This window comes from Gavia stellata, chromosome 28, assembly GCF_030936135.1.
Source record: "Gavia stellata isolate bGavSte3 chromosome 28, bGavSte3.hap2, whole genome shotgun sequence".
NCBI classification, from domain to species: Eukaryota; Metazoa; Chordata; class Aves; order Gaviiformes; family Gaviidae; genus Gavia; species Gavia stellata.
The window spans coordinates 6,740,323-6,811,610 of record NC_082621.1 but is presented as its reverse complement, the minus strand read 5'-3'; the positions used below and the strand labels follow the sequence as shown (position 1 = coordinate 6,811,610).

Sequence of the window (71,288 nt, the reverse complement as noted above, 5' to 3'; positions counted from 1 at the left end):
GTGGACCCATATGAACCTCAGGAAGTCCAACAAGACCAAGTGCAAGCTCCTGCACCTGGGTTGGGGCAATCTCCAGTATCAATACAGCTTGGGGGATGAATTGATTGAGAACAGCCCTGCAGAGAAGGACTTGGGGATACTGGTGGTTGAAAAATGGGACATGAGCCAGAAATGCGTGCTTGCAGCCCAGAAAGCCAACTGAGCCCTGAGCAGCATCAAAAGAAGTATAGCCAGTGGGTCTACTCTGCTCTGGGGACACCTCACCTGGAGTACTGCATCCAGCTCAGGGGTCCCCAGTAAAGAAAGAGATGGACCTCTCAGAGCAGAACCTCCAGGGGAGGGCCATGAAAATGATCCGAGGCCTGGAACACCTGTCTTATGAAGAAAGGCTGAGAGAGTTGGGGATGTTCAGCCAGAGAGGCTGAAGAGAAGGCTCCAGGGAGACCTCATTGTGGTCTTTCAATATATTAAAGGGGCTTATGACAAAGATGGAGAAAGACATTTTACCGGGGCCTGTAGTGACAGGACAAGGAGTAATGGGCCATCAGAGCAGCAACTGCCAAGCTCACCAGCCAATGATGGAAAATCCTGGCACAAGCACGCTTTTTAAATGCATGGAACACATGTATTATGGCTGCCCTGTGAATAACAATGGCAGCAGCTGGTTTAGCCTAAGCAGTGCTGCAGCTGCTTTCTGAGAAGATTTCTAACAAACCCATCTGGCTGGCACCTTGCTTCCTGATGCTGCACTTGCAGAGCACAGCTAGGAGCTGGACTCTTTCCAAGGGAGGCAGGTCACAGTTGGGGGGACCTGAATAGCAGCCTGCCAGGCCAGGTGAGGACTCTTGGAATATGCCAATTCTGCGGGGATGCTCTGAGGACAGAAGGTCTGTCCTCCTGGTGCCTGTGCAGTGCTGGGCACTCCCTCCTGCCAAAACTCTTGTAGTTCTGGATACAGCTCGAGTGGGAAAAGCAGATGAGGAGATGTTAGAGCTTGGCTCAGGAAGTTTGACATCTCCTCCCAATGCCACCTGCTAATTAACATTAGTTTGCCTTTTGAAGAGAGGGTATTCATCTGAAGGCAACTTCATCAGGCCACCTTCATGACCAGCATCAGCATGTGCAGCTGCAGGCAATCTGGCTCACCCCAGACACACAGCCCTTTGCTGTTATGTGAGCATGTCAGGGCAGAACTTCTCCCTGCATTGAAGCTGGAACTGGTCTCAGACCTCCACAAACACCCTATGGCGATCACCAGGGATGGGCTTGATCTTATCAGGCTTTGGGATTATTTTGACTTCTAAAGTGGGGAACCCCTGGAGCTGCAGCAATAGGGATTGTCTCTAGCTTTGACTTTGTCTCTCATATGCACCCTTTGCACGAGAACAGGCTGAATGTGCAAACAAGACCCTGTGGCTTGGACCCCAATACACTTTCTGCCTTTCCTGTAATGAGAACAGAGTTGATTGAACTACTTCTGTCCAACCCACAAAAGCCCAAAAGCCCTCTGCTGTCATTCAGTCCAACAGGAATGGCTAGTGCCTGATTGACCTTCTTAGCAGTGGGCTTTCAAGGACTTGCCTCAAGTTGTCAGGGGCACAGAGGCAGAGAGCTGGCTGGTGGAGTCCTGGTTCTCAGAGTGTGTGGAGAGAGGCTGTGTTTCCTCATGTGCATATGCATCTGTCTGTGCCTGTGGGTGTATTTGTTGCTGTGTGTTTGCATTTGTATGTTCATTTGCAAATGCACATGTGAGGGTGAGTGTCTGCCAGAGTATGTGTGTGAACAAGTGCATTTCTGTGTGTGTCTGTGCATGTGTTTGTGTACACACACGTTTTTTGCAGCTGAGCAAGTAAGTGTGTGTGGTGTCAGTGTGCATGTGTGTGTATGTGTGTGAGCATATGTGTGTGCAGATGTGCATGTATATGTCTGTGTGCGTGTACATGACCATGCATATATATATATACACACACATCTACACGCAGGTGTGAGTGTGCCAGTGCATATGAGTACATATGTGAACATTTATGTGATGACATGTCCTGGGTGGTTCATGTGTGTGCATCCATAGGGCTTCCTGTGTAATTGGGTGTGCATGCATGTGTGTTTTCATTTGTGCTCACATGTGAGGAAACGTTTGTGTTTGTGCAGGCACACGTGTGTGTTTCCGCTGCTATATGTGCACGAGGGCTCATGTGCATTTGTGCACATGCATGCTTGTGACTGCATGCACCTGTGCGTCCTCAGGCGTGGACATGTGTGTGCACCCTGTGTGTGGATGTGAGCACTTTTTCATGTGCATCTGTGTGTATGTGGCTGTGCAATTCCTTCCATTCACTTGTGATGTCAAAGGGAGAGATCAAAATGAGGAGTCTAACTGAAACTTGCAGTGAAAGTCTGGGCTGGCTCAGCCGTCCCACAGGGACAAGTTGCGGTGAATGTCCATGTTTGCCCGGGACTGCTGCACCATCCCTACTGGAAGTTATCTGGGAGGCAGCCCCTGTGCCTGCAGCCGTGTTTGCTAAGAAGTAGGAGTGCTGACACTTGGGCATTGGACCCTGCCCTTCCTCCAGCCCAGCCCAGGAGAGAGAAGCAAAAGAAGGAGAGGTGGGAAAAGGCTACAACCCCTCTGTCAGCATAAGAGGAGAGAGTGGAAGCCCACCTGGAGAATTCCCGACAAGTATAAGTCTGCACAGCCACATCCCTAGCCTGGGACAGCTGAGCAGCCATGGCATTTGGAGGTGGCAGGCATCTCAGTCACAGAGCTCAGGGGCTGGGCAGAGCATCCCCTGACTTCCTGGGGATGGGAAAGAACAGGATGAGAGCCTCCCTCCTGGTGCCTCTCTGCAGCCCAAAGCCAGTGCCTGAGACCTTTGCAGAGGTAAATGGCGTGTGGGGACAAATGGACTCGTGGGTGTGTGGGGCCCAGGAACGGAAGAGGTAAAAGAGGGGGCTCAGGGCTCACCTGCAGACAGGGAAGGAAATTCTCTCTGCTGTTGCAGCCCCATTTCCCACCAGCAGGCCCCAATGAGCAGTGACCATGGACACGGAAAGCCTGGCTGGAATAAGAGGAAGAAGGTCATAGACAGGAAGAAGCCAAAAGTCACCTAGAGGTGCAATTCCTCAGGGAAACAGCTCCCAAGACAGACAGTGTTTCCACCTCTCGCGCAGTGCTCTTCCTTCCACCACCAGCAGCCCCTGGGGGAAAGAGGGTCTTTCCCTCACCCACTCAGCGAAGAGCAGCAGGCATTGGGGTGTCTGACCTCGAATGCCTTCCCCCCAGGGCCAGTTGCTGGTCACTCAGACTCAGATTTCAGTGTGGGACATGAAGGTCCTTGGGGCTGGAGACCAAAAGACTCATCAGCTCTTTGGCTTTCCTGGGCCCAGCACAGTGACCTCAAGACCCTGGTCCCTTCAGTTCAATACCTGCCCAGTCCAAGGTCTCAGTCCTTGCCCAGTTTGGCACCACCTCAATAAGGTGTTGGCTGGGCACAACTTTGTGCACACACATGCATTCGCAGAGCTCCACATGCACAAATGTCAACAAAGGCAAGCACACGTGCATCCACACAAGCAACCATGGGCTCACGAGAGGCAACACTGGGGGACACCCCAGCAGGAAAGGGCTGGAGCACCTTGGGTTAGAATAGGCCCCAAACACATCCATAGTGTACGCTGAGGACCCCCACAGACTTTGCAGACAGGGCAGGAGGCCTAACAGAGCAGCAACTTTCTCCTGAGGGCAGCATTAGGAGGAAGAGAGCCAAATCCCAGAAGCACAACCCACCGACCTGAAGAAGTGATGACCACATACAGCTGGAGTGAGCTGGGAAGGGAGGAGGCAGAGAAGGAGGGAGGGAGAAAGAAGGGTGTGACATGTCCTCATGGACAAGAGCCTGGGGGTGTGGGGCTGAGGACTGCAGGACTGGAAGCAGCCGAGCCCCCCCCGCAAATGGGGACACAAACCACCCTACTAGCGTGCCACAGCCTTACGTTAACTGCTTGCATGGGACCCCTCTGGCTCTTGGGCTGCATCTGCTGCTGGCACTGATGTGTTTCAGCTCTGGAAATCCTTGGGCTCATCATCCCGGCACTCCATGAATGAATGGGCATGGTAGAAATGAGAAAATGAAAAGGTAGCGCTGCAGGAAATCAAAACACAACCTATGTCATTAGCTGGGACATTTTGATGAAGGGATGAGCGTGTCAGAAGATTATTACCTCCACAAAGGGTGCCTGTGAACCTCGGCAAGGTCAGAACCCTTATGAAAGCAAGTACAACTCCTCGCTCCCTCATCCACTTCTCTTGCCTCCTTCTGCATTGAGAACCAAGTGAGGGAAGCTCTTTCTCCTCCTCCTGATCCAGGATGAGGTCTGACCTCAATGGCAAATCTCAACTGATACCCACTCTCCCCTGTGAGGTCCTTCTTGTGGGACATTGAAAAGGGAAGAGTGTTCGGCTTGGAGAGACATGAGGGACTGGCTGAGGTGGCTCCGGTGCAACAGGCCTGGCAGAACCCTCTCTAGGCATGGCTGCTCTTTTAAGAGTGCTTGAGTCCAAGCAGAAAAAGCCCTGGTGTCTCCCTGCACGGCCTCTACCTGGCCACGCTACAGGTAGCTTCTCTTCTTCGTGGTGGAGAGCAGGACCTTGGCCTGCAGATCCGTGGGTGTACAGAGAATGCAATGATGCAAGGGAAGAGCTGAGGGCCCCTTCCCCAAGAACAGCCTTGCAAGACAAATGCCCTCCCTACCCTGGGTTGTTGCACAGTCAAAGAAGATCTCTGCACCAAGGTGTTTTGCACAGCACAGAGGTACAAGGCACTGTCAGAGACCTCAACTTCCTCCAGCTGCAGGAGGCTGTGATTCCCTGTGGTGTTCAGCAATGTGGTGAGACAGCCACTGCGCTTGGAGCCAGAGGCTGTGTGATATGAAACCAGCTGTGGGGCTTCTCTTTTCCTCTGCTAATACCACAAGAAGGCATCAAACCTGGAGCTCTGGTATGTGCAGGTTGTTTGGAAGGTGTCTCTCTGCCTTACCGTGACTTGCTGGTTGATGGTGGTCTGCCCCAATGTGCCTGGAAGAAAGGAAGAGACAGCAACTGTGCAGGGAATGACTCCGGGAAGCAAACGAGGAGTGCATGCAAAACCTTCCTGGAGAAGGCTCCTTCACCATTGTGTGCAGGAAAATCCTGAGGCCTGGGGACAGCCAGGTGTAGAGCAAAAGCTCGGAACTCTCAGCCCAGTGTGGACCCTGAGGAGAGCTGTGCTGTGCCCCTGCTCCTGCAAACCCACTGCTGGACCATTTGGGAGGTCAGGGGTTTCTTCCCCACTTAGGTTTCACATCTCCCCCTGGGGTCCTCAGCTCTGTTGCTATTTCTTCTGGCAACAGAAGTCTCTTCTGTTTCCCTCACGTCTCCCCTTTCTTTCCTCAGCTGCCTGGGAACAACATCTCTCCCTCAAATCCCCCAAAACAGGAGATGAACCCTGCTGTGCAGCAGCCCAGGTTCTCTGGCTTTGTCCTCTTCTGGTGGGATAACCCAGAGTATGAGAGAGAAACCTGTCTCCAGTGGGGCTGCTGGATGCCACAAACTCAGAGGTGGCAAGGACAACTTATTGCGTAAGGGAAAGGGGTAAGTGGTCAGCAGGGAACAGGATGAGGGATCAGTGGGTCACCCCCTACTCCCAGGGAGCACATAGGGCACCCATGGGAGTGATGCACTGCGAGGGGTGTGGATAGGGCAACCCTGCACCCCAGACATGAAAAGGCATGGGAAGTGGTTAGGTGTGGGCAAGTGGGGACCCCAACTGCCACGCCCTTTCCACTTTAACTGCAGAGTGATCCCACGCACCACTCAAGGCAGAGATAACAAACTGTTCGTTATCATTAAGTTAACCTGACCTTGGTACGTACAGACCTCTGCTGTGCTGACCTGTATCTATCACTTGGCAAACTAGGCAATGAGCGTGTCCTTGTCTTGATCAAGGGTGAAGCACCGTGCTTTCCTATAAATGTCCTTTTGCTCAACAGTAGAAATGAGGAGTGGTTTATTTCCCAGACTATGCCGTGAAAACTTAGAAGACGACAATGCCAGACAATCTCAGCATGGGCAGGATTTGCACTATGTCTTAAACCCCAACTCAAGCTCCACCTCAGGCTCCATAACTCAGGGTTCCCAGCATCTGAAAGGGCATAACATCACCCGTGCTATCCCCGTTTATCTTTTTATCTCCAACCAATGGTATTTTACTCAACACCCTGTGGAGCCAGAGTCTATCTACACCCATGCTTCACCCTCATCGTTAAAAAACGACAATTCCAAATTTCTAACAGGAATTTCCCCTGTTCGAGAACATGTCCATTGACTTTCGCTGTATCACTGCGCTCAAGAAGAGTTTGGCTACACCTGGCCCTTCATCCTCCAGTCAAGTGCTAGAAGCATCAAAAAGCTCTCTCTTAAGCTTCTCTTTTGCAGGTTGAAGAAGGCCAGTTCTCTCAGCCTCTCCTCATGTCTCGTCTTACAGAAACACAAAATTGGTAAATTTGGAAGGGACCTCTGGAGGTCATTGGGTCCAAATGCAGCCTCAGGAAGGGTGACCTAGAGCTGGTTACAAAGCACCATGTGCAGAAGGATTTTGAGCACCTCCCAGGATGGAGACTCCACAACCTCTCTGGGCATCCTGTGCCAGTGCTCCCTCACCCTCACAGTGAACAAGGGTTTCCTGGTGTTCAGAGAGAGCCTCCTTTGTTCCAGTTTGTGCCAAATGCCTCTTGTCACAAGCACACTGCTTATACACCAGTCCCTCCAGCTGCTGGCACAAGAGAGAAAGGCTTTGTAACTACCAGCCCCTTCTCCAGTTGCTGGCACCAAGCCCTAAAATCCCTCTGGGCATTGGTTGTTTGCCCAGTTACTGGCACCCAGGTCTCTCTTTCACACCAGTCTCTCCAGTTATTGGCACTCAGACCTTGCAGCACTCACACATGGGAAAGGGAGTGAAGATACACAGAAGGATGGTTAAGAAAGGATTTAATAAGAAGGCACAGGGAGCTGTAGTGATCAGGCGCAGGGCTCATACCAACAAGTGCACTGACCAGCCCCTGCTTACATGCAGCTGGCTCCTGTTTTCCTTCCTCTACTCTGTTGCCTCCCCTTGCTCCTCCCCAGTCCCCTCTTGCCCTCACCTTTGAGCCTTCCCTTAAGCATGCCTTAATAAGTGCTGCCTAGTCCCACAGCACCCCCCTCAAACATCCCAAATCCTCATGTTCCTCTTGTCACTTCTTGTCACTTACAAAGCTCAGCCTCACCCACTGCCAAGCTACACCTGCAGTTTCCTAATGGCCCATCAATTAGAGGCTGCAGAGCTCTGGGCTCCCTCCTTGTCTCCCTTATCACTTCCTTAGAGATTGGTGGCATTGTGTGCTTTGGTTATCACTTTCCCTTTTACTTGTTCTTCCCTTGGAAAGGCAAAGGGACTTGATCTGACAGCCTTAGTGGACCAGCTGCTCTCACCTTCCACATTCCTTTACAGTGGCTTCTGCTGAACTTGCTCATGTGTGCGAGTCCCTCAAGACACTGCAAGGCTCCTGTCCCCAGAGAAAGCTGGGTCTTTTTAGTCTAGGCCCTGGGGGGAATCCCCGAGGTGCTCTCAGTCATTGAAGTGTCTCCCTGCAACACCTGCAGCAACACTAAACCATGGTATTCAATTTCCAGGGCGTCCAAGATGTTACCAATGTGAAGGAAAAGGGAAAGATTGGCCAAAAGCCTAACAAGTTTCAGATGGGTATAAAGCAGGTGTGAAAAAGCACTCAGGTCATGTGAAATGCCCCCTTGTTCCAACATATTTCCTGTTTGCCCTCCCAGATGTTCTGCATTTCCTGCAAGATGCTGAAGCCTCTCTCACAGGTGTTTGTGTACAGCTGAGGATGAGGACAGACCTGAATTCCACCTCCAGGTGGGATCCAAACCATAGCTTTCTTAGCCATCCAGGTGGGAATGGGCCTTCTCAGCCACCTTCCGGTACCTCACAGAGACATTTTTCTCCAGGGGCAGACACTCAGCTTACTTTGTCACCACAGAATGCCTCAATGCAAACACCTGATGCCATGGCCTACTGAGGTGACATCATGCCATTCATTAGACCATGTTGGCCTGCCACCATGGCTGCTTTTGCCAGCTTCCCCCGCAGGTGCTTTCCAGGGCCAGCTCTTTGATTTTCCAAACAGACTTAGTAGAACAAGAGATGGGGACACAGAGGGTTAAATTAGATCCCAGAAACACACAACCCAGCAATGCAGCCACCAGCAGATTTCTGCTGGGCAGAGACCCCACAGCACCTCAGGGACATGGGGACTCCTCCCAGCCCAGCACTGCTGTGTCCCCAGAGCTGGAGGAAAGACATGAAATGCAGGAGGACAGCTCAAGCGCTTGAACAGAGAATCTTGTCCAGTGCCTGGCTGATGGGTCTTGCTCACATCTTGAGGCTTTTGCTGATCCCCAGATGCAGGGCTAGGAGGACATTTTCCTTCCTTGGTCTTCTTTGGCTAGGAGGTTAAACCACAGGAAGGAGGGCCCTGGGAAAGGCCCCCAGGCACCCTTAAGATGGTACCAGACTGGGGATGGAGCACCAGCTTCTTCCTTCCAGAGGGGCTGAGCAACCCCAGCATCCCTTGCAAAATGATGGGGCCAGCCTGGGCTCTCCAAAAGCACGGCCCGTGCCTGCCTTTCCCCTCTCCCGCTCTTTCCTTTCCCTCGTGCATCCTTGATGTCTTGTGCTCCTTTGGGCTGTGAGCCCCACAAAGCCAGCCAAGAGAGGACGTGCTAGCCCTGCTCCCTCTGTGGGTCAGGCAGATGGACACCTGACAGGATCTCTGCCTCATCTGTGGGGCATGGACTCCTGTCTGCCCCTGGTGCTCCCTGCTCTGGGGCCTCCACTCGGATCAACTTCATTTCCCTCTTTTGACCCATTAGAGTTCTGCTGCATCCCAGCCTGCTCTTCTGTCTCATCCTTTCCCCTGCAGACCCTCTCCCAAGATGCCCAGGGAGAAAGATGTTGCTCAGGGGTGGTTCTGGGAGGGGGTTGTTGGGGATGGCTGTGCAGTGACCATTAACGCAGGCTTGCTTTGAGTCCATTAGTCATGCATTGGGTGGGTGATCCTTTGCTTTCTGAATTTCTCTGCCCATCTGGTGCTGGATAGTATGACCCAACGCAGTTTAGTGACCATAGCTACTCCATAGATGATTTTGGGTCTCCCACCAAAGCATTCTCTTCTCCGCACTCAGCAAGCCCTGTGCCCTCAGCCTTCCCCCCGCAGGGAAGTGCTCCAGCCTCCTCAACATCCTGGCCACCCTCTGCTGAACGCACACCACTTGGTCCAGGCATGTCTTGCAGTACAGACCAAAACTGCACACAACATTCTAGATGCAGTCAGGTGAATTCTGAGCAGAGTGGGATCATCTCTCCAGCTGATGTTCTGGCTACCCTCCTGCTCTGATAGCCCAGGTTCTTGATGACAGTCCTTGGTGTCCGGGAACAGTCCTGGGAGTCACACCTCTTTTGATGGGGTTACTGCAAAAGCACCTATCCCTGGCTCTGCTTTTGGGCTGTGGCTTGCCAGGGGTGGAAGCAAGTGTGGAGAGGCAGGGCTGGTTGCTACCAAGACAGCTGCTGACCAGGGGTCTGGGTGGACATGTGTCATGTTGCCCAGCTGTGTCCTGCAGCAGTTCAGCAGCTCCTCTTCCTCAGCTGCAAGCTTCTCTGCAGCCTTTGCTGCTGGTCACCACACCGCTTTGGAAGGATCATGGACAGCCCTTTGGGACATTCAGCCTGCACCTGCTGCCCCTCTTCCTGCCCTGAGTCTCTCCCTGCCTCCCTCTCTTCAGAAATATTCCCAGGAAGCCCTGGGCACAGACAGGGAAGGAACAAGATGAGGAGAACATGCAATGCCTGTGGGTCTGTGTGGTGCGTTGACCCCGACCAGCACTAAGCACCCACCAGCTGTTTTCTCGATCCGCTGTCCGAGTGGGATGGGGCACAAATTGGAAGAGAAAGAGTCCAAAAAATCCTGTGGGTCAAGATCAGGACAGTTGTATTGGGTCTGGCTGAGATGGACTTAATTTTCCCCATAGCAGCTCTCATAGTGCTGTGCTTTGTGTTTGTGGTTGGGAATGTGTTACTAACACACCAGTGTTTTGGCTGTTGCTGAGCAGTGCTCCACAACACCAAGGTTGTCTCTCCCACTTTCCCCCCTGACCTGGGGCTGTCCACCACCTAGGGGGTGGACAAGAGCTTGGGAGGGGACATAGGCAGGACAGCTGACCCCAACTGACCAAAGGCATATTCCATACCATATGACATCTGCTCAGCAATAAAAGCTAAGAGAAAGGAGGAGGAGAGGGGCCATTTGCTACTTACGACGTTTGACTTCCAGAGCAACTGCTACACCTACTGAAGCCCTGCTTCCCAGGAAGTGGCTGAACATTGCTTGCTCATGTGAAGTAGGGAATATATCTTTTCTTTTCCTTTGTTTCCACGTGTGGCTTTTGCTTCTGCTTTAATAAATTGCCTTTATGTTGACCCACGAGTTTTTCCCATCTTATTTTCTCCCCTCCCTGTGCGGCTGAGGAGGGGAGTGATAGAGCGGCTTGGTGGGCACCTGGTGTCCAGCCAAGGTCAACCCACCACATGAGCCCAGGCATGGACTCCAAGGGGGACCTGGTAGTGGTGATGCCAGTCTTGATGCCGAAGCTGGTGCCAGTGCTCGGCAGGCTGGGGAACCAGCCCGGGGCCAGGCGGGGCCAGGCGGTCTCGGCGGGCGGAGCGGCAGCGCCCCCTAGCGGGCCCGGCCGGGGCTGTCCCCCTGCCCCTGACACACACGCCCGGCCCCGCCCGCGGCGGTTCCTGCCCGGCCGCAGCCCCGGCTCCTCTCCCCGGCTCTCCCAGGGCGCAGTAATACACCGCCGCTTCCCAGCGCCACCCCGGCGAGTCCCGCAGCTCTTTGGACCCTTTATGACCCCTCACAACGAGTTCGGAGCCTCAGCCTGGGAGCTGACGGTAGGAGCAGAAAACGAGTATAAAAAACTGTAACTGCATCTCATCCCAGGAACTACATCCGTATGCAGTTCCTGGGCTGAGAGACCTAGTCTGCATCTGGGAAGCCAGGTCACAAGGTGTGACGATGCCACAGGGCTCAGGCAGAACGAAACCGCTACGGCTGCACAGTCCAAGGCTCCCAGTGGCTCACTGCTGTTTGGTGGCAGTATCTATGGGTGACATTTTGCACGAGGCAGTTCTCACCTCTCACTACGTGCTCATGCCTCCAAACTACCCACCCAGTTAAATGAAGGTTGCTTTTAATTTCAGCTGGTTTTCAGACCCAATTCCCCAGGCAATTCTGCTTGTCTCTGGGCAAAACTTCCATCAGTTTTGATTCAACAGCATAACAAAATTGAACAAAACCAACCCAAACTGAACAGCGAGCTTATGTCTCTGCTACAGGTAAGGGCACTTCAAGCTGCGACCGTGAACTGCAGCAGCTGAGGATTACCAACATACTCCCATTTGCCATCTCCGTTGCAGGTGGAAACAAGCAGCAGTGGTTTTGGGGAGGGCAGCTGAGAGCGTTAACCAAAAAAACGTCACTCTGTGGGGACAGACAATGCTGAGCTGTTGGAGCTTTTAGACAATTACAGATCAGGAATAATCCTCCTGTGCTGTACCACGCTTGAGAGTAAGGGGCTTGATGAGATGAGTTCAGGGGACATTAAGATTTTTCCTGTAGGATCACTTTTCCTTCCAGAAACCAGGACCCTCCACCTGGGTCTGCATTGTGACAGGTTGGCCTATATATTTTCAAGCGTATTACTCAGTCTCATACTATATCATCAAGAGAAACCCCCCACTTCCTCCAGTGATGCCAAATAGTGAATTTCAGAGCCTGGTGAGCACTTATCAGGAGCCCATAAAGGGATTCGATATGTTTACATACATATGATTCTAACACAGAAGCTAATCTGTAGGTAATCTGTACATTTAAGACATCCTCTGCTCTTTTACACCTTCCCTCATTACTTTTTCCATAAGAAGTGAAATGTTATTATAGAATTATGGGACAAAAATTTCTGAGACAGGAGTTAACTTCCAAGCTCTGAAAACCCTTCTGAAACTTTGAGGGGGGAAAAAACCCCCACCATCTTTAGGATAAAAAGACGTGTAGACGTGACACTTCGGGACATGGTTTAGGGGCCATGGTGGTATTAGGTTGATGGTTGGACTTGATGATCTTAGAGGTCTTTTCCAACCTTAATGTTTCTGTGATTCTGTAAGTAGATGAACTCATTTGACTGTATGTTGGTGTGTGAGCAGTTGATGCTGATGCCGGTGCCCTCGGTAGTCTCTGCCAACGGCTCCTGCTGCACCTGGGTTCTGCCCACAGCCACTGCAGAGAAAGTAGAAGGAAAGGACAAAGTTCACCAAAGGTCACCCAGCTCTGATTTTCCCAAAGAAATGGTTAGGAAGAGTGGCAGTGAGACAGAGCCGGACTGGAATGAATGGCAAGGTGTGCCCATGAAGAGGGGTGGAGACTGATAGTGGTGTGGATGTGTGGAGTGAGAGGAGAAGGCTGGGGGGAATTTGGAGTTAATGCATGCCAAAATGAGATGAAAGTCAGAATAATGGATGGATGGATGGATGGATGGATGAAGAGGGGACGAGAAGACAGGAGAATGGGTGTGTTACAGTGAAGTACGGAGGGCTGAATTGAGACCAAGTATAAATGCTGAATGCACAGAGGGAATAATGGAGAGGTGCAGGAAAGCAAACTGCTGCCTACAGTTAGGAAGGAAGCAGGGGGAGAGATGAGAGAGGTGTCTCAGAGAGTAGGAAGAGGCATTAGAGCTGGTAGGGGCCTGGAGAGATGGGTAAAAAGAGGGGTGGATGGACGGATGAAGGCAGGACAAGCAGAGAGCGAGAGTGGATGTTACAGTGAAAGAGGGCTGAAATGAGGGCAATACTAACTGCTAAATTCACAGAGAAGAATGGGTGCATGGAAAGGCAGGCGTACATGCAAGCAAACTTGTAATGGTAGAGATGATGGGAATGAAGGAGACTACCTGGAGGGGACTCAAGAGAGCTGGGAAAGGGGGACGAGAGATGGTAGAAAGAAAAAAGAGAGGGAAGAGTTTGTGGCAGGCCCACTGGAGAACATATGTCTGGGCAAGACATATCTGCTCTATTGGGCCTTGCACTAAAGGCTTGAGAGGCCTGTACATTAGCATGAGTAGCTGCTGCAAGGGAATCTGCTGGAGTGCCCTGTGTCAGCCTGTGCTGCACGTTGGTGGGTGTTACGGCAGAAATAACCTTTGAGTGTTCGAGAAGACGTACTTTTCTTTTTTTGTGTAACACAAAATAAAAGGCACCATGGCATGGGAGGGAAGCAGAAGCTCTCCCTGGACAGGATCTGTGCAGTGTGTCTTGGGAAAATTTACCTGGGTCCATCTGATGCTGCACAAGCACAGGTTTCCCAGCATCTGAGGGGATGTAAGGTTTACTCACTAACTATATTCGTCTTTTTATTCTATCTTACTAAATCAGACATTTTATTCTGTCGTTTCCTGTCAGGTCTTTCTTTCTGAGATCTGAAAAGGATTCTGCACCACATCTTGCCCCATGCTGCCTCCCTGGTGTAGAACAGGACTAGGCAAAACCAGCCAGCAGAATTTTCCTGGAAGCAGATTTAGGTGGGATACAGTCAAACCCAGGAGCCAGGCCGCTTCTTGGCAACAGGGTGATAAAGAGCCCCAAAGGAGTCACCCAGGCTGACATCATTTGCCTTTACAGGACTCCTCCAGCATGTGAGATGAGTCCTCTGCCCATGCTGACATGTTTTGCTCCAGAAATGCTTGGACCTCTCATCCTGTCACGGAAAAACTGCCTTCAGCGGGGAATGTGCCTGGCATAAAGAGGAAATGAGATGACAGCAATTCAGGAAGCCAAAACACAGCCCATAGCATTAGCTGGGATGTTTTGCATTCAGGGTGAGCTTGTCAGAAAATAATCACCTCCACAAGGAATGCCTCTGGCAGCCTGGGGCAGTAAAGGGCCATGATAAAAGCCAGCCCAGCTCCTTGCTCTCTCATCCACTTCTCTTGCCTCCTTCTCCTTGGGAGTCAGGTGAGTCTGAAGCCCCTTCTCCTTCTCTGCTGTCTCTAAAAGGAGGTCTCACCTCAGTGGACCTCTCAGCTGATTCCAGATTTGTTCTATGCCAGATCTTGGGGCTGCTTGTCATGGGAGAGGGAAGTGGGGAGAAGGTTAGACATGGAGGGAAGCTGGGACTGTACTGAGGTGGCTTCTGGACTCAGGGGCTAGGCAGTAGCCGCATAGGAGCTGCTTGCTCTCTTTGGGCCCTGTCAGGATGAGGCCAAGAAGCCCCCATACATCTCTGCACAACCTCCAGCTTTCCCGGCCCTGCATGTTCTTTGGTTCCCTCATGGTGTCGTGACAGGCTGCTCCTCACGCATGCCCATGTTTTCCTTCCTCCCTGCCCTCTCTCCCAGGTGCACCTCAGGCCCCAAGACATGTCCTGCTATGACCAGTGCCGGCCCTGCCAGCCCTGCCAGCCCTGCGGCCCAACCCCGCTGGCCAACAGCTGCAATGAGCCCTGTGTCAGGCAGTGCCAGAACTCCACCGTCGTCATCCAGCCCTCTCCCGTGGTGGTGACCCTGCCTGGTCCCATCCTCAGCTCCTTCCCGCAGAACACCGTTGTGGGATCCTCCACCTCCGCTGCTGTTGGCAGCATCCTCAGCTGTGATGGAGTGCCCATCACCTCTGGCTGCTGTGACCTCTCCTGCATCACTAGCCGCTACTGCGGCAGGAGGTGCCCCCCCTGCTAAAGATGCTGGCAACGGCCTCAGATAAGGACCCCCAGGAACTCAGAAAATGCTGCTTGACACAGGATCATACTCTGTGCCATTGTTTTAGGAGCAGCTGACCATCTCTGGCTTGTCCTGCAAGGGCAGACTGGAAGGGGCCAGCCTGGGCCTTCTGAAAACATGGCCAATGTCTAACTTTCCTGTCTTCCAATCACCCTTTTTCTCTCTTTTCTTTGTATTCTTCTGCTCCCCTCAGAGCTTGCTGTGAAGACCCCAGAAACCAGCCTGGAGTCACCTGCCTCTTTCTGTGAGGCATTTCGACAGATGCCTTGTGGCAACTCTGCCACAGGGAAAGGAGAACAGAGTCTTGACTGCTCCTGCCCCTCACTCAGGGCCTCCACCTGGGCTGACCTCATTTCCCTCTTTCGACTCATTAAAAAGTTTTTGCAACCCTGCCTGTGTTCCTTAGGTGGTCTTTCCATCTGCACACTGACTGCTGAGGGAGAAAGACCTTGCTTTGGAGGGGCATTAGTTGGGGGCACAGGAGGACCCTTCATCACTCCTAGTGACATTGGAGGGTGGAACAAACTGCAGTGAGTCCTCTTTCAGGGACTGCCTCTTGAAGCTGAGGAAGACATCCCCAGTTACTCTACTGCCCATGGCCATCAGTCCTTGCCTTGCTGCGTCTCTGCTCAGAAATAGCCCCCTGGCCCTGGAGCACATCATATGAACAGGAATCCTGACAACTGCTGTCTTCCAGAGAGGAACTGTGAGCATGTGGGAGGCCCCAGGGAGGTCAGCAGTCCCACAAGCCCTTGGGGAAAAGTGGTGCTCTTGCTTTGGCTGGAGCTGTGCTGGGCAAGGAGGCTCAGAAAACTATGTTGCCAAAGGATGGCTGGATTTGAGAACGGGTAAATAGCCTTGGGGATGGCCCACAGTCCCTACTCCACCTGCCCCTCCCCTCCATCACCCGATTTTGGGGCTATGGCCTGCATGCCTGGGCATGGGCAGCAGGGACAGCTTCCCCATGCAGCCCTACCACCCTTCAGCACAGCATCTGGCATTGCCACCTGTTGACTACCTGTGTAAGGCTGAGGTGTTCACAAGTTAGTATTGGTATCAGCTACAGCAGGCCACACGCTGGAGTCCCCTGTCCCTTTGAATGCCACACCCCCTTGGGTGAAGGCATCCCTGGGACTGTGACTGGTGCCCAAACACACAACCCTGCTCTGTGCTGCCTTGTCTTCCCCAGGCACAGCTTTGCTGAGGCCCAGGACCTCTACAGCCCCACAAGTGCCACAACCCAGCTCCGGTCCAGAAGAGTGCTGTGTGAAAGGAGATACCCCCAGCTCTGTGGAGACATTGCAGTGACACTGCACTCAGCAGGATCCATGAGCTGTCCCTGAATGGCACAGCGCACGCACCAGCCCAACCAGAGTGCACACGTTGGGGTGCCTTCCCCCAGGTACCAAGCTCCTTCAGAGCCCTGAGGCTGAAGAGGCCCTTGTGCTCCACACAGCACCATTGCTTCCCACACACACGCCAGGGCCTTCCCACATCTGCAGACTCTGGGACCCTGTGGTGTGGGGGTTTTCCCTCACACTGACCCAACTATGCGGTCAGCACTACAGGACCAGCATGGAGGCCAGGGTCATTCCTGCATGGGGCGAGGATGGGGGTGCACTGCTCCCCAGGCCAGGTTCTGTGGGCGTCGATGCTGAGTCAGGTGGTAACACAGCAGCAATGAGCATTAGGACCAAGCCCACGTAGACCCAGTGCAACCATGGGTCCCAGCTCTGGCTTGCCGCCTGGCTCAGCGTCTCTATGAGAGCTCAGGCCTAGTGTAGGCCTGCCCCAGCTCTGCCCTATCTGTGCCTGTGTCTGGCCTGGGCTACTGTTGTCTTCCTGGCCTGGCCAGGCTCCTAGATAGTCCTGGTAGTCACTGGGTGGAGCCTTCACCTCATCCTCTCTTGAGTCCGGCCTTGGTCTGCACCACAGCCCCAGCTGTGACCCTGGCACTGACACCTCCCACACATCTGTTGCCTAGATTATGGCAATAATCAATAGATGCTTCTGGGGTGGAATTGTCTGCTCTCTAAGATAGAAGTCTGAGATGGACCAGCTCTCTTGTTTTTTCTAACCACAGCCCTACACCAGGGAAACATTTCTAGGCACTTACCCGGGCAACTAGGCTCCCTAGGGCCTATGTTTCCCCAAGACCGGTGAGCGTGGTGGTGAATACGCATCCACATCACCAGCCTGGAGAGCAACGGCTTGCAAGTTTCTTGGCACATCAGAACCACACAGAGTTTTTTGACTCCTGTGGATACCCTCCAAACAGTGCTCTCTTTCCTGAAGGCATCATGGCCCATTTAAAACACAATGCTATGGTTCTTGCTTTCCAGAGGAAGCAACAGCAGTATCCCCCCTCCATGGCCTGAGGGGGGATCATGGTGTCTTTGTCATACATCACCATAACAAGGGATTAACTTTTGAACAGGTTTCAAAACTGTAGTCTAACAATCCAGTACAAAATGATCAGATGCAGATGCATTTTGTGAAATATGAAGATGGAGTTTTCCCCATGACCACAGCTACTCAAAATACATTTCAAAAGACCCAGACAGGCATCTCTTGCAGCAATTTTCATAAACGTATTCTGTAAATAAAGCTTACAGCTCAACTGTAAGGCTGAGTGTGTGCTCTTTAAGCTCAGTCCACCCCAACCCAACCAAACATGTTTTTTAAATGGACACTACACACAGTAAAGTTTAAAGACTGTATGAGTATAAATCCCCATGGCAGAGGGGGTTGGACTGGATGATCTTTTAAAGGTCCCTTCCAACATAAACCATCCTATGATTCCATGATTCTATGAATATTTTCATTTCAACAGTAGTTTTTTGGTTTTTTTTTTATTTTCATTTCACAGGAGTTTTACAGATCTTCCTCTTCCTAGCTGCTGTCTGTGCTGTCTCAGCCCTCCTCAGGCACTTCGAGCTGTTTCCAGAGACCCCGGTTGTTGTATGACCTGTGACAGAAGACAGGACATTCATCACAGACGTGGCTTTCAGAAAAACATTCCAGCCTTCAGGTCTTGTCAGGTGGGCCACAAGTCTGAAGGACACATTGGACTAAATCAAGAAAGCTGGACCCCTTTATACCATCTCCTTTGTACACAAAACTTCCCTGGTTTTCCCAGCAAGAAATATGCTTGGGCTGCCCTAATTTACCTAGGAGCATTTGTGCATTCTCCCAGTACCATGGATGCACATTATCCGGAGCTTTCTGATCAACAGAGTCCTCAGGAGTCTGCAGCGGCTTTTCCACCTCTGTCTTGTTTTCTGCTGGAAAAGAGGAATTATTTTCCCCCGTTCCTGATCATGCTGCTTCTTGTGTACCAAGAATTTCTGAAGAGCAGCCGTACACCCCTTAGCTTTCTTGTAGGCCATCAAACCTGCTTTGTGGAGAATGTCCCTCATTTCAGCATCCAAAGAGTGGACCATATCAGCCCTCATGACTGCCCTGGGTAATGGCAGCACCTGTAGCAGCTTGAACTAATTTGTAGGCACCAGATACATCTTTTCCACATAGTTCATCCCTTCTTTAGCAAAAGCCCCATGCTGAGCAGAGGATCATGCTGCCATCCAGAGGGACCTCAAGAGGCTGCAGAAATGAGCTGACAGTACCCTCCTGCAACTCAACAAGGGGAAGGGCAAAGTCCTACTCCTGGGGATGAACAACCCCATGCATCAGTACATGGTGGGGACCGCCCAGCTGTAAAGCAGCTTTGCAGGAAATGACCTGGGTTGTCCTGCTGGACACCAAGTTGACAATGAGCCAGCAATGTGCCCTTGCCCCAGTGTTCTGGGCTGCACTGGGAGGAGTGCTGTCAGAAGGTTGAGGAAGATGATCGTTCCCCTCAACTCAGCACTGGTGAGGCCACTCCTGGAGTACTGGTTCCAAATCTAGACTCCCCAGTTCAAGGGAGCTATGAAAGTACTGGAGAGAATCCAATGAAGGGGCACAAAGATGATGAATGAACTGAAGCATCTCTCCTATGAGGAAAGGCTGAGAGATCTGGGACTCTTCAGCACAGAGAAGGGAGGGGGCGGGGCGAGGGTGGTGGGAGGAATCTTATCAGCATATATAAATACCTGAAGGGAGGGTGTGGTGGGTTGACTCTGGCTGGATGCCAAGTGCCCACCAAAGCTGCTCTATCACTCCCCCTCCTCAGCTGGACCCAGGAGAGAAAATATAATGAAAGGCTTGTGGGTCGAGATAAGTGACAGGGAGAGATCACTCACCCATTACCATCACGGGCAAACCAGACTCGACTTGGGGAAATCAGTTAAAATTTATTACCAATCATATCAGAGTAGGCTAATGAGAAATAAACCAAATCTTAAAACACCTTCCCCTCACCCCTCCCTTCCTCTGGGGCTCAACTTCACTCCCCATTTTCACTACCTCCTCCCCTCTAGTGGCACAGGGGTACAGGGAATGGGGGGTGCGGTCCGTGCATCACACGTTGTTTCTGCCGCTCCTTCCTCCTCATGCTCTTCCCCTGCTCCAGGGGTGGGGTCTCTCCCACTGGAGACAGTTCTCCACAAACTTCTCCAACATGAGTCCTTCCCATGGGCTGCAGTTCTTCATGAAATGCTCCAGCATGGGTCCTTTCCATGGAGTGCAGTCCTTCAGGAACAGAATGCTCCAGCATGGGTCCCCCATGGGGTCACAAGTCCTACCAGAAAACCTGCTCCAGTGTGGGCTCCAGTCCATGGGGTCACAGGTGCTACCAGGAGCCTGCTCCAGTGCGGGATCTCCACAGGATCACAGCCTCCTTTGGGTCCATCCACCTGCTCTGGCGTGGGGTCCTTCATGGGCTGCAGGTGGATATCTGCTCCACCGTTATCCTGCATGGGCTGCAGGGGGACAGCCTGCCTCACCATGGTCTTCACCATGGGCTGCAGGGGAATCTCTGCTTGAGTGCCTGGAGCACCTTCTCCCCCTCTTTCTTCACTGACCTTGGTGCCTGCATAATTGTTTCGCTCACATATTCTCACTCCTCTCCTCCGGCTGTTTCTGTTCCCCTTTCTTAAATACCCCAGAGGCGTTACCACTGTCGCTGATTGGCTCAGCCTTGGCCAGTGGTGGGTCCATCTTGGAGCTGTCCGACATTGGCTCTATCGGACACAGGCTGAAACACAGCAGGCTCTGTCTGAAACATCAGGAAACACTTGTTTACTGGCTAGGGAGACCGCGCACTGACACGCTTTGCCCAGAGAGGTTGTGGCTTCTCCCTCCTTGGAGAGGTCCAAAAGGCATATGGACAGCTTTAGGAGGAAGAGAATTGAAACCCAGCAGTGCAGCCCACCTGATTGGGAAGCTGGCCACAATTGAACACTGGAGCAGGTTGGGAGGGATGGAGGGACACCTTCACACAGGGAAGCCCTTGCAGAGGGATCTGGACAGGCTGGATGGATGGGCCCAGGCCAATTGGATGAATTTCAACAAGGCCAAGTGCCGCGTTCTGCACTTTGGCCACAACAACCCAAGGCAACACTACAGGTGGCCAAGAAGGCCAACGGCATCCTGGCCTGTATCAGAAATAGTGTGGCCAGCAGGAGTAGGGAGGTGATCATTCCTCTGGTGAGGCCGCACCTCGAATCCTGTGTTCAGTTTTGGGCCCCTCACTACAAGAAAGATATAGAGGTGCTGGAGCGCGTCCAGAGAAGGGCAACGAAGCTGGTGAGGGGTCTGGAGCACAAGTCTTATGAGGAGCAGCAGAGGGAACTGGGGTTGTTTAGCCTGGAGAAGCGGAGGCTGAGGGGAGACCTCATCGCTTTCTACAACTACCTGAAAGGGGGTTGCAGAGAGGTGGGTGTTGACCTCTTCTCCCAAGTGATGAGTGACAGGACAAGAGGAAATGGCCTCAAGTTGCACCAGGGGAGACTCAGACTCGATATTAGGAAAAATTTCTTTACTGAGAGAGTGGTAACACACTGGAATAGACTGCCCAGGGTGGTGGTGGAGTCACCCTCCCTGGAGGTATTCAAGGAGCATGTGGATGTGGCGTTGTGGGACGTGTCTTGATGGGCATGGTGGTGTGTGGTGTGGTTTTTTGTTTTGGTTTGGGATTTTTTTTTCTTTCTTTTTGTAATGGTTGGACTTGATCTTACAGGTCTTTTCCAACCTTAGTTATTCTGTGACTCTGTGATTCTGTGACCAGCCAAGGATTGCAGGGCTGGGCGCGGCTGGGCCCCTTCCTGTCAATGCAGCCACAGGCAACCCCACCAATTTGCCCCAGGCCAACATCCCTTGCTTGCACTGCACCCATCCGGCACTTGAGCTGAGGCTTCTGCTGCCACTGACGCATTCCTGCCCCAGAAATCCTGGGGTCTCTCAATCCCAGCACTCAGAAGAAGCCTCCATGAGGGAATGGGTATGGCATTAGCCAGGAAATGAAAAGGTAGCGTTGTGGAAAACAGCCACCCAGAGCATGTCATTAGCTGGGGGTTCTTCTGTTCAATGTGAGCACCGTAGAAAATTGTCACTTCAGTTGAAGCTGCCCCTGGGCCTGGGGCAGGTGAAGGCCACCAAAAAAGCCAGCTCAATGCCTCACTCCACATCTCTCGTCTCCTTCTCCTTGGAAACCACGTGAGTCTGAAGCTCTTTCCCCATGTCCTATTCTGGTCATTCAGATGTGTGGTCTTCCATCCTATGCTAGGTCATGGTGCTGCTTGTCATGAGCGGTTGAAGGCAGGTGAGGGTCTGACTCAGAGAATGAGTTGGCTGAGTGAGCTCTTAATTGAAGAAATAGCCAGCAGCCTCATTGGGCCTGGTGACACTTTGCAGTAGCATGTCTGAATGAGGGCAAGAAACCCTTTTGCCTCACTGCCCAGTTTCTACCTCCTAGCTGAGCAGGTGCCTTTGAAACCCTCGTGGTGGGGTGATGGACTCATGGGAGATTGCTCCTCACATGTCCCTGTGCTCGGCTTCTCTTTTGCCCTCTCTCCCAAGTGCATGTCCAGCCTCAAGGCATGTCCTGCAATGACCAGTGCCTGCCATGTCAGACCTGCAGTCTGACCCCACTGGCCAACAGCTGCAATGAGCCCTGTGTCAGGCAGTGCCAGAACTCCACTCTTGTCATTGAGCCCCCTCCCGTGGTGGTGGCACTGTCTGGCCCCATCCTCAGCTCCTTCCCACGGTACACCAATGTGGGATCCTCCACCTCTGCTGCTGTTGGCAGCATCCTCAGCTGTGACAGGGTGCCCATCACCTCTGGGTGCTGTGACCTCTCCTGCATTACCAGCTGCTACTGCGGCAGCAGATGTCCCCCCTGCTAAAGCCACTGGTGACAGACAAGACCAGGATCCCCAGGAATCCAGACCTGGATTCTGGACTGAGGACAGAGCTCCTAGCCATCGATTTCAGCAGGCTGAGCATCCAGTGCTGCCCTTCCAAAAGAGGTGCAGCTGGGGCTCTCTGAAAACGGCCAAAGTTTAACTTCCTTGCCTCTACTCCCTCCCATCTCTTCCCTGTCTTCTGTTCTTCTGGCTCACTAGACCCTCAAAGACAACCTGGGGTATCTACTGATCCCTATCCCTCCATGGGACAGCCAGATGGATGCCCTGTGGGATCTCCACCATGGGCAATGGGCACAGACTTTGGGCAGCTGCCAGCGATCTCCCACCACCAGCAGCCTCCTCTAGGAGTGAACTCATTTCTCTCTTCAGAGTCATTAAAGTTTTCCACTTCCCAGCCTCTGCCTCCGTATACCCCTTTTATTGGTGGACATTGTCTTGTATTGCCAAGGAAGAAAGGCAGCACCTTGGCTGGCGGAGAGTGAGGTGGGGGAACAAGCAAACCTTTCACCATTCCCAGAGGAAGGGGAGGGTGGGACATAGGGCAGTGGGTCCCTTCCAGTCACCGTCTCTTGGAGCTGAGGAAAACATACTCAGCACCTCCACAGCCAGTGGGGATCAGGCCCTGCATTCCGGCATCTCTGCTCAGATACGCCCCCTTGGCCTCAGAGCACATCCTGCAGATGGGGAGCCCAACCACTGCTATCCCTCAGTGAGGAGCCCGGTGCTGCTGCTGGAGGCTCTGAGAGGTCAGCGGCTCACAAGCCTGTGAAGAAGGGAATTCCTTCTGCTTTGCATAGCCCTGTGCTGGGAAAAGAAGCTCAGTCAGAAGGTGGCCCCAAAGGATGCAGGAGTGGGGATAGAGTGAGAAAAAGCATTTACAACAGCCCAAGACCTTCTCCTCCTCATCTTCCCAACTGTTCCCAGCATGAAGGGGCATGGCCTGCACCCGAGGGCAAGCATAGCAGAGGCAGGTCCCCGATATACCATCTACCCCCCAACACAGTTCCCTGCACAGCACAGCAGTTACACACACGTGCAGAGCTAACGTAACTCCCTGGTGATGTTGAAATCGGCTTGGCCAGGCCACACATGAGGGCATCCAGTGGCCAAGCCCATGAGTTCTGTGAAAATAGTCACTTCAAATGTCGCAGCATTCCTCAACAGGCCAGAGTTGAGCCTCAAGGAGGAGATGGTTTTAGCCCAGGTCCCAGGTGACATCGCCAGCTCGGCGTGCTCCTCCAAAATGTCACAAACTGGAGAGTTCCCTTTGAGAGGTGCTCCACTCAGAGGGAGATGCTGGTTGCAGCCCGCTGCAGTCCAGGAGAGCTCAAAGGGAGTTCTCCAGGGCTTTTAGGGAATGATGGATCATCCCATTCTTCTTGCTCGCATTAACCGTCTCGGTCAGGTAACAGGAGGGCCTGATACAGTCAGTGCCATTCCCTGCTTTCACGATGTAAGAGTTCTTGGAATGGTCAAGGGATGCTTAATCGCCCAACTCATTACACAAAGGTCTGTGCCTAGCTGGAGTTTCTGAGGTCATAGAGTGGCCCAAGAGAGAGGGGAAAGGAATGCAGCACCACAAAGAGAGAGGCCTGCAGGACTATCTGATGAAGCAATATGCAGCAGGAAAATCCAGAAAGCAAAGAGCAGCAGCAAGGAACCATTGCACAAACAGCCCCAATCACGTGCATTGCCCATCACCTCACCAGAGCCATTAGGCAGAATAACCACGTAACCCACAGTGAAAACAAGGGGACCTGAGAGTCTTTCACCACCTTCTCCTCCCTCTCAGGCCACTGACACTGACCCCTCCGGGAGGAGGATCTTGGCCTGCAGCCCTCTGGGTGTACAGGGGAAGCAGAACTGCCAGGGGAGAGCTGAGGGCCCCATCCCCAATCTCAGCCTTGCACAGACAGATGCCCTCCCTCCCCTGGGTGTTTGCACAGCCAGGGAAGCTCCCTGCACCAGGCTGTCATGCACAGCACAGAGGTACAAGGCACTGTCAGAGACCTCGACTTCCTCCAGCTCCACAAGGACAAGGACAAGCTACTCCTACTGTATGAGAAAGGTTGGGGGTCATTAGGGAACAAGATGAGGGATCATTGGGTCACCCCCTACTCCCAGGGAGCACATGGGGCACCCATTGGACTGCTGCACTGGGAGAGGTGGGGAAAGGGCAGCTCTGCACCCCCGAGCTGAAAGAGTGTGTGAAGGGGCAAGGGATTTGCAGGTGGGGACCCCTATTCCCACTCCCTTTCTGCATTAAGACCAGTGTGATTCCATGCACCCGTCATGGCAGACATAAAAAACTGTTCATTATCGTTAAGTTAATCTGACCTGAGCAGGCATAGACCTACAGCTGCAGGAGGCTGTATTTCCCTGTGGTGTTCAGCAACGTGGTGAAGACGGACGCTCCACCTGGGGCCGGCTACTGCCTGATATGAGATATGCTGTGGGGCTTGGCGTTCCTTCTACTAGTACCAGCACAAGCCATAAAATTAGTGCTCTCATAGGCACAGGTGGTCTCGAAGGTGTCTCTCTCCTCTGCTGTGACTTGTCCTTCTTGGTGGGTGATGGCGGTCTGCCCCATGGTGCCTGGAAGAAAGCAAGGGTCAGCAACTATTCAGGGAAAGGCTCCAAGATGCAAAACAAGAGGGAATGCAAAGTGTCAGAGGAGAAGGCTCCCTCTGCCTTTCTCTGCAGCCAGAGCCCCATGGATGGGAACAGCAAGGTGGTGGGTGTCTTTGGGCAGGAGGTCTGAGACCTCAGCTCAGCATGGATCCCAAACCACAATTGTGCCAATTACCTCCCAAAAGGTTAATGCCAGAGGAGAGCTATGCTTTCACCCAGGTCTTCCATCTCCACTCTCGTGCTGCCCAGTCTCTCAGGGGAACAGCCTGTAGTGCCTGGCCCTCCTGTGACTGGTCCAGGACACCTCCTGCAGGGTGAGGGACCGTGGGAACGCCTGTGACATGTTTCACCCTGCGCCCCATTCCCTGTCATCTAGCATGACTCCAAGGCCATGGAAGGGAGGGAAGAGGAAGCCCTGGCAGTGCAGAAATGCACTGGAGGAATGGAAAGCCAGGGCATGTTGCATGACATGTGCCAGCCAGACGAGGGACTGGGACATCCTAAGAATGTGCGTGTGATGAGAGAGTTTTCATGTCCCTGCATCAACTTTCCAAAGCCCTATGTATTCGGGTTGCCAGGTCAGAAAATGTGTCCTGCCGAGATAGAAAAGAGCTTCTGCAATGATTTGTCTGTGGAACACTGGGCCCAGACTGACCAGCGAAGAGAAGCAGAGAGAGGTGGATGGTTGGCAAGAGAAAAGGGAGGCAAGGGGTCTAAGATGATGAGGAGAGGAGGTGTTTCTTCTCAGTCTCATTTTCTCTTTCCCATCAGTAACAGCGCCTTGAGAAAACAGATGCAAAACGACCCCTGTGATCTGATGTTTCCCAACATTTGTCCATAATTCAAGGCAGCTGCCTGCAGAGATCTGTTGAGTGGATGAGGATCTCATGGGGAGAAGAGGAATCATGCTTCCAGACAAAGCCAATCCTTACCCAGTGGCTGCCTCCAGAAAACAGCAATGACGAGAAACCCAAGGTGCATGCTGAGACCGATCCTCCTGCATGTGTGAGAGAGACTCAAAAAACCCACGCGTCCCCACCAAGAGCCCTGAGAGAGCAGAGCTGCTGGAAATGACTCTGCAAGGGGAACAAAGACTGAAATGGGGAGGACAAAATGCTCGATCCTAGCACACCTGAAACACCCGTGATGTGGTCCTCCCTCCTCCAGCAGTGACACATACTGCTCCTGCAGCTACAGCTTCTGCTTTTCCAAGGTGAAGGGTACAAGGGGGATAGGCCTGCACCTGCGGACCAACACCTCTGACACATCCTCCTGTGCAACATCTTGGGAGTCTCTCTTTCCTTGATGCCTGTGCCTCCTCTCTCACCAACATCCATCCTATGGTGGAGTTGGCCTAGCCTAGCTCCTGCGCAGTGTCTAGTCCCAAACTCCTGTCAGCACGCCCCCAAGCCCTGCAGACGCTAACTGTACCACTCAGCCCCCTCAGGCACTGTGGTCTTTCTTCCCCTAGCCAAAAGAAGCTATCTTACGAATCAACAAATGAAGCTACCTGCCACACTGCCCATCCTATTTTATAAATCAGCTTCCGAAAGGCTCATTGGCAAAAAAACCCAAACAACAAAAAACAACAAAGAGCCTTTCCACTTGACCATACCCCTTCCATTTTCATTTTCCTCACAACCAGTTGGATATGCACTTGTCCTGTCCTTACTTCTACGTTCAACTAACAAACCAACCAAACTATTTTTACTCTTACTGTAGCATAATTTAGGTTGGACAGGCTGGTCAGGGTTGTGTCCAGTCAAGGCTGGAAAACTTCCGAGGCCAGAGCCCACACAACATCTCTGGAAGCTGTATTCCACTACTCGAGAATATTCTGCGTCCAAAAAAGGTGTAAAGTATAAAGAGTTTTTTATATCTAAATAGACTTTCCCAGGTTCAAAATTGTGTCCTTTGCCTCTTCTCCTACCACTGTGCACCTTAAAAAGAGCCTGGATCCATCTTTTCCACATCCTCAGAGCACATAGTTGTAGACACCCATAAGGTCTCCCTTGAGCCTTCTTTTCCTAAGGCCCCATTCCCTCAGGCTCTCAGTGCATCATGTCCCCAAGCCCCCTGAGTGCCTCGGGGGCTTCTCCTGGACTTGCTCCCACATGTCAGTACCTTTCCTACATACCAAGGAGCCCCAAACTGAACACACAACCCCAGGCATGCTCTCAGGAGTGCCAAATAGAGGAGAAGGAGCACTTTCCTGGTGTAGAATCATAGAATCGTTTAGTTTGGAAATTAGAATCATAGAATCATAGAATCGTTTAGGTTGGAAAAGACCTTTAAGATCATCAAGTCCAACCATTAACCTAACACTGCTAAGTCCACCACCAAACCATGTACCTAAGTGCCTCACCCACAGGTCTTTTAAATACCTCCAGGGATGGTGGCTCAACCACCCCCCGGGGCAGCCTATTCCAATGTCTGACAACCCTTTCAGTGAAGAAATTTTTCCTAATGTCCAATCCAAATCTCCCCTGGCACAACTTGAGGCCATTTCTTCTTGTCCTGTCACTAGTCACTTGGGAGAAGAGACCAACACCCACCTCTCTGCAACCCCCTTTCAGGTAGTTGTAGAGAGCGATAAGGTCTCCCCTGAGCCTCCTCTTCTCCAGGCTAAACAACCTCAGTATTCGAGGTGCGGCCTCACCAGTGCCAAGTACAAAGGGACAATCACTTCCCTAGTCCTGCTGGCCACACTGTTTCTGCTACAAGCCAGGATGCCACTGGCCTTCTTGGCCACCTGGGCACACTGCTGGCTCGTATTCATCCAGCTGTTGACCAACACCCCCCAGGTCCTTTTCTGCCAGGCAGCTTTCCAGCCACTCTTCCCCAAGCCTGCAGCATTGCATGGGGTTGTTGTGACCCAAGTGTAGGACTCAGCACTTGGCCTTGTTAAACCTCATACAATTGGCCTCAGCCCATCCATCCAGCCTGTCCAGATCCCTCTGGAGAGCCTTCCTAGCTCAATCAGATCAACACTCCCACCCTGCTTGGTGTCGCATGCAAACTTATAGAGGGTGCACTTGATCCCCTCCTCCAGATGAAGACATCTTTGATAAAGACATTAAACAAAACTGGTCTAGCATAAAAGTCTGCAAGCTACACTTTTGCTAAGACATCTCAGAGGGCAGTAGGTCTGCTTTGCCACAAGCGCGCACCACTGACTCACCTTCAGCCATTGGCCACCAGGCATCGCCTGCCTTCCCAGGTGTCTGACCTATAAACTCTGCCTCCAGCACGGTCCGAGCTACATCAAGAAGCTGAAAGGTGCCTGTCTCCAGAGGAACTGGTTGCTCTTGACTCAGGCCTTTGGAGAAAAATCCTCTTTTGTTGTGCCCTACCCGGATGGACACTTCTGGTGGGAACTGCAACACAAACTCCTTCCGCACGTGATCTGTAAAGCCAGAAAGGTATTTCAATTTTGTCTGCCTCCATATCCATCTATCTATCACGTCATCAGCTTTCTCACTGGGCTCATTCTCCATCTCACTTTCTATCAGCTACCAAATGCTCTTCCATGTATCTGAACAGTCTGCTATTGCAGGTTCAGCCAATTGCTAGGTGCAAGGCAAGAAAGGTATTTTCCCTCCTTGGGCTAATTTGACCAGGAAATAAATCAGAAGAGCAATCATGTCTCCTGCCAACTATGTTGGTCAGTGGATGCTGAGGGAAGCACAGGAGCAAGACAAGCAGGTAGGCTACTTTGGCTGAGTATGCACTTCTGGGTCCCAAGTCCCTGGGCCTGGACTTGGCTGAAAAAGTCACACCCATACATGTCTCAACAGCTTTCCTCACTGGCAACACAGGCTGTGGAAGCACAGAAGGCAGCCCAGATGATGTTGCCCTCTGCGTTACAGTCAGCCTTCCTCCATGCCTTCAGGTACCCACATGGAGAAGCCCTGGCGGCCTCTACTGCCCTGGCCTCTAGGACACCACCAATGAGGCAAGCATGCTGCCTGGCCAGTTGGAAGCCCATCCAAGGAATGCCTGGAGAAGGGGATCCTTTGCCAGTTCAAGACAGGGGCCCCTGCCATTGCAGAAACCAGGTTTCCCTCTCTGCTTCTGAAGCCAAACAACTCGGACTTTGAACAGCTGAGTGAGCTACTAGAGCCATCCAGGCTTCCCCGGGGTGCAGGTGGACAGAGGACTCTCCTCTCAGGGCCCTAAATGGGCCTTTACAAAGGGGGTCCAAATTTTCATCCTATGTCTAGTACTTCGCTTGCACACCAAAGGCTCTGCATTTGGTGTGGAGGGAAATCCCCTACAAAAGCCTCATGATCTGGAACCTATGGAGAAAGCCTGAAGGTTTTAGTCCCCTCTACATCTTTTCCTCATGTCTGTGTTGAGCTCAAACTCCTGACATTGTGGGATGACCTTCTAGAACCCGAACAGCCCCCCTGAGGGCTAATGATGGAGGAGCTTGGGAGAAGTCTGATGCCTATGCTGATGCCGATGCAGGTGCCTAGATGCTGATGCCGATGCTTATGACAGGCAGTGGGGAAAGCCCCCCGGGGACGGTGGTCAGGTGGGGCTGGGCAGGGCGAGGTGGCTCTGGCAGGCAGAGCGGCAGCGCCCCCTGTTGGGCCTGGTCAGGGCTGTCATAGAGTAATGGAATCACAGAATCATAGAATCATAAAATGGTTTGGTTTGGAAGGGACTTAAAGATCATCCAGTCCAACCCCCCGGCCATGGGCAGGGACATCTCTCACTACATCAGCTTGTCCCAAGCCCCGTCCAACCTGACCTTGAACACTTCCAATGCTGGGGCATCCACAACTTCTTTGGACAACTTCTTCCAGTGTCCTGACAACCTAATCATAAAGCATTTCTTACTTATGAACAATCTACATCTACTCTCTTTCAGTTTAAACCATTACCCCTTGTCCTGTCACTACAGGCCCTGGTAAAATGTCTCTCTCCGTCTTTCTTTTAAGCTCCCTTGAAATAATATTTCTTTGTCTTTTGAAGAGAGGGTATTTATCTGAAGGCAACTTCATCAGGCCAGCTTCCTGAACAGAGATGTCCCAGCCTCAGCATTTGCAGCTGCAGGCCATCTGGCTCACCCCAGACACACAGCCCTTTGCTGTTATGTGAACATGTAAGGACAGCACCTCCCTCTCCCTGCAATGAAGCTGAAACTGGTCCCAGACCTCCACAAACACCCTATGGCGATCACCAGGCCAGACCTTGTAAAACTCTGGGACTATCTTGATTTCTAAAGTGGGGAACCCCTGGAGCTGCAGCAATAGGGATTGTCTCTAGCTTTGACTTTGTCACTCATCCACACCCTTTGCACGAGCACAGGTTGAATGTCCAAACAAGACCCTGTGGCTTGGACCCCAATATACTTTCTCTCTTTCCTGCAATGAGAACAGAGTTGATTGAACTACTTCTGTCCAACCCACAAAAGCCCAAAAGCCCTCTGCTGTCATTCAATCCAACAGGGATGGCTAGTGCCTGATTGACCTTCTTAGCAGTGGGCTTTCAAGGACTTGCCTCAAGTTGTCAGGGGCACAGAGGCAGAGAGCTGGCTGGTGGAGTCCTGGTTCTCAGAGTATGTGGAGAGAAGCTGTGTTTCCTCATGTGCATATGCATCTGTCTGTGCCTGTGGGCGTATTTGTTGCTGTGTGTTTGCATTTGTATGTTCATTTGCAAATGCACATGTGAGGGTGAGTGTCTGCCAATGTGTGTGTGAACAAGTGCATTTCTGTGTGTGTCTGTGCATGTGTTTGTGTACACGCACGATTTTGCAGGTGAGCAAGTGTATGTGGTGTGAGTGTATATGTGTGGGCATATGTGTATGCAGATGGCCACATACATAGCTGTGTGTGTACACGAGCCTGCATATATATCTACATGCAAGCATGAGTGTGCAAGTGCATATTAGCACATGCCAACACTTACCTGATGAGAATTCTGGGGAGTGACTGTGTGTGAGCACACGCAGGGGTTCCTGTGGAACTGGGTGTGCATGCTCGTGTGTTTTTATGTGTGCTGACGTGTGAGTGAAGGGAGGATGGAGCTCCTGGCCAGTTTCTTTCAGAGAGATTGAGCATCTCTGGTTCTTTGCAATGTAAGGCTGGAAGGGATCAGCGTGAAAGCATGGCCCATGTCGGCCTTTCTCTCCTTCTGCTCTCTCCTTGCCCTCTCCTCTCCTTGTTGGCTTCTGATCCCCTTTGGTCTACCCAGACCAGTCTAGGGAAGACCTGCAGGACACCTCCCTCCTCAGTGCAAGCCGAGGGACACCCTGCAGGAGCTCTGCTACAGCCAAAGGGCACCAAATCTCAACTGTCCCTGGTGCTCTCTTCACAGTGGCACTCTACTCGCAGTAACTTCGTTTTCGTCTGTTGTGGCATGAAAGGTCTGCTGCATGCCAGCCTCTTTCTCTGTATTGTCCTTCCCTGTGTGGACACTCCCCCAAGTGCTCAGTGAGCAAGGTGTTAGTCTGGGGTGATGAGAGTGGAGGCAAAAGGGGACTCTTCACTGATCCAGGAGGAAGGGGAGTGTGGGACACCCACAGAGGGGTTGTAGAGCATCTTCCCACTGTGGAAGGGGCCCTACTGAACTGCTGCAGCAAAGTGCTGGACTTGCTGAAACACCTCTGCCCAAGGGTTGGTTTGGCAGCACAGACTCAACCCACTCTCCGACCCAGCACTTCTTCAAACTCCTCACAAGCAAAGCCCAAGAGGGGAAGGAGGAAAAGCTACCGAGAGGGGAGGCAACTAGTTCAACACCGACATGTGAACTGAAACGCAGATATGCTCATACAAAATCTCCTCTTGCTGTCAGCTGCTATTCAGGGGTGGGGTTTTTGGCTTTTGAAGAGAATGCATTTACCTGCAGATAAACCTGGGAGCAACTTCATTACTTCAACCCCATTTCTGTGTGCAGACCTCAGCATTAGCAGCCTGCAGGAAGCTGGGCTGGTAGCAGACACACAGTCCTCTGCTGAGGCATTGCTTTTTACATAGGTTTTCCTATGAATGTCCTTTTGCTCAACAGCAGAAATGAGGAGTGGTTTATTTCCCAGACTATGCCATGAAAACTTAGAAGACGACAATGCCAGACAATCTCAGCATGGGCAGGATTTTGCACTGTGTCTTAAACCCCAACCCAAGCTCCACCTCAGGCTCCATAACTCAGGGTTCCCAGCATCTGAAAGGGCATAACATCACCCGTGCTATCCCCGTTTATCTTCTTGTCTTATCTCCAACCAATGGTATTTTAATCAACACTCTGTGGAGCCAGAGTCTATCTACACCCATGCTTCACCCTCATCGTTAAAAAACGACAATTCCAAATTTCTAACAGGAATTTCCCCTGTTCGAGAACATGTCCATTGACTTTCGCTGTATCACTGCGCTCAAGAAGAGTTTGGCTCCACCTGGCCCTTCATCCTCCAGTCAAGTGCTAGAAGCATCAAAAAGCTCTCTCTTAAGCTTCTCTTTTGCAGGTTGAAGAAGGCCAGTTCTCTCAGCCTCTCCTCATGTCTCGTCTTACAGAAACACAAAATTGGTAAATTTGGAAGGGACCTCTGGAGGTCATTGGGTCCAAATCCAGCCTCAGGAAGGGTGACCTAGAGCTGGTTACAAAGCACCATGTGCAGAAGGATTTTGAGCACCTCCCAGGATGGAGACTCCACAACCTCTCTGAGCATCCTGTGCCAGTGCTCCCTCACCCTCACAGTGAACAAGGGTTTCCTGGTGTTCAGAGAGAGCCTCCTTTGTTCCAGTTTGTGCCAAATGCCTCTTGTCACAAGGACACTGCTTATACACCAGTCCCTCCAGCTGCTGGCACAAGAGAGAAAGGCCTTGTAACCACCAGCCCCTTCTCCAGTTGCTGGCACCAAGCCCTAAAGTCCCTCTGGGCATTGGTTGTTTGCCCAGTTACTGGCACCCAGGTCTCTCTTTCACACCAGTCTCTCCAGTTACTGGCACTCAGACCTTGCAGCACTCACACATGGGAAAGGGAGTGAAGATACACAGAAGGATGGTTAAGAAAGGATTTAATAAGAAGGCACAGGGAACTGTAGTGATCAGGTGCAGGGCTCATACCAACAAGTGCACTGACCAGCCCCTGCTTACATGCGGCTGGCTCCTGTTTTCCTTCCTCTACTCGGTTGGCTCCCCTTGCTCCTCCCCAGTCCCCACTTGCCCTCACCTTTGAGCCTTCCCTTAAGCATGCCTTAATAAGTGCTGCCTAGTCCCACAGCACCCCCCCTCAAACATCCCAAATCCTCATGTTCCTCTTGTCACTTCTTGTCACTTGCAAAGCTCAGCCTCACCCACTGCCAAGCTACACCTGCAGTTTCCTAATGGCCCATCAATTAGAGGCTGCAGAGCTCTGGGCTCCCTCCTTGTCTCCCTTATCACTTCCTTAGAGATTGATGGCATTGTGTGCTTTGGTTATCACTTTCCCTTTTACTTGTTCTTCCCTTGGAAAGGAAAAGGGACTTGATCTGACAGCTTTAGTGGACCAGCTGCTCTCACCTTCCACATTCCTTTACAGTGGCTTCTGCTGAACTTGCTCATGTGTGCGAGTCCCTCAAGACACTGCAAGGCTCCTGTCCCCAGAGAAAGCTGGGTCTTTTTAGTGTAGGTCCTGGGGGGAATCCCCAAGGTGCTCTCAGTCATTGAAGCGCCTCCCTGCACCACCTGCAGCAACACTAAACCCTGGTATTTGCTTTCCAGGGCACCCAAGATGTTACCAATGTGAAGGAAAAGGGAAAGCTTGGCCAAAATCCCAACCAGTTTCAGAGAAAAAAAAAAGTCCTCAGCTCACATAAAATGTCATTCTGGAATGGACTGGTTTGCATCCTGATTTTCCAACATATTTACTGTTTGTTTTCCCAGCTATTCTTTGTTTCTTGCAAGATGTTGAATCCATTCTCACAGATATTTATGTAGAGCTGAGGCGGAAGAGGACAGACCTGAATTCCACTCCAGGTGGGATCCAAACCATAGCTTTCTTAGCCATCCAGGTGGGAATGGGCCTTCTCAGCCACCTTCCAGTACCTCACAGAGGTATTTTTCTCCAGGGGCAGACACTCAGCTTTCTTAGTCACCTCAGAAGGCCTCAACGCAAACACCAGATGCCATGGCCTACTGACATGATGTCACCCTATTAATTAGAGCATGCTGGTCTGCAACCATGACTGCTTTTGTCAGCTTCCACTACAGGTGCTCTTGAGGGCCAGCTCTTTGTTTTCCAAACTATAACAAGACTTGCTGTGTTGCGTTGACCCTCGCCAGATGCCAGGTGCACACCAAAGCCACTCTATCACTCCCCCTCCTCAGCTTGACCCAGGAGAGAAAATACAACAAAAGGCTTGTGGGTTGCGATAAGGATTGGGAGACCACTCACCAATTACTGTCACAGGCAAAACAGACTCGACTTGGGGAAATTAGTTTAATTTAGTACCAATCAAATCAGAGGAAGCTAATGAGAAATAAAACCAAATCTCAAAACACCTTCCCCCCACCCCTCCCTTCTTCACGGGCTCAACTTCACTCCCCATTTTCTCTACCTCCTCCGCCCGAGTGACACAGGGAAAGGGGGAATGGGGGTTGTGGTCAGTTCATCACACTTTGTCTCTGCCGCTCCTTTCTCTTCAGGGGGAGGACTCCTCCTGCTCTTCCCCTGCTCCAGGGTGGGGTCTCTCCCACTGGAGAAAGTCCTCCACAAACTTCTCCAACATAAGTCCTTCCCACGGGCTGCAGTTCTTCATGAAATGCTCAAGCATAGGTCCTTTCCATGGAGTGCAGTCCTTCAGGAACAGACTCCTCCAGTGTGGGTCCCCTGAGGGGTCACAAGTCCTACCCAGAAAACCTGCTCCAGCATGGGGGCCTCCATGGGCTGCAGGTGGATATCTGCTCCACCATTATCCTCCATGGGCTGCAGGGGGACAGCCTGCCTCACCATGGTCTTCACCATGGGCTGCAGGGGAATCTCTGCTTGAGTGCCTGGAGCACCTTCTCCCCCTCTTTCTTCACTGACCTTGGTGGCTGCATAATTGTTTCGCTCACATATTACAGAATCATGAATCACTAAGGTTGGAAAAGATCATCAAGTCCAACCATCAAGTAACATCAGCATGCCCACTAAACCATGTCCCACAATGCCTCGTCCCACACGTTCCTTGAACACCTGCAGTGATGGTGACTCCACCACTTCCCTGGGCAGCTTATTCCAGTGTCTCAGCACTCTCTCCGTAAAGAAATTTTTCCCAATGTTCAGCTTAAACCTCCCCTGGTGCAACTTGAGGCCATTTCCTCTTGTCCTGTCGCTAGTCACTTGGGAGAAGAGACCAACACCCACCTCTCTGCAACCTCCTTTCAGGTAATTGTAGAGAGCGGTATGATCTCCCCTCAGCCTCCTCTTCTCCAGACTGAACAACCCCAGTTCCCTCAGCCGCTCCTCATAAGACTTGTGCTCCAGACCCCTCACCAGCTTTGTTGCCCTTCTCTGGACACACTCCAGCACCTCAATGTCCTTCTTGTAGTGAGGGGCCCAAAACTGAACACAGTATTCAAGGTGCGGCCTCACCAGTGCCAAGTACAGGGGCATGATCACTTCCCTAGTCCTGCTGGCCACACTCTTTCTGATACAGGCCAGGATTTCTGATACAGGCCAAGATTTCTGATACAGGCCAGGAATTTCTGATACAGGCCATATTCTCACTCCTCTCCTCTGACTGCCGTTGTGCAGGGGCTTTTCTTCCCCTTCTTAAATACATTATCACAGAGGCGCTACCACTGTCACTAATGAGCTCAACCTTGGCCAGCGGTGGGTCAATCTTGGAGCATTGGCTCTATCAGACATGGTGGAAGCTTCTAACAGCTTCTCACAGAAGCCACCCCTGTAGCTCCTCAGCTACCAAAACCTTGCTGTGCAAACCCAATACACCTGTGCACAGAAGGAAAAATTAAATCCCAGAAACGCAGCCACCAGCAGTTTTCTGTTGGGCATAGAAATCACAGGGACTCAGGGACACAGGAACTCCCCCCATCCAAGCACTCGTCAGTCCCCAGAGCTGGAGGAGAGACGTGAAATGCAGGGGGACAGCTCAAGCGCTTGAACAGAGACTCTTGTCCAGTGCCTGGCTGATGCGTCTTGCTCATGTGTTGTGGCTTTCACCGATCCCCTGATGTAGGGCTGGCAGGACATTCTCCTTCCTTGGTCTTCTTTGGCAAGGAGGTTAAACCACAGGAGCAGGCATGTCTCCTACCAAGAGCCCCCTTCTCCAACAGTGGTCATTGGTGGATGCTGAGGGAAGAGGAAGAGCTGGACAAGCCGCTGGCATACTTCTCCTGAATACTCACTGTTGTGTCCCATTCAGTTTCAGTGGCTCGGGGTGTTCCTAAGTCTGCTGTGTCAATGCACCTCGTGGCAAGGAAGGGCAACAGCATCCTGGTTACAGTAGGAAGAGCATTAAAGTTGCTCAGCCAAAGGAAAGACACCAAACTGTGACCCTTACTGTGTGCCAGGTTTGCAAGGGCCTAGCAGAGGTTTTTCAGCACTGGGAGGTTCTTGTTTGGGCAGTAACGTCACAGTTGGGCTTTTCCTGGCCCTCCAAGTCAGAAGGTGCTTGAGCATCCTCTCAGGCAGGCATAACCTGGTGTAGAAGCGCTGCCTCTCAGCTCCAGGTCACATTGCCAAAGGGGCCTGGGGCACCTCATAATTCCTGTAGGAGCCTGAAGGAAGAGATCAAGCAGTCTGCTGTCAGGCAATGGGAGGCTGCAGGCTGCTTTCCTGCTTTTTGCTCCTCCTGGAGATCACAACCAGCCCAACCAGCCCCCAGCAAGGGAGGAGTGTCCCTGGTGAACTTCTCCTGCCATCCAGTGCCCAGCCAGAGACAGGGGCCTGCACCCACCTCTCACGGGGCTGGAGGCAGGCCCCTTTGCAGCCACTCATGTGCTCCTTGCCCCTCGGTAGTGTCTGAAAGGAGGCAGAAGCAGGAGCAGCCAAAGGCACCAGCAAAGAGGTTTCTGACTCCCTGTCCCCACAGGGGCTTTCTCTCCCTTCTCCCCAGGCCACGGATGAGGCCCTTCAAGGGAAACTTCTGTGGGAACAGCACCTGCTGTAATCAGCCCACCCAGAGTCAGGCACACCACCTCACTCTGGCAGGAGGACATCCAGCCCAATCCTCTTCATCGCAGACATCTACTGCCCACCCATTCAGGCATCCTGGTCAGCCCCTTTGTCTGGGGTTGGCACCCTCCATAAGCGTGAGAAGAGAGGATTGTCTCATAAAATCAGGGGTGTTTCTACCTACAGTGGCATCAGAACTCCTTCTGGGATGCAGTGGAAAAAGTATTTTAGGATGGTGCCAGACATGGGATGCTTAGGAGAAGCAGCAGAGACAGGGAAAGGGAAGGATGAAGGCAGTTTGGCCTGGAGCAAGCATGGGAAGACAGATGGAGGCAGGGATGAGAGCAGCCAATCCCCTGTGAACATGGGACTGATCCATGTGATCTCCTGGCCATGCCTGTTGCCCTGCCTTGTTTGTCCACCTGCCAGTTGTTCCCTGGAAACACAGTTATGGAGTCTAGCTATGACAGGGAGCAGGGCTGATCCTTCACTCTGTGCCTCTGAAGCCTCTGACCATGGGCTTTGAACAGCTGTGTCAGCTACTCAGGCCACACAGAGTTCCCTGGGGACTGGCTGGAGCCCACAGTCCCTTCCCAGAGGCCTCCTTCCAGCTCTCACTCACCTCAGACCTCCAGCCCCTTGGGGCAACTTAGCAAATCTGTTTCTGACTCACTCATCCAGTAGGAACCTGGCATCCCTTGAGGCTGCAGTCAGCATGTCCAGTCCAGGCTTTTACACTGTCTCCTGGGCCTCAACTCCAAAGGGTCTGAGTCCTTAAAAGAATCTCATTATCTCAACACTAAGCCACTGTGGGGAGCGCTTGAAAGTGCCCATGACCTCGACCCACCAACCTCCTGCCAGTGTGGAGCTTGAACTCCTCACTCCGTGGCATGACTTTGTAACGCTAGCAAGATTATTTTGAAAGCTCCATGAAATTCTGTAGCTGGAGGAGGCAGATTTTAATTGCATCTCTGAGCTTTAACAAAGTAACAAACTGTGAAACCCGTTCTGCTTTTTCTTTTCTAAGGCAAGTTTTGCATTAGCAACTTTCAATTGGAGTCCCTGTGTGGAGGAAAGCACCTGCTGAGAGTTCCCTTGGCTATCCTAGTGAGGAAAGTCAGAAGCCTGAGAAGAGGCCCTGTATGTTCCATGCCAGCAGTGGCCAGTCCCTGCGGCAGGACTGAGGGCTGTCCAGCTGCCGGTGGCCAGGAGGATCTCTGCCGCCCGGCTCCCTGCACAGAGCAGAAAGTTTCTGCTCCTCACGGGGAGCCAGCGGGGCCAGCGGCTGCAATCGCTCCTTCCTGGGCAGCACCGGACACCACCACCACTCTCGCCATGATTGCTCCCCTGCTGCCGCTGCCACCAGTGTCACGGGGGATTTCTGTCTGCGTCCCGGTGGGAGTGCAGGGGTGATCAGGGGGCGAGGGGAGGGACAAGGTTTCTGCCCAGTGGGAGGCTGTGGAGCTGCATCATGGAGACCTCCAGAGGCTGTGGTACACAGGAGCTGTGGGGCCCTCCATGCCAATGCCAATGCCAAAGCCAAAGGTAGTGCCGGTGCGGATGCTGGTACTGGGCAAGCAGGGCCTGAAATTGACAGCAGTGGAGCGTGAGCTTTGGAGCTGCAGGAAAAGAGGGTTCAGGAGGCAGGGGCTGATTTTCAGTACTTCTTCCCGGAAAGATCTCTAGCAGTTTTGGGCCACCACCACTCAGCTGCACTCCAACATGGACTCAGCTGAAGACAACTGGGGACAACTGCAGCAGGCCTAGACCATTCTGGGGAAGGAGGAGCACCCAGGCAAGCAGTGGCATTTTTTGTATACTCACAGACTGCACATAGTGGGGATGAGTCAAAAACAGCCACAATTTTTTTCTGAGGGCAGTGATAGGTTGGACTCGATGATCTTACAGGTCTTTTCCAACCGTACTGATTCTGTGATTCTGTGATTCTGTGATAGGCAGGGTGGGATCAAAATCAGCAGCACAACCCAAAACCCACAAACATGGGGAGGCAACAACAAGTGACCACTGAGGTGAGCTGAGGAGTGAGAAGGTTCCAGTATGTGCTCGTGAACGGGAGCCTTTGGGCATCCAGTTGAGGATGGCTGGAGCTTCTTCCTGAGAACGACTCTCCCAATAACCCCACCAAAGTGACCCAGGCTGATGTCACTTGCCTGCTCTGGACCCGTCCAGCACTTGAGCTGACTCTTCCGCCAGCACTGCTGCATTCCTGCCCTAGAAATCCTGGGGCCTTTCATCCCAGAGCTCAGAAGAAGCCTTCACTGGGGATGGGCATGGCACAAATGTGGAAATGAAAAGGCAGCAGTGTTGGAAACCAAAGCACAGCCCATATCATTAGCCATGAAGGTTTGCATTCAAGATGAGCTTGTCAGAAAATTGTTACCTCTGCAAAGGGTGCCTCTGGTCCTGCGGCAATGAAGGGCAGATATAAAAGCCAGCCCGAGTCCCTGCTCTCTCATCCCCTGCTCTTGCCTCCTTCTCCTTGGGAACAGGTGAGTCTGAAGCCCCTTCTCCTCCTCTGCCAAAGTGAGGTCTCTGCTTGACGGACATCTCAGCTAATATTGGTTCTGTAGTATGTTGGGACATGGAGGCCCTTGTCATGACAGAGGGAAGTGGGGAGAAGGTCTGCTTAGAGAGAGGCTGGGATGTGGCTGTGGTGGCTTTTGCTTTTTGAACTAGGAAAGAGTCTCCCTGGGCCAGGCTACTCTTTGTAGGACCCTGGCAGGATGAGCCGATGAAGACCATGTGTCTCCTGGCACAGCCTCTGGCTCCCCACTCAATAGCGGCCTTGGCTGCTTTGTGATGGGATAACCAGGCTGCTCCTCACCTATGCTTGTGCTCTGCTTTCTCCCTGTCCTCTCTCTCAGGCGCACGTCTGACTTTGAGACATGTCCTGCTACGACCAGTGCCTGCCATGCCGACCCTGCGGCCCGACCCCGCTGGCCAACAGCTGCAATGAGCCCTGTGTCAGGCAGTGCCAGAACTCCACTGTTGTCATCCAGCCCTCCCCCGTGGTGGTGACCCTGCCTGGACCCATCCTCAGCTCCTTCCCGCAGAACACCGTTGTGGGATCCTCCACCTCCGCTGCTGTTGGCAGCATCCTCAGCTGTGATGGAGTGCCCATCACCTCTGGCTGCTGTGACCTCTCTGGCATTTCCAGCCGCTACAGTGGCAGAAGGTGTCTCCCCTGCTAAAGCTACTGGGCATAGCTCTTGGGAAGGCATCCCAGGAACTACAGACATGGTGCTGGACAAAGGATGAACCTTCAGGCCATTGCTTTCACAGCAACTGAGCATCCTTAACTCGTCCTGCAATCGATGTCAGGAATGTGTGAGCCTAGGCTCTCCAAAAACTTGGCCCATGTCTCACCATATGTTTTTCCACCTACCTCTTCCTTTCTCTTCTTGTTCTTTTCCTCTGCTCCCCTGGGCTGCAAGGCTCTCCAAAGCCAGCCTTCACTCTGAGTGAAAGACAGATGCCCTGCATGGACTTCAACATGGCAAAGGGGTGCAGTCTGTTGCTTGCTCCTCATGATCCCTTCAACGGGAGCCTCTGCTTGGAGTAACTTCGTTTCCCTCTTTAGACTCATTAAAGATTTCTGCATCCCAGCCTGGGCCCCCGAGTGGTCCTTTCCTCTATGTGTGCCCTCCCAGCCTGCTCAGGGAAAATGGCTTTGCTCTTGGCAGGGCATAGGATGGGGGTATTGAGACACTTTATAACTCCCAGAAGAGTGGGAGGTTGGGACACCCTGCAAAGGGTCCTCCTTGGGGCACAATCCCTTGGCAGTATGCCAAAAACCCCTAGCTAGCCCAGAGCAAGTGGCATTCAGCCCTTGCCTTGCAGTGTCTCTGCCCAGATATACCCCCACAGGTCCTGCAAACAGGGAGCACAACCTCTGCTGTCCTTGAGTGAGAGGCTAGGACCTTGTGCACAGCCACGGAGTCAAGCCACCCTCTGCAGGCTCTAGGGAACAGGGTGCCTCTTGTTCTGGTCAGTGCTATGCTGGGGAAGGAAGAGGACAGAAGATGTCCCCAAAGGATGGCAGACGTGCAGATGGATGGGTGGAATAGCCTCAGGGATGGCCCATGGCCTCACCTCCACCTTCTCCTCCCCACCATTGATTGATCTAGGGCCATGGACAGCCCACATGGGCACAGGCTGAAGGGATAGGTCCCCTGTGCAGCCCTACCACCACTCCTGCAGCACTTGGCAGGGCCCAGGGTTTGGCAAGTATGCAGGGCTGACATTGTTCACAAGTCAGTATTGGGATTAACCACACCAGGCCACACACTGGGGCCCCTGGGAACCCAACAACCCCATGGGCCAGGGCAGTCCGAGGACAGTAACCAGTGCCCACAGGCCCATAACTGCTCTGTGGTGCTGGGGTGGTGCATTCCTTCCCCCCTCCGCCCTTTTCCCTGGGCCGCTCTCAGGAATTCCAGCTAGGCCTTGGCCTTTGCACAATGAGTTGGGAGGTTAAGCGTCCCTTGACGGTACCAGGAGCTCTTGCATGGCTAAGGTGGGGAGTAGCACTGACCATACCAGGCATTCCTGTTACCCAGCTCAAGGTGGGTAACGAGAGCGGGAATAATCAGTCATCCCCTGACAGCCCGGCAACATCCCTTACCTGGACCGTAGCCCACGTGGAACAGTACCAGTGTTACCAGAATTCCAGTAACTTTCCCGTAACTTGCTGATGACTGAAGCCAATCATCTTACGAACCTATAAACAGCGGTCCCAGGTGAGACCCTTTCAGCTCTCCTGGACCGCAGAGGGCTGCGATCAGCACCTCCCTCTGAGTGGGACGCCTCTCAGAGTCTCACAAGCTCTCCAGTTTGTGAAATTTGGAGGACCGCTGCCGAAAGATGGCAACGGGACCTGGGCTGAAACCCACTCCTCCTCAAGGATCAACCCTCGTCCATCGAGAAATACTGAGACATTTGAAGCGAATATTTCACAGAACTCGAGGGGAATTTTTAACAGGCATACCTTTATACCTTTATCTCTATATATACCTATATCTATATCTTTGTGTCTGTGTGTGTGTGAATCAATTTACGTACTCAACGGCAAGTATATTACTTTCATTCCAAATCTGTAATCAAACCACTGTTTTGATTGTAGTAAATTCTATCAATTCACTTTGCAATCGTTAAACTAATCTATGATTGAGTGCTGCTAAGATTTTATGACTTACCTTAAACTGTGAATAAACCGTAGATTGCTACTAAAATACACGTAATCCTTTAGACACGCCCAGTGGTATCTGTGAGGTGTCTATGGCAGGCAACTTTTGTTCGCGAGGGTCCCTCTTGCTTTGACTGATGCTCTCGGGCACTGGTTTGATCAAAAGTACCTCAGAGACCTCAGCCAGGAAGAGCCTGATGAACAGAACACATCCATCCATCCATCCATCCATCCATCCATCCATCCATCCATCCACAAAGGGGCCTGTGGAAATTGCTCTTTCCCCAGCTGGGAATTAGAGGTCCTTTTCTTCTGGAGGCTCAGGCTGTGAAGTCCTTCGTTGACATCCCCTCCTCTTGCCTGACTGCCCAACAGTGAAGCAGGGCGACAGAGGTGTCGAGGCACTGATCCCGTCTCCCTTGCAAACAAGATTGATGAGGGCTCTGTGAGCCAAGCTCTGCAGGCCTCAGTGCCACAAAACTTCTGTCCCCTGCGCATCCCTGCAGCAAATCCACAGTTTTCTGCCTACCCTCCACAGTTTACAGATGGTGTCCCTACAGAAAGGTGGCTCTCCAGGGTGCCACAGCTTGCTGAGCTCAAAAACAGGGGCTCAGGCACACAGGGCCCAGCAGATCAGGCAAAGTTCCCAGCACTTTCCTCCTGCTTGAGACGTGGGCCAGAGCCACTGATCCCCTCCATCTCTTTGGCCACTGGACACGTTCTTGCCATGCCCAGAGAACAAAGCCTCACCTCCTCCCACACAAGACCTGCACCACTGCCACTGCAGTGAATTGCCAATATCTGGGTAATCCAGTTCCTCACCCTGCCTGGGACTCCCAGAGCCCTCCACTCTCTCCCTGCCCCACGGGCAGCCCCAGGGCACAAACACCAGTCCTGCCCTGGGAACGCAGTGGCACATGCAGACACCAGCCCAACCACAGAGCATGCGCTGGGGCATCCCCCACTGGCACCCAGCTGCCCAGTGCCCCCAGCACCTCTGAGCCAGGCCGGGCTATAGGTCTGCTTGCGGCACGCTTGTCCAGGCACAGGTGCGGTGGGTTGGCAGAAACCACTTGGCTCTTAGCAGAGGATCTGCTAAGCACCCTGACCCTGCCCAAACAAAACCCCTACATACTGTGGGAGGAGAGAAGGTCCCCATAGAGCACATAGGGAAGCGGCTGGGACCAGGAAGAAGGGAGGGGTGGGGGGAAGGTGTTTTTAGATTTATTCTTGCTTCTCATTATCCTACTCTGATTTGATTGGCAATGAATTAAATTCATTTCCCCAAGTCGAGGCTGGTTTGCCCGTGACGGTAATTGATGAGTGATCTCCCTGTCCTTTTCTCGACCCACGATTTTTTTGTAGTATTTTCTCCTCATCCTGTTGATGGTGAGGGAGTGATAGGGCAGCTTGGTGGGCACCTGGCATTCAGCAAGGTCACCTGCTCAGAACAGATCCCATTAGATCAGGTTGCTCCAGGTCACATTCAGTCCATCCTTGAATACCTCCCAGGATGGAGATTGCACAGCCTCCATGGGGAACACCTTCCTTTTCTCATTATTTCTTTTAGCCTATTGCTTAATCAGAACTCACCATTTTCTACCTCCTGGGCGCTTCCAGAGACTAGGTCCACCTTCTCTGTCTCCTCTGAAAAAGCAGTTGTAGAAAGCAAGAAGGTCTCCCCTGAGACATCTCTTCTTCAAGATGGGCAGGTCCTGTTCTCTCAGCCTGTCCTCGCATGTCGTGTTTGTGAGCCCGCTAATCGACTTGGTAGCCTTTGTTGGTCTTGCTTCAGTATGTCAATATCCTTCTTGGACCAGGGAGCCCCGGCCTGGACACAGTACTCCAGCTGTGGTCTCACAAGGGCTGGAGGGGCAGGGACATTTTCCTGGACCTGCTGGCCACACTTTGACTACACACTAATAAGCATCTGCCAGCTGGGCTTTGCACCAAAAGATCACAACTCTCTGAGCCTGGTAGTCCAGCTAATTTGCCAATCACCTTATCACTGAACCCATTTGTCACTAATAGGGTCATAAAGGAAGTATGAGAAAGGCTGTGAAAGGTCTTGCCAAATTCTAGGTACACACCTCTCCTGCCCTTCCCTTGTGCGCCGTGCCTGTTACTTCATGAGAAAGCAATGAGCTTGGCCCTTGACTACACTGGAGCCTCAGCTCAGAAGCAGCTCCATGGAGAGGGGAATAGGCCCTGGTTGAGCTCTCCCAGAAGAGCTCCCTGGCACTGACTTCACTAAGGTCACTAAAGGGAAGGGGTAAATCCCTCAGCTGCTCTGCCTGCAAGTTGGTCCTAAGCTCAGGCTGACAAACGTTCAAGAGGGGAGATGGGATTTACCCACTGTGCACAGCCCTTCTTGGAAAGAGGGTCTCTTCTGGATGTGAATGGGGGAGAGCAGCTGGCTTTGGGGAATATGGCCTGGAATCCCACATCTCCTCCCTCCCAGAGACAGGTGCTGGGCACTCAGACTGAAATTCCAATGGAGAGCATGAAGGTCCTTGTGAGCTGAAGTCCAAAGCAGTCGTCAGTTCTTTGGCTTTACTGTGCAAGCCATAGGGTCTGTTGTTCCACCCACAGAACAGTGAGACCAGGCTTCATGCTCCTTTCATTCAGTACCTGTTTGATCCAAGGTCTCAGCCTCTGCCTGACACAGCATCACACTGGTCAACCGCGCAAGTACATTTGGCATTGACATGGACATGAGAGAGGGCTGTGCCCCACCCCAGGCACCACCACCACTGCACTGGAACCAGATCCACTCAGGGATGGCCAGCACATGGTCAGCAGGATTCCTCAGCCTTTCTCCTTGCCCATAAAACAAACCCCATCCTTTTGAACTCTCTAGCACTGGAGAGAGCAGCTGTGTCCTGGCCCGGAGAGGCAGGGAGGGGGCACTTCCAGCCATGCTGAGGCACTCCCACTATTGTTACACTGAACTAAACAAAGGATCCAAGCTGGAGTTAAGCTGTTCTTGTTGTGGCTTGAGATTGGCAGCAGCAGAGCATGAGCTTTGGAGGGGCAGGAGAAGTGGGGCTTGGGAGACGGGGGCTGCATTTCAGTGCCTCTTCCCTAGACAGACCTCTAACAGGCTGGTACCACTACCACTCAGCTGCACTCAGGCTCCTTCTGACCCTGGGAATCTGCTGCTCTGTGGTGCTCATGGAGAGAGCACTGGAGAGTGTCCCTGCCATGAGCAGCACATGCCCTCATGAAGAGGGACACACAAGGAGGCACACACACACACACACACAAGCTCATGCACACCAGCATGGAATTATACACAAATTTGTCCTCCCACGTGCACCCACACAAACCTGGCTGCTTACAAGCACAAGAAAAGAACACACATAGGAACACAACGGACCATGGACTCTGCTGAGGACCCTTGGGGACTGGGCAGTGTTAGGCAGGATGGGGTCAAAACAGAGGAGCACGATGCACACACCTAGGGAGGCAACAACAAGTGACCACTGAGGTGAGCTGAGGAGGGAGAAGGATCCAGTATGTCCTCATGAACGGGAGCCTTTGGGCATCCAGCTGAGGATGGCTGGAGCTTCTTCCTGAGAACAGCACTTCAAACGGTCCGATGACAGTGACCCAGGCTGACGTCACTTGCCTGCTCTGGACCCGTCCAGCACTTGAGCGGAGTCTTCTGCCAGCGCTGCTGCATTCGTGCCCTAGAAATCCTGGGGCCTTTCATCCCAGAGCTCAGAAGAAGCCTTCACTGGGGATGGGCATGGCACAAATGTGGAAATGAAAAGGCAGCAGTGTTGGAAACCAAAGCACAGCCCATATCATTAGCCGTGATGGTTTGCATTCAAGATGAGCTTGTCAGAAAATTGTTACCTCTGCAAAGGGTGCCTCTGGTCCTGCGGCAATGAAGGGCAGGTATAAAAGCCAGCCCGAGTCCCTGCTCTCTCATCCCCTTCTCTTGCCTCCTTCTCCTTGGGAACAGGTGAGTCTGAAGGCCCTTCTTCTCCTCTTCCAAAGTGAGATCTCTGCTCGACGGACATCTCAGCCAATATTGGCTCTGTCCTATCCTGTGCTGGGGCTTGGAGCATCTTGCCACTGGAGAAATAAGCAGGGAGGAGGGGTGTTTAGAGAGAGGCTGGGATGTGGTTGAGGGGGCTTTTTTTGGTTTACAAATTACAAGAGAGCCTCCCTGGGCCAGACTGCTCCTTGTAGGATGATGAAGACCCTGTGTCTCCTGGCACAGCCTCCAGCTGCCCATTCAGCAGTGGCCTTGGTTCCTTTGTGACAGGGAACCACGCTGCTCCTCACCCACCCTTGTGCTCTGTTTCCTCCCTGCTTCTCCCCTCCAGCCCCAAGACATGTCCTGCTACAACCCGTGCCTGCCATGCCGGCCCTGTGGCCCGACCCCACTGGCCAACAGCTGCAATGAGCCCTGTGTCAGGCAGTGCCAGAACTCCACCGTCGTCATCGAGCCCCCTCCCGTGGTGGTGACCCTGCCTGGACCCATCCTCAGCTCCTTCCCGCAGAACACCGTTGTGGGATCCTCCACCTCCGCTGCTGTTGGCAGCATCCTCAGCTGTGATGGAGTGCCCATCACCTCTGGCTGCTGTGATCTCTCTGGCATTTCCAGATGCTACGGTGGCAGAAGGTGCCTCCTCTGATACATATCCTGCGAAAGACCCAGGGAGACACCTCGAGGAACTCAGAACATGCTATTGGGCAGAAGATTGACATTTTGGATGTGTTTGCAGTATAGCTGAACAGCTTTGCCGTTCTTTCTCCCTTGTTTCCTTTGGTTCTCCTTGACAACAAGGTTCTCTGAAGGCCAGCCTGCTGGGGACCATCTGTCTCCTCTCCCTCTATGGGGCAGGCAGGCAGGCAGACATCATGCAGGAACTTCTCCACAGCCAAGGACCGCAGACTCTTGCTTCCCCCAGGGCTCCCTGCATTGCTCTCCTCCACTCGGAGTAATTTTCTTCCCCTCTTTTGACTCATTAAAGTTCTGCTGCATTCTAGCCTGGCCTCCGTGTGGTCCTTCCCTGTGTGGACACTTCCCAAGCTGACAAAGGAGAAAGCTGTTGCTCAGGGTTGGAAAGGGGTGCGGGCACAAGGAGACCCTTCTCCATTTACAGAGGAATGGGAGGTTGGGACACTCTGCAGCGGCTCCTCCTTTAAGCAAGATCCTTGGGAGCTAGGGAAGACATCCTTGGCTACTCTGCTGCCAGGGACCATCAGGCCTTGTCTTACTGTGGCTCTGCCCACAAATGACCAGAAAGGCAGGAGGCCCTGAGGGTTCATCAGCCTTATGATCTCTAGAGGAAGGGCATTGCTCTTGCTATGGCTAGAGCTTTGCTCAGGTGGCAGGGCGTGGGTGTGAGGCTCTGGAAGGTGATTTCCTTTGCAGAATGGCAAGAGTGGTAAAGCAGGGAACGGCCTTTGGGATGGTCCGTAGCTGCTACTCCACCTTCTTGTTCCCTCCACCATCCCATCTGGGGCCCACAGCCAGCAGCCATGGGCCAGAGTAGCAGGGAAAAGTCGCCTACGCTGCTGAATGTGTTGAGGCTGGAAATTGGAGCTGAGCATGCGGGAGCTGAGGGCAGTCAGCACAGACATGGGGACAGTGAAACAGTGTGTTTCTGAGGGAGAGCAAATTGCTCTGATACAGAGCACGCAGGAGAACATGAAGATCAGCAAGGACGAGGGTACTGGGTGCACATCCCAAGAGAGCTGCGGGAGGGTGCAGAGCTCTTGACTGCTTCATTGGTCCCCCCAGAGAGTTTGTGCTCAGGAATTGGCTGCTGTTCTGGGGGAAGAGGATTGTTTTTCAGAGGATTTTTCTCATCCCTTCTCATGGGTGGAAATGTCTCTTGGCAGCTACTACAGTCTCATAGCCTATTTCCTGCATGAAAATCCAGATGTCTTGACAAAAGTGTACAAGTGGAAGGATTGAAATCGCCACACCCATGTCCTCCATCAAGAGGGAATTAGGGCTCATGAAGCATATCTCAGAATGACTGAAGGCCAAAAGCTTTATAAGGGCGTTTCACTTGCATGTCTCTTTTCCCTAGTCATTCTATTAATAACCCTCAACAAAAGCAGCACAGTTGGACTTCTTAACCCTACTGCACTAAACTTTGTAATAAGCAGAAGGTACTCAGGTCCTTCTCAATGGTAATACCATCTGTAGTTTCCTTGTAGAAGAGGGAGGGATGGCATTTCTTCTGACAGATGAGTAGCCCTTTGGCCAAAGCACTGGTTCTTGGCATGACCTCTAGTTTGGCTGCCCAGCTGAAGAGATCTTAGAAAGCTAGGAAAAGGGCACGGGCTCTATGCCAATTTTACACTTCAAACTAAAGGGTATTGTTGCTAGAGCATGTTTGCTTTTCATGGTGATTTAAATCCGCTGTGCAGAAGGCAGGCACTGAGCTGTCTCAACCCATGCTTCCCATTTCACTGCTGTGGCCGGTTTCCATGGCCCAGGTGTCTTCACCTGCATGGCAGCCCCCTCAAAAGGGTCACTAAGCAGAGCAGTGGCTGTTCTTTAAATCGTTGTTACTCCCATGCTCAGCCCCTTGATTTACACCTTAAGAAACAAGGATGCAAAAGCTGCTCTGAGCAGGTTCAAGAGCTGGTATTTGTTCACATGAAGGAAACTACTGGCAGGGTGCCATGATCCTAACCTGTGCTGGTTTTGGCTGGGATGGGGTTAACTTTCTTCATAGCAGCTAGTATGGGGCTGTGTTTTGGATTGTATGGGGCTGTGTTTTGGATTTGGGCTGGAAACAATGTTGATAAAGCAGGAATGTTTTAGTTACGGCTGAGCAGGGCTCACACAGCACCAACGCCTTTTCTGCTCCTCACACCACCCCACCGGTGAGTGGGCTGGGGGTGCACGGGAAGTTGGGAGGGGACACAGCCGGGACAGCTGACCGCAACTGACCAAAGGGATATTCCATACCATATGACATCATGCTCAGTATATAAAGCCGGGGGAGGAAGAAGGAAGGTGGGGACATTCGGAGTAATGGCGTTTGTCTTCCCGAGCAACCGCTACGCGTGATAGAGCCCTGCTTCCCTGCAGATAGCTGAACACCTGCCTGCCGATGGGAAGTGGTGAATGAATTCCTTCTTTCGCTTTGCTTCTCCGCGCGGTGTTCTTTGCTCTACCTATTAAACTGTTTTTATCTCAGCCCACGAGTTTTCTCACTTTTACTCTTCTGGTTCTCTCCCCCACCCCACCTGGGGGGAGTGAGTGAGCGGCTGTGTGGTGCTTAGTTGCCAGCTGGGCTTAAACCACGACAGTCCTTTTTGGCGCCCAACGTGGGGCACGAAGGGTTCGAGATAATAACAGATTCAACAGAACTTCTATCCTTTAAAAGTTATAGGTCAACATTAGTCTGTTTAATTTGCACCATGGTCTTCTTTTTGCTGTATCTGTTAAAGATTGGCCTGCGCTTTTTCAGTATGCTGTGCTCTGCAGTTATTAGTGACATTTTGCCTGGAAGATTTGTTTTTAAAACGTTGACCTTGAGCTGGGTAATCTGGTGTTTGGTCTCTGTGCTGAAGCCATTACTGTATTTTGGGTACCATCTCGTGGAGATACTTAACAATTATACTCCTTCTTCTGAGAGTTTTTTTGTGGAAGAAATACAGAACAGCACCCTTGCTTCCTTCTTCTGTGATGTTGTCTCCCACATGACAATGACCTCTCAGTACCTTGAACATCCTTGGGCAGTTAAAAGACTTCTATTGATATTCCTTAGACATATTGCTTCAGTTTTCTCTAAGGTCAACAAGCAATTTAGGAATATGACCCAGGTTCCACGAGAGTATGGTCATGGGTGGCACGGCATGTGGGAGAATATGGGCAGGTATCTAAAGAACTTCTCACCTCCAATGATCTGGACTTTCACCCCTGAACAATTACAGGATCCTGATGAAGTGGTAGAATGTTTGAAAAAAAAATGCCATGGCTACTCCAGAGAGGCACAACTTACCGCGCTGTGCTGGGCCCTGGCCAACATCTACCAAACACTGCTTGATACTATGCAGCACCCTCAGGGAGAAGAGAGGGGAAATAAATCAGGCACTGTATCCGTCGCCCCTGTAACTAAAAAGAAACAGTGGAAGCCGAAATCAGCTCGTTTAGTAAGGGATGAAGAAGCTTCTCCTAAGAGGGAAAAAGAATAAGAAGAGGCAGCCTCTTCTGCAGCAGAGCAGCCACAGGAACAGGACCAAGATACTGAGAAAATCAATGAAACGGAAACCACCCGCTCCCTATCCCTAAGTGAGCTACGAGATATGCGAAAAGATTTCAGCCGTCAACCAGGTGAGCTAATTCTCAGCTGGTTACTTCGATGCTGGGATATTGGGGCCAGTAGTCAGGAATTGGAGGGTAAGGAAGCCCGGCAGCTGGGATCGCTTGCTAAGGACAAGGCCATTGACAAAGGTATTGGAAAAAAGGCAGGAGTCCTCAGTCTTTGGCAGCGACTCCTCTCAAGTGTGAAGGACAGGTATCCTTTCAAGGAAGAACTCGCAAACTCTCGAAGGAAATGGACCAACATTGAGGGGGGCATCCAGTATCTAAGGGAATTAGCCGTGTTGGAGGTAATCTATAATGACCAGGCATGCAAAGACCCGGATGAAATCCAATGCACACGGTCCATGTGGCGCAAGTTTGTGAGAAATGCAGCAACGTCTTACACCCACACCCTGGCGATAATGAACTGGACAGACATTGAGGCACCAACTATAGATGAACTGGCCAGGCAACTCCGAGAATACGAAGATAACCTTGCTCCCTCCATGTGTGCTTGTGTCTCGGCTGTGGACAGACACAGACTGACTCAAAACATGTTTGAGCAAGCTGGGAAGGGTAGGTTTTCCTCATCCACTCCAACCAAAGCCTCGGCTATTAAGAGTCAGCTTTTCCCTGTTCAGGCGAAAGGTTACCGGTGGCGCACACCACGTGCAACCCTGTGGTTCTTCCTGCGTGACCAGGGGGAGGACATGAGGAAGTGGGATGGTCAACCTACCTGGAGACTAGAAGCTCGGGTGCAGGAATTGCAAGGAAAAACAACAGCTAAAAAGCATCTGTCCAGAAAAATGACTGCTCCAGTGTCTGTTGGACAAAGTAGAAGGGCTGACGGTACTTTTGATCCTGATGAAGGGACTTCTGTTATGCATGTACAAAAAACAAGTAATGAAGACTCAGACCAGGAATAGAGGGGCCCTGCCTTCGGCCAGGCGGAGGAAAGGGACAACCGAGTTTACTGGACTGTGTGGATTCGATGGCCTGGCACATCAGCCCCACAGGAGTATAAAGCTCTAGTGGATACCGGTGCACAGTGTACTCTAATTCCATCAGATTACAAGGGGGCGGAATCCATCTGTATTTCTGGAGTGACAGGGGGATCCCAAGAACTGTCTGTGTTGGAGGCTGAATTAAGCCTAACTGGGAATGAGTGGCAAAAGCACCCTATTGTGACTGGTCCAGAGGCTCCATGCATCCTTGGCATAGACTATCTCAAGAGAGGGTACTTCAGAGACCCAAAAGGGTATCGATGGGCTTTTGGTATAGCTGCTTTGAATACAGAGGAAATTAAACAGCTGTCTAGCTTGCCTGGTCTCTCAGAGGATCCTTCTGTGGTGGGGTTGCTGCAAGTTAAAGAACAGCAGGTGCCAATTGCTACCATGACAGTGCATCAGCAACAATATCGCACCAATCGAGACTCCCTGGTTCCCATCCACAACTTGATCCATCAACTGGAAAGTCAAGGAGTGATCAGTAAGACTCATTCACCCTTTAATAGTCCCATATGGCCTGTGCAAAAATCTAACGGAGAGTGGCGGTTAACAGTGGACTATCGAGGCCTGAATGAAGTCACAACGCCACTGAGTGCTGCCGTACCAGACATGCTAGAACTTCAGTATGAACTGGAGTCAAAGGCTGCCAAATGGTATGCAACAATAGATATCGCCAATGCGTTTTTCTCGATCCCTCTGGCAGCAGAGTGCAGGCCACAGTTTGCTTTCACATGGAGGGGTATCCAGTACATCTGGAATCGACTGCCCCAGGGGTGGAAACATAGTCCTACCATTTGTCATGGGTTGATACAGAGTGCACTGGAACAAGGCGAAGCTCCCGAACACCTGCAGTATATTGATGACATCATTGTGTGGGGCAACACAGCGGAGGAAGTGTTTGAGAAGGGGAGAAGAATAATCCAGATTCTCCTGAAAGCTGGTTTTGCTATAAAACGAAGTAAGGTCAAAGGGCCTGCACAGGAAATTCCGTTTTTAGGAATAAAATGGCAGGATGGGCGTCGTCATATCCCAATGGATGTGATCAATAAAATAACAGCCATGTCTCCACCAACTAACAAAAAGGAAACACAAGCTTTCTTAGGTGTTGTGGGTTTCTGGAGAATGCATATTCCAGGTTATAGTCTGATCGTAAGCCCTCTCTATCGAGTGATCCGGAAGAAGAACGACTTTGAATGGGGCCCTGAGCAGCAGCAAGCCTTTGAACAAATTAAACAGGAGATAGTTCGTGCAGTAGCGCTTGGGCCAGTCCGGACAGGACAAGATGTGAAAAATGTACTTTACACCTCAGCTGGGGATAACGGCCGCACCTGGAGCCTCTGGCAGAAAGCACCTGGGGAGACTCGAGGTCGACCTCTAGGGTTTTGGAGCCGGGGATATAGGGGATCTGAAGCCCGTTACACTCCAACTGAAAAAGAAATATTAGCAGCATATGAAGGAATTCGAGCTGCTTCGGAAGTAGTTGGTACTGAAGCACAGCTCCTTTTGGCCCCTCGATTGCCTGTGCTGGGCTGGATGTTCAAAGGGAAGATCCCCTCTACGCATCACGCAACTGATGCTACATGGAGTAAGTGGGTTACACTGATAACGCAACGAGCTCGGATGGGAAACCCCGACCGCCCGGGAATCCTGGAAATGATAGTGGACTGGCCAGAGGGCCGAAACTTTGGAGTGTCACCAGAGGAGGTGACTCGTGCTGAAGAGGCCCCTCTGTATAATGAATTATCAGAGACTGAGAAGCAATATGCCCTGAGTACAGATGGATCCTGTCGTATTGTGGGAAAACATCGAAGGTGGAAAGCTGCTGTGTGGAGTCCTACGCGACAAGTTGCAGAAACTGCTGAAGGACAAGGTGAATCAAGTCAGTTTGCAGAGGTGAAAGCCATTCAGCTGGCTTTAGATATTGCTGAACGAAGGAAATGGCCAGTCCTTTATCTCTATACTGACTCATGGATGGTGGCAAATGCCCTGTGGGGGTGGCTACAGCAATGGAAACAGAGCAACTGGCAGCGCAGAGGTAAGCCCATCTGGGCTGCTGAATTATGGCAAGATATTGCTGGTCGGCTAGAGAACCTGGTTGTAAAAGTATGTCATGTAGATGCTCACATACCCAAGAGTCGTGCCACTGAAGAACATCGAAACAATGAGCGGGTGGACCAAGCTGCTAGAATTGAAGTGGCTCAGGTGGATCTGGATTGGGAACATAAGGGTGAGCTATTTATAGCTCGATGGGCCCATGACACATCAGGACATTTAGGAAGGGATGCAACATACAAATGGGCTCGCGATCGAGGGGTGGACTTGACTATTGATGCCATTGCACAGGTTATCCATGAATGTGAAACATGTGCCATAATCAAACAAGCTAAGCGGCTGAAGCCTTTTTGGTATAGAGGACGATGGCTGAAATATCAATACGGGGAAGCCTGGCAGGTTGATTATATCACACTACCACGAACCCGCCACGGGAAGCAGCATGTGCTTACAATGGTGGAAGCAACTACCAGATGGATGGAAACATACCCCGTGACCCATGCCACTGCCCGGAACACTATCTTGGGCCTTGAAAAGCAAATTTTATGGCGACACGGCACCCCTGAAAGAATTGAATCAGACAACGGGACTCATTTCCGAAACAACCTCATTAACACCTGGGCCAAGGAGCATGGCATTGACTGGGTGTATCACATCCCCTACCATGCACCAGCCTCCGGGAAAATTGAACGATACAACGCAATATTAAAAACTACACTGAAAGCAATGGGTGCTGGGACATTCAAGCATTGGGATACACATTTAGCAGAAGCCACTTGGCTAGTTAACACTAGAGGCTCTGCCAGTCGACCTGGCCCTGCCCAATCAAAGCCCCTGCACACTGTGGAAGGAGATAAGATTCCCGTAGTACATATAAGGAACTTGCTGGGAAAAACAGTCTGGGTTATTCCTTCCTCAGGAAAAGGTAAACCTATTCACAGGGTTGTTTTTGCTCAAGGACCTGGTTGCACTTGGTGGGTAATGCAGAAGAATGGGGAAGTCCAGTGTGTACCGCAAGGTAATTAAATTCTGGGTGAAACTAATCCATAATTTGAGTTATATGTTACAGGAATTACTATAGCAGGAACCACCTGAACCAATGGAGAACAAGCCTTACAAGAAGCAGTGCAAGTGCAGCAGTGACCCGACCTGAGCTAGCTGTGGTGCCCAATAACTCCATGCAATACAACACCTCTTCTCTCCTGAGTGACCACCATAACAGATGGAGCCCGAAGTTATGGACTACATGAACTCAATGGACATTTATGGACATTTTACAAATATTTCACCGGGGTGGTCCATAGACTAAGGGAAGGATATCTGTGTACTATATCAAAGGATGGGAAGGGTGATGATAGGGAATGAGAACATTTTGGATGGTGTGAGACCTGAACATGATGTAAATGGTATGGAATAAAGGGTGGAGAATGTGCTGGTTTTGGCTAGGATGGGGTTAACTTTCTTCATAGCAGCTAGTATGGGGCTGTGTTTTGGATTGTATGGGGCTGTGTTTTGGATTTGGGCTGGAAACAATGTTGATAAAGCAGGAATGTTTTAGTTACGGCTGAGCAGGGCTCACACAGCACCAATGCCTTTTCTGCTCCTCACACCACCCCACCGGTGAGTGGGCTGGGGGTGCACGGGAAGATGGGAGGGGACACAGCCGGGACAGCTGACCCCAACTGACCAAAGGGATATTCCATACCATATGACATCATGCTCAGTATATAAAGCCGGGGGAGGAAGAAGGAAGGTGGGGACATTCGGAGTAATGGCGTTTGTCTTCCCGAGCAACCGCTACGTGTGATAGAGCCCTGCTTCCCTGCAGATAGCTGAACACCTGCCTGCCGATGGGAAGTGGTGAATGAATTCCTTCTTTCGCTTTGCTTCTCCGCGCGGTGTTCTTTGCTCTACCTATTAAACTGTTTTTATCTCAGCCCATGAGTTTTCTCACTTTTACTCTTCTGGTTCTCTCCCCCACCCCACCTGGGGGGAGTGAGTGAGCGGCTGTGTGGTGCTTAGTTGCCAGCTGGGCTTAAACCACGACATAACCCAAAGATGACAATACATCAAAGAGTTAGTGATCCATGTGACAGATAACCTGAAGAGGCCCTGGCCTCTGCTGTGCTGTGCTACATGCAGAGCTTGGCCTTCAGGCCTGTGTTGTGCTGCGCAAACCCCTTGGCCAGAGGCCAAACTCAGAGGGCTGATTGTAACCAATGAGGCTGTAGGCAGCTCCTGCTCGGTGCCAGTGATTACACTACCTGGGTGTCCCTGCCTGTGTCTAAAGTGCACTAAGAAGCTGTCATGTGAATGGCATTTCTGCTTGACAGGAGAAATGATGAATAGAGCTGCTTTATTTTATGAAAATCCTCTGAAAGCTTGGCTGACCAAAACGGGGCAACACTTTCATGGGCAGGATCTACGTGGTGTGCTGTGCCCTGATTGGAGCAGCCTTCCCCAAAGCCTTCCCTTCCCCTGGGCTCAGCTTCACTCCCAACTTCTCTACCTCCTCCCTGCCGAGCGAGCGGCACAAGGGGAAAGGGTACCTCAGGTCCTTCTCAATGGTAATACCATCTGCAATTTCCTTGTAGAAGAGGAGTGAGCGGGACAAGGGGAAAGCAAGTGGGGATTGCGATCAGTTCATTGCACGTTTTCTCTGCTCCTCCTTCCTCCTCAGGCTCTTCCCTTGCTTCAGCGTGGGGTTCATCCCACAGGCTGCAGTTCTTCACAAACTGCTCCAGCATGGGTCCTTTCCATGGGCTGCAGTCCTTCAAGAGCGCACTGCTCCAGCATGGGTGCCCCGTGGGGCCAGAGGTCCTGCTAGAAAACCTGCTCCAGCATCGGCTTCTCTCCATGGGCCACAGTTTCTGTCAGGAGATTGGTCCAGCTCGGCTTCTCCATGGGTTGCAGCTTCCTTCAGGGCATCTCCACCTGCTGCGGCATGAGGTCCTCCATGGGCTGCAGAGTGGATATCTGCTCCATCGTGGACCTCCGTGGGCTGCAAGGGGACGACCTCTGTCACCATTGTCTTCTCCATGGCTGCAGAGGAATCTCTGCTCTGGTACTTAAAGCGCCTCCTCCCACTCCTTCTTCACGGACCTTGGTGGCTGCAGAGTTGTTTTGCTCACATTTTCTCACTCCTCTCTTGCAGCTGCTGCACACCAGTTTTCACCCCTTCTTAAATGTGTTATCACAGAGGCACTACCAATGTTGCTGCTTGGCTCAGCTTTGGCCAGCGACGGGTCCATCTTGGAGCCAACTGTTGCTGGCTCTGTCGGACATGAGGGCAGCTTCTGGCATCTCCTCACAGAAGCCAGCCCTGCAGCCCCTCCACTACCAAAACCTTGCCAGGTCAACCTAATACACTGTCGTTATGCTCGTAGTATTATGTGCAGAAAATGTTTTGTGTATAGGAACCTACGCTGCAAGACAAACTCAACCAGCTCATGGTGACAGAGGAGGCTGCAGGCAGCTCCCTCTCTCTGCAGGCAATTACACCAGCTGCACCTGCATGCAAAACACAGGAAGAAAAAAGGCCAGCCCATCAATTAAAACCAGGGGGAAAAAGAAACCATGAACATTCACAGGGTAGCCAACCCCTTTTTTCAGCTGCTCCCTAAATTAATGTTGTTTCTGCATTTCTCTGCCTTTGGAAGAGAGGGTGTTTACCATAAAGTGAGTCTAGGGACAGGTTCACTACTACATCACTTCTGATGTCCCAGCCTCAGTGTCTGTAGCCTGAGGGGAGTCTGGCTTGTCCCAGACAGACAACCTTCTGCTGTCACATGAGTGTGTCACTGTGGCACTGCTCCCTTTGCAAGGGCAGGGGCTGGTCCCAGACCCTTGAGGAGATCACTAAGACAGGTGGGATCTTCTAACACTGCAGGATTTTTTCTCTTTCACTTGGAATATGGGAATTCTTGGAGGGGCTTCAGCAATGGGGACGTTCTCTAGTTTTTATATTATCCTTCACAGACAGACTTGAGACGTGGAGAGGCTCAATGTCTGGAAAGGCCATGACAGCTCTGACTCTGCTGTGGTTTCTCTCTGTCTTACAGTGAGAAAACAGCTGTCTGAGCCACTACCAAACCCTTGAGTTCACTAAAGCTGATGGGTGTGGCCAGTGACTGATTCATTGCCTTAACTGCAGGGTCTGAAGGACTTGCCTAGAATCATGTAGAGGGGCTGAGAGCTGGTGTCGCGAGTCCTGGTTCTCTGTGGTGCGTGTGCATGAGCGTGCTCACGTACATGTTCATCTGGCTGTGCTCATGTGTGCATTTGCGTAGGCCTATGGTAATACCCGTGCAAACGTGCGTGTGCCCAAATGTTCTCTGTGTGTGTGTGTTTGGGCAATTGCATCCATGAGTGTGTATGTGTTTAACACATGCACGTGCCTTCATGCAGAAGGGCATGAGTATGTGTGACCGGTCTGCATATACGTAATTGTGTGGGCATAGGTGTGTGTAGATGTGTGCTTTTGTGTGTGTACTTCTGTGTAGAGGAGCATGCATGTATATCAGTATGCAAATGCATGTGTGCAGGAGCAAGCATATGTGTAAGCAGGTCCGAATAACTGTGCGTACATGTTGGTATGGGGGGTGGCTGAGCATGTTGGTACGCACATGGGCTCCTTTGGAAATGTGTGTGCACACACCTCTTTACAAGTGCACACGTATGAGTTGCTCTTTGGGTGCGTGTAAGCTCACGTGTGTGGTTGTGCCCGTGTGTGTGTGACTCTGTGTGTGCACTGAAGGGGAAATTCAAATTGGAACTGCTCTGCAGTGGTCATTTGTGACCAAGGAATGATGTGCCACAGAGGGCAAGAAGGCCCAAATGCAGAAGGGGTTAAAGTGGCTGGCAGTAGGGATGCCAGAGACAGAAGGACTCCCTGTAAGGGAGTGCAGTTTCCCTTGGTGAGGAGATAAGAAAGAGCTGCAGCATTGTCTTGCAGCAATCCTGCAATGTGAATGCTCAGTGGCCACCTTTGGGCAGCAGAGCTGGTGCTGGGGGATAGACCCAATGCCAGGCTGAAGTGCCCCATGCAACTGCTCACAGGACTGGTGCTGGTGCCAGTGTATATAAGGAATTGGCTCCTGACACATCTTCCAGACTTCCTGTAGAACTGCTTATGGTGGTAGGACTCTGTCCCATACATTGATCATTTAGTGTTTGGGTTCCTTGTTGTATCTAAGGAAAAGCATGTGTTTAATTTGCCTCAAGGGGTGCAATAAAAATTCCCCCCCAGCACATATATCTGTGAGTGTGCATATCTCTGTGTGCGTATAGCTGTGCATATGTGTGCACCCATGAGGGTACGCCAAAGACCTTGCTAAAGTCAAGGTACATCACAGCCAGTGCCCCTCCCCTTCCTTACAGTGCCAGTCACCTCCTCATAGAAAGCAATGAGGTTGGTGAGGCATGATTTGCCCTCAGTAAGCCCAGGTGAGCTGCTCCCAATCCCCTTCTTGCCTTTCCTGAGTTTAGGAAAGGCTTTTGAGAGTATTTGCTACGTCTTCTTTCCAGAGACTGAATAGAGGCTGTCTAGTCAGCTCCTTAAACACTCTTGGATGCATCCCAAGTGATCCCATAAACTTGTGCCTGTCCAAATAGTAGTAAGAGCTCCTTGGTTCTTCTTCTTCTCCTTTTGCTGCTAATAGGCTCACAGATACCTTTCTTGATTCCCTTCACCTCCCTTGCTAGTTTCCACTCCACCTGTGCTATATTCTTCACATTGCAGAAGACCATCTTTGTGCTCTCCTGGGACTCTGCACTCCAGGCCATTTTCCCATGGCATCTTGCCAAGCAGGTAGGTCCCTGAAGAGACTAAGATCTGCTCTTCTGAAGTCCGGGGCAGTAGTCATCCTGTTTGTCTTGGTCAGTCCTCTGAGGATCTTAAGCTCTGCAGTCTCCTGGTCACGGCAGGCAAGGCTGCCCCTGAATTTTACATCATCCAATAGTTCTTCCTCATCTGTGTGTAGCAGGTCCAAGAGAGCCTCTCTCCTAGTCTGTTCATGGATTGCCTGCATCAAAAATTTGTCTTCCATATGCCCCAGGCATGTCCTGATTTGCTTGTGCCCAGCCATTTTGGTCCTGCAGCAGACACTGTGGTGGTCAAAGTCACCCACGAGTACCAGGGCCTGTGACTGTGAGGCTTTCCCCGGGTGCCTGAAGAAGGCATCATCTGCTTCCTGTTCTTGAGCAGGAGGTGCATAGCACACTTGTAACTACACCACCACCTGTGCCATGGGGGAAGTGTGAGAGCCTCCCCTGCCATGCTGTCCCCTGGGCATACCTCTTCTACCCCTTGTGCCAAACCTCCTCTTCAGCCTATGGTAGACCTCCCCCTCCCTCCCTCCTTTAAACTCCTCCTCCCTAGTTAAGACACTCTTGCCTCCCCTTGACAATCACCTTCCACTCCTGAGCAGCAGTCCTCACTCTTCCAAGAGGGCACACTGGGGACAGAAGCCAAAGCTGCCAGTGCTGCCACACCCTCTCCTGCCATGCACGCTGTCCAAATGAGCTCTGGAAGGAGAGGGATTCTCTTCTGACTTCCGTGCCATGCTTTGCATCTCAGTCTTAGTAAATATAGGTAATTAAGGGGTTGTGAGTGAAATGGATCAAGATCCCTTCAGCAGATAGGTCCTTCCAGCCCTGTGGGACCAACTCAGATTCCAAAGACATCCTCGTGTAGAGGTTCTTTCAGCCCAAACTCACTGTGCTGGAGGGAAGGAACTCACAGAGTCATCTTTGTTCTCAGCAAAATACCCATAATCGTAGAATCATAGAATCACATAGAATTGTTTGGGTTGGAAGGGTCCTTGAAAGACCATCTAGTCCAATCCCCCTGCTGTGAGCAGGGACATCTCTCACAACCAGATCAGGTTTCTCAAAGCCCCATCTAACCTGACCTTGAACACTTCCCACGATGGGGTATCCACAATGTCTATGGGCAACCTCTTCCAGTGTCTCACCACCGTCATGGGAAAAAAATTCTTCCTTATGTCCACCCTAAATCTACCCACTTTCAGTTTAAAGCCATTGCCCCTTTTCCTGCCACTACAGGCCCTGGTAAAATGTCTTTCTCTGCCTTTCTTATAAGCCCCCTTGAAGTATTGAAAGGCCTCAAGAAGGCCTCCTCAGAGCCTTCTCCTCTCCAGGCTGAACAACCCTACCTCTCTCAGCCTTTCTTCATAGGAGAGGTGTTCCAGCCCTCTGAGCATTTTCCTGGCCCCCCTCTGGACCCGCTCTGACAGACTCTACAGGCTCCTCCCACAGTCAGTGAAGAGACATCAGCTCACACATGGGACTTAGCCCATCCTAAAGCAGACGTGCACGGCAAATCGGACGAATCATCTTTCTGGAGACACTGATTCCGCAATTGACCAATGGTGGCCTCTGAACTCCCCAGCTAGCATAAGCTCACCGCAGGGCCTGCATACCTGGTCACGTGTGCATGGCTTCCTTCATAATGTGATCAGAAGTGAACCCACAGGCTGTGCTACCAGAGCCTACAAACACCTCTATCCCATGGCTAAGGCCCATATCCATGTCCACGGTACTCAGGGATGGACAGAGAGCAGGGAAAGGGCTTTTGTGGGGGTGAATGGGCTCAAGCTGGGCATGTTACTGTCATCAGCTGCATCTCCCGCTCTCTCCGAGCGCAGATAAGTCTTCCCTCAGCCATGCTGAACCCTTGGACAAAGGACATGCAGAAGATAACTCCGTCAAGCCCAACACCTGTGCAGTATCCCTGGTCAGTGTAGACAGACTCTCTTTAGGTGTCTTGAGGCTTCTCAATTAACTCTAGGTGACTAGAGGTCTAGATTTTTGTGTGCGTGTGTGTATGTGAGTCATCTACACCAGATATTTAGTCTATCTTGAATGTCCTTTACTCGACTCCTCCAGTATGTGAGACGAGACCTGTGCCCACGCTGACATGTTTTGCTCCAGAAATGCTTGGGCCTCTCATCCTGTCACGGAAAAGCTGCCTTCAGCAGGGAATGTGCCTGGCATAAAGCAGGAAATGAGAAGACAGCAATTCAGGAAGCCAAAACACAGCCCATAGCATTAGCTGGGATGTTTTGCATTCAAGGTGAGCTTGTCAGGAAATAATCACCTCCACAAGGAATGCCTCTGGCAGCCTGGGGCAGTAAAGGGCCATGATAAAAGCCAGCCCAGCTCCTTGCTCTCTCATCCACTTCTCTTGCCTCCTTCTCCCTGGGAGTCAGGTGAGTCTGAAGCCCCGTCTCCTTCTCTGCTGTCTCTAAAAGGAGGTCTCACTTCAGTGGACCTCTCAGCTGATTCCAGGTTTGTTCTATGCCAGATCTTGGGGCTGCTTGTCAAGGGAGAGGGAAGTGGGGAGAAGGTTAGACATGGAAGGAAGCTGGGACTATACTGAGGTGGCTTCTGGACTCAGGGACTAGGCATAGCTGCATAGGAGCTAGTAGACCTTTTGGGGCCCTGGTATGACAAGGCCAAGAAGCCCTCATATGTCTCTGCACAGCCTCCACCTCCCGGCCTGCATGTTCTTTGGTTCCCTCATGGTGTGGTGACAGGCTGCTCCTCATGCATGCCCATGTTTTCCTTCCTTCCTGCCTTCTCTCCCAGGTGCACCTCAGGCCCCAAGACATGTCCTGCTACGACCAGTGCCAGCCCTGCCAGCCCTGCCAGCCCTGCGGCCCAACCCCGCTGGCCAACAGCTGCAATGAGCCCTGTGTCAGGCAGTGCCAGAACTCCACCGTCGTCATCCAGCCCTCTCCCGTGGTGGTGACGCTGCCTGGTCCCATCCTCAGCTCCTTCCCGCAGAACACCGTTGTGGGATCCTCCACCTCCGCTGCTGTTGGCAGCATCCTCAGCTGTGATGGAGTCCCCATCACCTCTGGCTGCTGTGACCTCTCCTGCATCACTAGCCGCTACTGCGGCAGGAGGTGCCCCCCCTGCTAAAGATGCTGGCAACGGCCTCAGATAAGGACCCCCAGGAACTCAGAAAATGCTGCTTGACACAGGATCAAACTCTGTGCCATTGTTTTAGGAGCAGCTGACCATCTCTGGCTTGTCCTGCAAGGGCAGACTGGAAGGGGCAGCCTGGGCCTTCTGAAAACATGGCCAATGTCTAACTTTCCTGTCTTCCAATCACCCTTTTTCTCTCTTTTCTTTGTATTCTTGTGCTCCCCTCAGAGCTTGCTGTGAGGACCCCAGAAACCAGCCTGGAGTCACCTGCTAGCCTGTCTCCTTCTGTGAGGCAGGTCAACAGGAAAAGGGGAACAGAGTCTTGGCTGCTCCTCCTCCTCCCTGCATTGGGGACCGTCACTTGGAGTGACTTCATTTCCCTCTTTCGACTCATTAAAAAATTGCTGCAACCCTGCCTGTGTCCCTTAGGTGGTCTTTCCATCTGCGCACTGACTGCTGAGGGAGAAAGACCTTGCTTTGGAGGGGCATTAGTTGGGGGCACAGGAGGACCCTTCATCACTCCTAGAGGCATTGGAGGGCGGGACAAACTGCAGCAAGTCCTCTTTCAGGGATTGCCTCTTGAGGCTGAGGAAGACATCCCTAGTTACTCCACAGCCAATGGCCATTAGTCCTTGCCTTGCTGCGTCTCTGCTCAGAAATAGCCCCCTGGCCCTGGAGCACACCATATGAACAGGAATCCTGACAACTGCTGTCTTCCAGAGAGGAACTGTGAGCATGTGGGAGGCCCCAGGGAGGTCAGCAGTCCCACAAGCCCTTGGGGAAGAGTGGTGCTCTTGCTTTGGCTGGAGCTGTGAAGATGATGTGAGAATATGCGAGAGTATGTTGCCAAAGGATGGCTGGATTTGAGAATGGGTGAATAGTTTTGGGGATGGCCCACAATCCCTACTCCACCTGCCCCTCCCCTCCATCACCCGATTTTGGGGCCATGGTCTGCATGCCTGGGCATAGGCAGCAGGGACCCTTTCCCCATGCAGCCCTATCACCCTTCAGCACAGCACCCGTACCCGCTCCAGCTGATTTGCAGGCACCAGATACATTTTTTCCACATAGTCCATCTCTGTTTTACCAAAAGCCAAGCAGAAGAGCAAAACTTAAGTCCTCCACAAATTTGCTAAACGGGTATTTCCAGAGCACTTCCTGATACAGCGGGTGCCAGCAACTGTAACACCACAGAATATTCTCAGGCATAACAGACAGCAAGCAGCTGGCATTTGTCAGTCAGCAAGCAGTTGCAAGTGAGCCAGCTGCACAGCATCAGAGCAGGTGAAAGGGAGGTAGGATTTTCCCTGAGACACAGCAGCTTGATGAGCCCCAGACCCCAAATGCAGTGGAGAAGCTGGCAGTGTCTCCCCATAACATTAAGGTAAGTGCAACCTCTGGGCAAGGGGAAGGGAAGGAAGAGAAAAGAATATTTCAGTTGCAAGGGACCTACAATGGTCTTCTAGCCCAACCGCCTGACCACTTCAGGGCTGACCAAAAGTTAAAGCATGTTATTAAGGGCTTTGTCCAAATGCCTCTTAAACACTGACAGCCATGGGACAACGACCACCTCTCTACGAAGCCTGTTCCAGTGTTTGACCACTCTCTTGGTAAAGAAGTGCTTCCTAATGACAAATTTGAACCTCCCATGATGCAGCTTTGAACCATTCCCATGTGTCCGGTCATTGGATACCAGGGAGTAGTGATCGGCACCTCCCACTCCACTTCCCCTCCTTAGGAAGCTGTAGAGAGCCATGAGGTTGCCCCTCAGCCTCCTTTTGCCAAACTAGACAAACCCAGTGTCCTTAGCTGCTCCTTATAGGACATACCTTCCAGTCCTCTCACCAGCTTTGGTGCCCTCCTCTGGATGCATTCAAGTACCTTCACGTTCTTATTAAATTGTGAGGCCCAGCACTGCACACAGTATTCAAGATGAGGCCACACCAGCACTAAATACAGCATGATAATCACCGCTCTTGACTGGCTGCTTATACTGTTTTTGACGCACCCCAGGATGCGGTTTGCCCTCTTGGGTGCCAGGACACCCTGCTGACTCCTATTGAGCCTACTGTCAACTAGCACCCACAGATCCCTTTCTGCAGGGCTGCTCTCCAGCCACTCCTCTCCCAGGTTATACTTGTGTCCGGTGTTAGTCCATCCAACATGCAATATCTGTCATTTGGTCTTATTACATTTCATGCCATTGATGATTGCCCGGTGTTCCAAACTATCTAGATCCCTCTGCAAGGCCTCTTGTCCCTCAACAGACTCAGCAGCACCTCCCACTCTGGTATCATCAGCAAAATTGCTCATGGTGACTTCAACTCCTGCTTCCAGATCAGTGATAAAATTATTGAACAGACCTGGCCCTAGAATTGAGCCCTGAGGAACACAGCTGGTGACTGGTCACCAGCCAGAAGTAGCCTCATTTACTACAACCCTTTGAGCCCTGCCCTTTAGCCAGTTCTTCACCCAGCGCACCGTGTACCTGCTCATCCAACAGTTGGACAACTTGTCCAGAAGGATGCTGTGAGGGACACTATCAAAAGCCTCACTAAAATCCAGAAAACCTACATCCACCACCTTCCCTTCATCCACTACGTGGGTGACCTTATCATAGAAGGCTATCAAATTAGTTCAACAGCACTTTCCCTTTGTGAGATCATGTTGTCTGTGCCTGATGATTGCATTGTTCTTTAAATGCCTTTCAGTAGCACCCAGTATGATCTTCTCCATAATTTTTGCAGGAACTGAGGTGAGACTAACTGGTCTGTAGCTTCCTGGGTCTTCCCTCATGCCCTTCTTGTAAACTGGAATAACGTTGGCTAGCTTCCAGTCAGCAGGGACCTCCCAGACTCCATAGACCCTTGGCAGATAATCGAGAGGGGTCCTGCTGTAACATCCACCAGCTGATGCAGTACTCGGGCATGAACCCCATCTGGCCCCATGGACTTATGAACATTCAGCTGATACAACTGATACTGGGCAGCCCAAGGTCTGCCAGTATTATTAAAGAATGAGGCAAAAAAAGCACTGAATGCCTCCGCTATTTCTCCATCCCTGTTAGTTAGGTGACCATCTTCGTCAAGTATCAGTCCAATGTTTTCTTTAGACCTCCTCTTGCTATTAACACTCTTCAAAAAGCCTTTCTTGTTGTCTGACACAATACTGGCTGATTTCAACTCTAATTGAGCTTTGGCCTTTCCTGTCATCTCCCTGCATATGCAAACGACAGCTCTGTAATCTTCCTGCGAAGCCTGACCTTCCTTCCAGAGACCGTACAATTTCTTTTTCCTCTTGAGTTCCAAGAGGAGTTTCCTGTTCAGCCGCACTGGTCATCTGCCCCACTTGCTGAACTTGAGACACAATGGAATGCCTGCTCCTGTGCTTTTAGAAGGTTGTTCTTCAAAACTGAACACCACTCGTGGATTCCCAAGCCCTCCAAAGCAGATTCCAGGGGACAACCCCAGGATGGAAGCTGGTGACTACTGGCACCAAGCGGAAGGCTCCTGCCCCACCTAAGGGCTTACTACTCCAAAACAGGTTCACTGCCCTCAAAGTTAAAGAGGAACCAGATATGCCTTGAAGCAAAGGATGTGGCCCACCTGACCCTAAACCACGCACGGCCACCAGGAAGAAGCAGTGAGTGATCCTTGTGCGTGACTCTCTGCTGCAGGGGACAGAGGCACCGATCTGCCAACCTGGCCTATCATCTAGAGAGGTTTGCTGCCTGCCAGGGGCCTGGATCCCAGATGTTGTGGAGGGACTGCTAAAGCTCACTTTTCTCTCTGACTACTACCCCCCACAGTTATTCCTTGTGGGCACAGGGGAAACCTGGACAATACCAAAAGTGATTACAGAGCTCTGCAGGAGGGTAGTCAAGGGCATGGGGCCCCAGGGGCTGTTGTCCTCAGCAGTGGTGGTGAGGGGAAAGGGTGTGAGGAGGAGGACACTGATAATGCAGGTCAACAATTGGCTGTGGAAGTGGAGCTGGCGACAGGGGTTTAGGTCCTACAACCATGGGACCGTTTGCCAATCAGCGTCTGCTCAGGAGAGGTGGGATCCACCTCACCGGGTGGGGCAAAGTTACCTTTGCAGTAGTATGGCTGACCTGGTAAGGAGGGCTTCAAGCTCAGAATGACGGGGGAGGGAGAGAGTAACCTGCAGCCCTGTGAGGGAGTGATGGACACAGTTGATGAGCAAAGGGCCTGGGGTGATGTGCCAGGAAGGGATCACCAGAACAAGAAAACAGGGCTGAAGTGGGGTCACCTCTAGCAGTTGCATGTAAGCAGGGAAGTGCCTACAAGGCCTCACTGTGGAGAAGTCCCCAAAACCCTTTCTAGGAAGTCAACACGCTGGGGTGCCTCAGTCAAGTGCCTGTACACTAATGCACGCAGTATGGGGAATAAAGACGAGGAGTTAGAGATCTGTGTGCAGTTGCAGGGCTACAGTCACGTTGGGGTCACGGAGACAGGGTGGGATGGCTCCCGTGTCCGGAGTGTTGCAATGGAGGGATACAGGCCCTTTTTGAAGGACAGGCTGGGAAGACGAGGAGTGGGACTTCCCCTTCTGTGAGGGAGCAGTTGAATTGCATGGAGCTCTGCCTGGGGATGGGTGATGTGCCAACGGAGAGCCTTTGTGTAAGCATTACAGAGAAGAAAGGTAATGGTGACATTGTGGTGGGTGTCTGCCACAGGCCGCCTGGCCAGAAAGTACCAGTGGATGAGGCCTTCTAGAGGCAGATAGGAGCAGCCTCACATTCACAGGACTTGGTCCTCATGGGGAACGTCAACCACCCCAATATCTGCTGGAGGGACAACACAGCAGGACGTAAGCAAGCCAGGAGGTTCCTGGAGTGCACGAATGACAACTTCATCACCCGAGTGATAGAGGATCTGATGTGAACAGATCTTCTGCTGGACCTCATATGCACCAAGCAGGAAGGGCTTGTTGGGGATGTGCAGATCAAAGTCAGCCTGGGCTGCAGTGACCACGAAATGGTGGAGTTCAGGATCCTGAGAAGAGCAAGGAGGCTAACTACAAGCTCACAACCCTGGACTGTAGGAGAGCACACTTCCTTCTCTTTAAATGGCTGCTTGGAAGAGTGCCCTGAGATATGGCCCTGGAGGCCAGAGGGGCCCAGGAAAGCTGTTTAATATCCAAGGGCCACCTCCTCCAAGCTCAAGAGCAGTCCATCCCAATGAGCAGAAAGTCAGGCAAGCATGCCAGGAGGCCTGCATGGATGAACAAGGAGATCCTGGCAAAACCAAAACACAAGAAGGAAGCGTACAAGAGGTGGAAGCATGGACGGGTAAAGTGGAGTACAGAGACACTCTCTAAGCATGCAGGGATGAGGTTAGGAAAGCCAAAGCGCCACTGGAACTGAATCTGGCAATGGATGTCAAAGGCAACAAGAAGGGCTTCTGCAAGGACACAGGTAACAAAAGGAAGGCTGGGGGAAATGTGGTCCCACAGCTGAATGATTGGGCCTTCTCTGCTGCTGCACAGCCTGACAACACAGGACATGGAAAGGGTGAGGCACTGAATGCTGCCTTTGCCTCAGTCTAGAAGAGCAAGATCAATCTTTAGGAAACCCAGGTCCTTGAAACCAGGGAGGAAGTCTAGAGCAAGGGAGATGTACTCTTGCAGGGAGAGGATCAGGTTGGCAACACTTAAGCAAACTAGAGATCTCCCTCAAAATTTTTACATCTTGTAGGCAATGGTAACTCAGGTGTTTTGCAAGGCAAAAGTCTTCCCCTGATTATCTGTGTGCCATGCCAAGAAGTGATTTTTCTCTTCAGGCATCATGCTGTCCACCCCATAATTTCCCAGCGGTAGAAGAGGGCTGACATAACTTTGGTTTTCAGCAGTGTTGAAAAATGGGGGAAAATAGCCTTTGCAGTCCTCGATATCCAAAGTTTGGGGACGGTTGCTTAGTTTCATGAGTAAAAGATGAGGAGTCTATGAAACCCAGCAGTGCAGTCCACCTGCACTGTACAAGTAATCAATGGAGTGACTGTGTTGGTTAGGGAGGGAAAGAGAAAGACATGGCATGTCCTCAGAGAAAGAAGCCTTTGGGTGACCATGCAAGGACTGCAGGGCCCCTTCCTGTCAACGTGTCCACAGGCAACCCCACCAGTTTGCCCCAGGTCAACACCCCTTGCCTGTACTGCACCCATCCGGCACTTGAGCTGAGGCTTCTGTGGGTACTGACGCATTCCTGCCCCTGAAATCCTGGGGCCTCTCAATCCCAGCACTCAGAAGAAGCCTCCATGAAGGAATGGGTACGGCATAAGCCAGGAAATGAAAAGGTGGCATCGGGAAAACAACCACTCAGCACATGTCATTAGCTGGGATGTTTTTCGTTCATCATGAGCACCTTAGAAAATTGCCACTTCCATAGAAGCTACCTCTGGGCCTGGGGTGGGTCAGGGCCATCATAAAAGCCAGCCCAACTCCTCACTGCCTCATTCACTTCTCTCACCTCCTCCTTGGGAACCAGATGAGTATGAAGCCCTCTCCCCATGCCCGTTTTCTGCTTTTGTGTGTTCCTCCATCCTATGCTGGGTCGTGGTAGTGCTTGAGAGGGGGAAGAAGGGTGAAAACCTGACTCAGAGAGTGTCCGGAACTTGGCTGAGGGGGCTTTCTTTAAAGAGGTAATCAGCAGCCTCGTTGAGCCTGGCAACACTTTGCAGTAGTGTGTCAGGATGAGGCCAAGAAACCCTTTTGCTTTTCTGCCCAGGTTCTACCTCCTGGCTCAGCAGGTGCCTTTCTAACACTCATGGCTAGGTGACAGACTTGTGGTGGGCTGCTGCTCACATGTCCCTGTGCTCTGATTCCTCCCAACCCTCTCTCCCAGGTGCACCTCCAGCCTCGAGACATGTCCTGCTACGACCAGTGCCTGCCATGCCGGCCCTGTGGCCCGACCCCGCTGGCCAACAGCTGCAATGAGCCCTGTGTCAGGCAGTGCCAGAACTCCACCGTCGTCATCCAGCCCTCTCCCGTGGTGGTGGCCCTGCCTGGCCCCATCCTCAGCTCCTTTCCACAGAACACCATTGTAGGATCCTCCACCTCCGCTGCTGTTGGCAGCATCCTCAGCTGTGATGGAGTGCCCATCACCTCTGGCTGCTGTGACCTCTCTGGCATTTCCAGCCGCTACTGTGGCAGAAGGTGTCCCCCCTGCTAAAGCCACTGGTGGCAGCCCAGACAAGGATCCCCAGGAATCTAGAAGCTAATACTGGACTGAGGACAGAACTGCTGGCCATTGATTTCAGAGAAGCTGAGCATTCAGTGCTGCCCTTTCAAAGGAGGGCTGCTGAGGCTCTCTGAAAACATGGCCAAAGTCTAACTACCTTGCCTTCCACTTTATCCCATCTCTTTCTTGCCCTAAGAACCCCAGAGCCAACCTGAGGCATCTGCTGGCCCCCTCCCTCCATGGGGCAGGCAGCTGGATGCCCAGTGGGATCTGCACCATGGGTGATGGGCAGACTTTCTGCAGCTGCTGGTGCTCTCCCTGCACTGGCCGCCTCCTCTACAGGTGAACTCGTTTCCCACCTCAGAGTCATTAAAGTTTTCTGCATCCCAGCTTCTGCCTCCACATAATCCTTTTCTTGGTGGACATTGTCTCATATTGTCAACAAAGAAAGGCATTGCCTTGGGTGGTGGGGCGTAAGGGGTGCAAGCGAACCTTTCATCATTCCCAGAGGAAGGGGAGGATGGGACACAGAGCAGTGGGTCCCTTCCAGTTACTGTCCCTTGGAGCTGAGGAAGACATCCTCAGCTCCTCCAAAGCCAGTGGGCATCAGGCTCTCTATTCTGGCATATCTGCTCAGATACAGCCCCTGGGCCTCAGAGCATGTCCTGCAGAAGGGAAGCGTGACCACTGCTGTCCCCTAGAGAGGAGCCAAGTGATGTTGGAGGCTCTGAGAGGTCAGCAGCTCACAAGCTTGTGCTGAAGGGACTTCCTCGTGCTTTGGACAGCCCTGTTCTGGGAAAAGAGGCTCCATCAGAAGTTGGATGGAATGGTGTTGCGTGGGAAGGAGCTGAGCATGGGGCCAGGAAGGGTCACCCCCATGGGAGGGAGCTCGATGCCAACAGTGGAATTATGGCATTGCCTGGCACAGGGCTCATTGCAGCTGTTGGCCAGCGGGGTCAGGCCACAGGGCTGGCATGGCAGGCATGGCAGGCACTGGTCATAGCAGGACATGTCTTGAGGCTGGAGGTGCACCTGGGAGAGAGGGTTGGGAGGAATCAGAGCACAGGGACATGTGAGGAGCAGCCAGCCATGAGTCTGTCACCTGGCCATGAGTGTTTCAAAGGCACCTGCTGAACCAGGAGGTAGAAACTGGGCAGAGGCAAAAGGGTTTCTTGGCCTCGTCCTGACACAGTACTCCACAGGATGCCCAGGTGGGAGTGATGTGAGGAAAAGCCTTCAAAACAGCCCCAGACCTTCTCCCACTCATCCTCCTACTCATCCCCAGAATGAGGGGGCATGGCCTGCACCCAACGGCAAGGGTAGCAAGGGCAGGTCACCTGTACAACCTCCACCCCCCAAAACAGTTCCCTGCACAGCCCAGCAGTTACACAGCTGTGCAGGGCTAAGGCGACTCACAGGCTGATGTTGAATTCAGCCTGGCCAGGCCACGCACCAGGGCCCTCACACACTCCCAGTTCCCATCAGACAGGACACCCAAAGGACAGCGGTCAGTGCCGATGCCCCAGTGGCTGCTCTGTGGTGCCTGGCCTTCCCCCAGGCATGAAGCAGCTTTCCCCAAGGCCAGCTCTTCTCCTGGCAGGGCCTGTTGCCCACCTCTGCCTCGTG

At 52.0% G+C, this 71,288-nt stretch overlaps 2 pseudogenes; both read left to right on the top strand.

The window, feature by feature from the left end:
- Positions 1-11,000: 11,000 nt before the first annotated feature.
- Positions 11,001-14,881, top strand: LOC132319398 (feather keratin Cos1-1/Cos1-3/Cos2-1-like; annotated as a pseudogene).
- Positions 14,882-28,503: 13,622 nt separating this feature from the next.
- LOC132319397 (feather keratin Cos1-1/Cos1-3/Cos2-1-like) lies at positions 28,504-62,461 on the top strand (annotated as a pseudogene).
- Positions 62,462-71,288: the final 8,827 nt, after the last annotated feature.